The sequence below is a fragment of the Perissodus microlepis genome, chromosome 5 (assembly GCF_051167445.1).
Source record: "Perissodus microlepis isolate ML-2025 ecotype Zambia chromosome 5, ASM5116744v1, whole genome shotgun sequence".
NCBI lineage: Eukaryota > Metazoa > Chordata > Actinopteri > Cichliformes > Cichlidae > Perissodus > Perissodus microlepis.
The window spans coordinates 8,104,688-8,176,776 of record NC_140465.1 but is presented as its reverse complement, the minus strand read 5'-3'; the positions used below and the strand labels follow the sequence as shown (position 1 = coordinate 8,176,776).

The following is a 72,089-nucleotide window of genomic DNA, read 5'->3' as shown; positions in this document are numbered from 1 at the left end:
TTTGGTATACAGAGGAGTTCAAGGTCAGCTCAACAACTAAAAGATGCCCCGGTCCTGTGCTGCAAAACAAACCCAAATCATCACCCCTCCAAAACCGTGTTTGACAGTTGGTGTGAGGTGTTTGTGCTGATGTGCTGTGGTTGGTTATCTCCAAACACAGCACTCTGCATTACGGCCAATCATCTCTGCTTTTGTCTCATCTTTCTAAAGGACATTGTTCAAGAAGTCTTGGTTGTTTTGTTTTTGCCATGTTGCCATGTTCTTTTCTGAGATAAGTTTTTTTCACACATTGATGCTCTGTAGTGCTACAGCTCTATTTCAGTGTCTTCTTTATGGCTCTACAACTTGTGAAAATGCTAACATCTACCTTGTGATGGGGTGAAAGGGTTTTAAAGTCATATAACGTGGTAGACCAACACACTGCCTCACTTCTGTTTTGCAGCAGGAAATTGTCAATTATTTGAGAGTGGTTTTGTGTGTGTTTCCCAATTGCTGTGGGCAATGGATGTGCTTGGGTTAGGTTAATCAAAGGCAGGTGTATTTGATTGCACTCATACTCAACACTGTGGCTTAAGACGTAGAGCAGGGCATATTCTAATCAGAAGGTTGATGGTTTAATCCCTGGCTGCTCCAGTCTGCACTCCATTGTATAACTGAGATATAGGGCGCTGAGTTGCCCTGAGTCATCAGGGTGTGAATGTATGAGAATATCAGATAGAAAGCACTTAGATGTAGAAAAAAAGTGCTTGTATAGATGTGTGGGATAATGAGACATGTTGTATAAAGCATTTTAAGTCCTATACAAGAACCAGTTTACATTTTCCTGTTCCTCTGTGCAGGTATGTTGTATAGATTTAAGATGATTTAGGTTTTTAAAAATTTCATCGTAGACATTCATTCATGTTTCTGTGAAGGAGCATCATTAAGTTCCAGCTGACTACTTGGACATGTTTCTGTTTTTCTGTGCAGGCCACATACAGGGTGGTCCATCAGGGAGGACAGCACCTGAAGTTTTCAGGATACTGAAGAGTTTAGCCAACCTGGGGCAAAAGCTTGCACTGACCTTAGACTTTTCTCACTTAAGTTTATGCATCAAATACTATACCTGGGACTATTTTGATTAGTGAAATTTATATAATAAATTATATTTCAAAAATGTAAAATAACATATAATATTTAATATATATATTTTAATAACTAGACATCATCTTTTCTGACAGCTGAGGCTGTTGGTCAGACCTAAAATCTGTATGTTAAACTTAGAAAAAGGATGATGTCAAAGATCAAATGAAAACTGATTTTCATTCAATTTCAATTGGCTAATACAGTAAAACCTCCCTGGACCAGTTATTCTTTTGTAAGCCTTCTCTCTGATATCAGGGACTTCCAGTTTCTAGGACCACAAATTCAGAGTGGCAAATATGGCGCCGCTGTCATGGTAAACTGAGTTGTGCTCTTGGCTAGACTGGACAGTTTTAATGTCATGGTGCGTGCACATGTGGCACAGAAAAGTGCTTTTTATATATGAGTCGGAAAAGCAACCAACCCAAATGCCTGATGGTTTGAAAAGGTGCCTATGGGGTTTGTTTTGTGTCACATAGCTGTTATTTTTTCATCTGTCAAATCAAGAGAGGAAACGCTCATTTTGACAGACATCAGGCTCATTCCTCCCATTGAAATCACTGGGAGGCACCACAGTATGCATTTTAAATCAGCAGCATTTAAAACAGGGCAAGCTGTTGGCAGGTTCTATGAGGTCACTGTGAGTGACAATGTAAAGGGTAAGAGGTCAGCAGGGACTGGGTACCTTTGGCTCTTTCATTTCCTCTGGGGTGAAGTGCCAGTCCCCTCCTGCCTCCTCGTCTCAGGCCGAGAGACCCCTGATGAGACCCAGAGAGAGGTCAAGCCACAGCACTGACACAGAAACTTTCAGACAAATTCTGCACATACCAGACTCTGTGCAACCACAAATAGGGCCAGTGCACTTGGTCCTCTTTATCCCGTCGTGTCACAGGACCCATCCGTAAGAAAGCAACACTGTATATAATGTGTGGTCAGGCGTTGTTATTCTTTCCTGGCTTAATCTACAAGATGACAATATGTGTACCAGTGCATATAGATAATGGCAGGAAGTGCTCTGAAGCACGAAGACTTAAGGATTTTGTGCAACATAAATGGTCCATATCTGACACGAGGTCTTTATGCTGCACTCCCTCGCTTTGTCTCAGTAAGACTCAAGGATTTCCTTCCATGTTTTCCCCTAAACAGTATCAGTTCCAGATCAAGCGATCAGAATGTCCTGCCTGCGAGACCCAGACTAGTCCTAGGGACTGCTGAAATGAAAGATTTGTTGTGATTTTCATCATCCTTCCTCCAGATAATAACCTTCTTCTGGTGTCTGTGTTTTGCAAAGCGGGTAGAGGAGCACAAGAAGAACAAATAGATGAGTGAAGATGAATAAAGGTGGTTGTTCCTTGGGCACTGGTTCATACAGTGCATGCTTTGTATGTAATGAGAGGAGAGCAGTGGAGAGGGAGGAACACTGACAGACGTACAGGTGTGGTTGCTGTTGATGAGCGGTGCTGCCAAGTATGAAAAGACAGATAACGGTTCACTAACAGATGACAGGGAGAAGGAAAGGCATTCATAAGGCTGATAGGAACTGTTCGTTGGGGTTGTTTTTATTATTTTGAGGCAAATTGTGAGATAAATATGTGTTTATAACTTATATGAAAACTGTTTCGTACATCTTCAAGAGAAAACTTGAAGCATACAGCATGTTTGCACCTTTTCCCACACAAAAACTAATATTTATAAAATAATCACAGTAAGAATGAGTCACTTAGACCTCGGACCAGGCATGCACAGTGATAAATTAGTGGTGCAAACCACAACAACATCTACCAGGTGATGTGAAGACACAATGTGGTTGACTCTACCTCATTTGTTGTTTTTCCTGCTGACAGGTCTGAGTGGTAGAGCTGCCACAACGCTGTTTACATGTTCATTTGTGGCTGATTGTGTGAGTGCAAGCAAGGGTAGTGAATCCACTGACATACATAAAACCCCACACAGATTTATGCATCTGCACCCTGATGAAAACATGTACATGGAGATCAGTTTTTTGATAACCTGCTGAATTTGTAAATTTACTCACAAAGAAATAAACAGTCTCTAATTTTTATGATACTTTAATTTTAATAGAGACAGACAGAATATCAAACAAAAATCCAGAAAAACACACATTACAAAAAACTTATAAATGATTTGCGTGTCATTCAGTGAAATAAGTACTTGGTTTCCTTGAACTCAGCCACAATTCTGGCACGCAATTGTGGCTGTACCTTCTTAAGCATCTAAATGATTCAGAGAAGGCTTGGTTTGAAATGCTGTGGTCAAGTGAAATCAGAATCAAGTTCTTTGGTGGAAAGAACATCATCCCCTCAGTCAAACACAGAGGTGCAAACATTATGCTTTGGGGGTGTTTTTCTGATAACAGCTAAGGACCAATGGATGGGGCCATGTACTGTAAAGTCTTGGACAATAACCTCCTTCCCTCAGCCAGGACACTGAAGATAGGTCCCGAAAACATACAAAGGAATGGTTAAAGAAGAAGCACATTAAGGTCACTGAGTGGCTCAGTCAGTTTCCGGATCTCAATCCTGGAGAAAATCTGTGGAGGGAGCTGGAGCTTTGAGTTTCCACTTGAGAAAGTTTCTTTTATAGCAAAGTGATTCTTTAATATAGAGCAAAAACTCTACAAGTACAAAAAATCCCACTTTAAAGGATCAAGCGTGTACAAAGGGTAACGAATGCACATTTAATTATGAGTTTTCGTTTACAAAACATGTCAGCTCAGTGTTATGAATTTCCAGCCTGTGACACACATTAAACTTCTGCTTGCACCTATTTTCACTGGAAAACCTGTAAAATCTAAATGTTAATTGCCTGTCCAACTCCAAACAGAAGACAGTTGATGTTTGCAACTTGCTGCTCAAAATAATTGGAACATTTAGTAGCAAAACAGAGCTGACCAAAGAGTGAAATATGAGACAAAAATTCAACAGATCTCCAGAAACAAGGGGGGGGGGGGGGGGGGGGTTCATAATGCGGTTATTTCCAAGAGATTTCATTTATTTAATTCATTGTATTTAATTACAATTTTATTTTATTTAATGATTCAAATTATTTTGTTTTCCTTATCAGTACAGAAATCCAGACTGAATGACTACAACTTTCAGTAAATGTTACAGGTCTGCATCCATCAATCCAGCATTTAGCCCTCAACAGGCAGGTATGTTAAGATCTTTGATCTGTTCCTTTGAAGGAGAACTTGTGACGATCGAAAAAGACGACTACTTCTTCTCACGTGGAAGTTCCAGCCAATTAAAACAGCTACAGCTGCAGGCAAACCTTTACAATCTCCCGTTGAGCGAGACCTTCAACCTGTCAAGACCTGCTTGGTTTTCAGTGGCCACAGTGTGTCCTCTACTGCCACATTCCCACAGCTCCACACAGAAAAGCCAGCATTGCGTGGCCAGAGTTTCAGCGGAGAAACAAAACCTCCCCTTGCCAACTTCACATGAGAATGCTTTAAGATCCTTATGTGATATTGATGAAAGGCTCCGCCCAGACGGGTTATAGATTTTCTCAGCCCGCTTTGAAGAACATCAGAATCTCTTGTTTTTGTTCAGAGATTTATCAAGAATAGAGATGAAAACCTGCTCTCTGGGGATTTTGGTCGAGATCAGAGATATGTGCACTCTTTTCTCTCAAACTGTGATGGAGCCACGTGGTGAGGATGTCTCTAAGACTTGCTAGGGTTAGCAAAAACTCAAAAAATGATCAAACAGAACTGCAAACTCTTGAACTGAGAGAGCTGTCCAGTTGTCCAAACTAAAAAGTCTGAATTTGAGGAAGGAGTATTAGTTCTTTAATGCGTTCGTCCCAGAGATAACAGCTATGATTTCTGTGCCTGGAGCATCCTTCATCTAAGGCCTCAAGAAAAGCACTCTTTTTGCTTTTGACCACTCTGGTAAGATGTAACCTTAAGTATTTCCTGTCACCCTCAGTCCACAAACGCTCATGGTGGCAGGCTACAAGCTGAGGTTATATTGTCTTAGATGTTTCCCTCTGAAAATGAACTTTTTGAGGGATTTTCAGCATAGCATTTCTAAACAAACTAGTTTTCTTTACAAAGCATAAATTATTATTTGCACACAGTAACAAAATAATTTCAGGAAAAAAAAACAACGAATTATCAGGGCACTTGATGAACTGGAGTGAGACATAACATCCAGAAATTCAAAGAGTGCCACACAGTACTGAACAAGCCTCTACACAGGAATGGACTATGAGGTTGCATGCTGAGAAAACTTCCTGTCTGCAGAAGAGACCCTTTTAGGCCAGACTAAAGTATCCTAAGGAAAACCTGGAGAAAGATATTGCGTACTAGAAGTGTGTCCTTTGGCCAGATTAGACAAAATTAGAGCTCTTTGGTCACAGAAACCCTGCTTATGTTTAGAAGAGAGAGCCATACAACGAGCACGGTCCCCACTGTGAAACATGGTGGTGGGAGTATTATGCTGTGGAGATGGTTCAGTACATTTGCAACCAGGAACCTTGTCAAAGTTGAATTAATCATGAAGAAAGAAGGATGCGTGAAGACTTCTAAAGAAAACTTCAAGCAGTCAGCAGCAAAACTCATTTTGTAGCCCCACATGACAACGGCCCAAAACATACATCATTCTTAGTGAAAAACTACCTCCAGAAGACCAGAGTGAACACTACTGGCTGGACTGCACAAAGCCCTGACTTGTATCCCTTTGAAAATCTGTGGGGTGAACTAAAGACAAGGTCCATGTCAGATAACCATCAAATCTGGAGGAGCTTGAAAGATTTGCCAAAGAAGAATGGGCTGGGATTGCTCAGGAGGTGTGTTGAAAACTATAACAAATCACTGCAGGCTGTTATCCAGTAAAAAAAAGAAAAAAAAGAAAAACAACTTACTATTAGCACCAGACGAGTTAATAATTTTAAACCTGGTAGTTTTTGTTTTTTTGTGTAAAACAATGTTAGCATCCTTTTGAAAACCAGTGTTCTCTTTAAGCTCTGTTTAAAAGAACTTCGAAACTTTAAAAAAAAATTAAATTTTGAATGGGTGGGGCACGGGACTGTAATCATTTTGTCCTCATCTGTATAAAATCACCAGTTAATCAAATACAAACCACGTCAAAAGTTTGGCAACGTTTCTCCAAAGTGATGTTTGAGGTTTCACTGCATTTTTTTTACATTTCCAGAGGTTGTCCTGGACAACGTGTACAGTGTGTATTATAGTGATGAAATCTGTTCACTATGCCAGAGTGATATATAACGCATGAAAGAAAGGGAAAAAAGCCATATAAATGTATGTGGTTTATCTATGAGATAAGGATGTTGGTCAAACAAAAAGCTAAAATAGGACTAGAGAATTGGGGGAAATTAAACTTCTGGACCCAGCTATCCCTCTTAACTGTTGATGTCCTCTTCAAACCCCCCAAGGGAGATGTTTACCTCTGTATGCTCTCCTAGTTTAACCACCTAGTGACTGACAGTGAGTGGGTAGTGTTACAGTGGTGTTTCACAGATATTTAAACTGCCCAAAAACAACTTTATGACAGATTTGGTTACTTAGTCTCTCAGTGAAGCTCTATAAAGCCTGGGGGAAAAGCTTTTACCAAAATATCAATTATAAGAGCTGCAGCTCCTCTTAAACCACTGTGTCTTGGCAGGAGGATCCTCCCTTGAGGGACACACATGAGGGATGTAAATGTGTGAGTGTTTTAACCACTGAGTCTCTCCTTAGTGCTTCTCTACAGAGAGTCATCCACGTGCCTGACTGCATCCATCCCAGGAGCCACATCTGGAAACCACATGTGTTCAGGACCTGGGTGGAACCAAGCCAGGACCCAAAACAGCTCTGGGGGAGTTTTTTGTTTTGTTTTTTTTTTGCAAAGGCTGGATTGAAGGATTAACCTGGCTGCCTGTCAATCATTTTTAATTACCAAGACTGCCTAGTAAAGTGAGTTCCTTCCCCATATTTTTATATTTTTCCTCATCCAGATGAAGTCATTCTGGCTGAACAAAAATGTGGAAATTTAGCTGGTAGCAGGGGGTACAACACACTACCTCTGCCATGGCTTGACTGAGCTCTGCTTTGATAAATTACACTCTAATTGCAGCTACAGTATGCAGCCAGTTTCTGAGCAACAAATGCATTTTCCCAAATCCTAACATGCTTGTTCGCAAAGCACAAATGATAAATCACAAAGAAGTTTCCCAGTGTGCTTAGCAATTTGTATTTGCACGATGAGCAGAGAAAAACATAGATACTCTAGTGAAAACAACTTTTTCTTTCTACATAAACCAGTGCTCCTGCATGTTTAAAAAACACATCAAAAATTCTTTATATTCCCATTTATTCTCCAAAACTTGTAATATATTTACAAACTTGTGTTTGTGTTTTTTGTGTTTTTTTAGCCTCAAAAGCAGTCGTTGGTTTCTGTTTTATTTGATTACTCTGAGGAAATGAACTTGCAGAGGCCTGCTGCAAATTGCTCAAACCAGGTAAATTATTGCAGTTAATCCATTTTGCGCCACGTTTGTTTGACTCGTGGTACATTTATGTGCCAAGAGAAGCTTTGGAATCAGAGAGAAAATGCAGGCCCAGCAGATACACCTAATAATGCATGTAATAAAAGAGCCCAGTGAGAGTGTTAAAATGGTTTGGGGCAAGTGTTATAATACTTTTATGCCTGAATTACAATAAATAAGCACGTGCAAGTACCAACAGTGATAATTCTGGTATTCCCTGCTCAAAAGATAATTTTAGTGTAGTCGTTTACTCCCATAAAGCAAGCGCCCATTATCCAAATCTGTTGACTATTTATATATAAATGCACTTTAACATTCAGACTGCAATGTAGAAAGCAGTAGCCTCTATTACTGTTGTAGCACTTCACTGTATTTATTTTGGGTATTTTTTTTTAATCCAAAAAAACCCCACTGGCAATAAGCTGTGTGGTGAAAATATAGTTATTGTAAAAATAAAGTAAATCTCTTTAAATTCTATGGTTTTATGTATAAGAACATAATGAAAATAATCCGATCCTTAAAATCAGGTGGTAAAAATAGGTACATCCTGAGGTGAAGCACAACACATGGCATATTACACAGTGTCATTATTTGTTCACCAAGAATTCAGACAAAGTGCAGAAGCGGTGTGTGCAAAAACTAAGAACAGCCTTACTGCTTCCATAGAAATTACAAGGATAAGTAGCAGCCAGGTGCCACTAATCAAATGCACTGATGATCAGAAAGTGTGAGCACCGCATATAAAAGCAGGGGTTTTGGCAGTTTTTCTATTTTGGAGCACATGTGTTAGTAAAATAAAGTGAAAAAGATCATTTGTAAGTGCAAAACATTCACTGCAGTTGTCAATCAGCCCAGGAGTGGGTGTCCCAGGAAAATCGCCCCATGGTCAGACCGAGTAATGCTCATAGAAACTGTAAAAAACCCAAGAGTTACATTGCAGACTCTAAAAGCTTCGGTTAGCAAGTTAAATATTAAAGTTCATGACAGTACAAGTAGAAATAGACTGAAGTATGCCTTACTTGAAAGAGTTGCCAGGAGAAAAACATCTTCTCTTAAAAAAGAAAAAGACTTCCCTTTGAAAAGCAACATCTGAACGAACTGCAAGATCAGGACCAATGTCATGTGAACAGATGAGATCAAAGCGGCCATGCTTGACCATAACATATCAGCACCTGCACCTCACAGCGTCTGTCAAGCACGGTGGTGGAGGGATGATGATTTGGGCTTGTATTGCAGTCACAGTACCTGGGCGTCTTGCAGTGATTGAGTCGGATAGGAACTCCTCTGAATACCAAAGTATTCCAGAGCCAAATGTGAAGCCATCTGTCTGACACATAAAGCTTGGCTCAAACTGGTTCATGCAAAAGGCCAATGATCCCAAGAACAGTAGCAAATCTACAACAGAATGGCTGAAATAGAAAAAGTAATGAGTAGCCACCTATACGTTAAAGAAAACACAACTAGAAATGTCCCCACTGCAGATAATATCATACATTAAAAAAAAAATACTCAGGTACTCTGGTAATCATTTATATTTTCATATTTGACTATATCAAAATCACACTGAGTGAATTTTGTGAAGAAGCTGATAAATCTATATCTATGTCACCTCACACGATAAAACACTTTATCACACACACACACACACCTTTGTTTCCTCACTCTAAGCTCTTCCCATAGTATTTCCCATTGTCCTCAAGGTACAGTCTATGAAATTGGAAATTCTCCATGATGGTGGAGGGAAACAACTTCTGGGCCATGGAAGGATGTGTGGAAGCACAACTTAGTCTAAAGAATAGCACAAAGAGACTGTGTTTAAAATATCAGATGTAGTCACCGAGTCTAAAAAGTGAAGCCAGTGGCAAAATACCTTAAAGTGAAATATTACTGATTGTTTCTAGGTGCTCGCCCAAAATATTTTCTGCCTCAAATAATATCCCATTCAAAAAAGTCAGCATCATTTTCCACAAGTCATTAGGCCTGAAAGAGTTGTGTTTGTGTCCATTCAGCTGACAGCTTCCAGCTTTAGCATGTGTCCATAAAGCAAATGTTACAGTGATTATACCCAAGAGGATGGCTTCACTGTATGGCTTATCACTCAATCTACATGCTGGGCAATGTTTCCCTGTGTGCTATTTCTGTAATCTGTCAAGGCTCGGATAGCTGGAGTCCAAAAGTAAAAGCAAAAAATGTGGGTATTTTTGGTTGGCTGATGAAAGCTAATGTTGAAAAAACATTCTAGCTGACGTCGTGTCTGCCATGTTTGTCGCCCGTCGTCACATCATTTCCTCGTCAGGCTTCGACTCAGAGGATGTTTAGTGAACTTTTGGCTACGAATTAATTCAGTATAACTAAAACGTGATGATTTTTTTGGGCCTTTGTTGACAAAAGGACATTTTTTCCATGCCAGCTCTAACAAATTGCACATGATTATGATGCAGAATTTGCAAACAGAGCTTGAAAACACGTCCAAACTGTGATGACGTAACATCACTGTGATGCACGAGCTCTCCTGTTTCACAGCAACGCTTTCTCCTCATCGATCAGTGTCGGGTCTACTGATGCCTGTACACGCAACTTGTGCATGCTGACATATTTATAACAGTCATGGTAAAAAAAAAAAAAAAAACTTTTTAGAAGTTCGGGACTTTTAAGAGACACGGTGAAGTCTTCTCAAGGCTGATTGTGAGCTGTCACACAAGGCCGCACAAATCAAGACACTAAAATTTGCTCAGCACTTGTGAAACAGCATTTAAAGGTGTTTATGTCATGTTGTCAGGTCACTTCCATCAGTCCATTTTCTTAACCACTTAATGGTGGCTGAAAGCCTATCCCGGGACAGAATCTGGCAGTGTTGCCAGTCCAGAGGTAGCACAAGGCTTTCATCAGGAAAATTACACATGTATGGTGCAGTCAACAAATGTTAGAAAAAATTGACAGACTCATCCTCTAAAAACCACAGACTGCAGGGAAATGCACACTCATGCATATCACCAGCGGGTCCACCAATGTCAAGGACATATTTGCAGACGTACAAGCCACATTACAACTCAGCTGAAAGGAAGTGGATGTACAGAGGGACCTGAAAAGCTTTTTGCAGCTAGATGTTGGGCCTTGTAGCGGCTGGAGACTTTCAATGTAGATTAGTGTCAGCAGGTAACAGAGTACGGAGCTCATAAACCTTCTGGGAATTAAATCTTGAAGCAGGATAATAATGAAACAACAGGAAATGCGGGATCAGAAGCATGCTACACAGGAAGCAAAGAAAAGCCGATGAGAGGTAAAACAGCGTGAAGATAGTTGTTAACGCTTTGGGGAATCTAGATCATATCTTTTCATGGCTATTTAGTGGCTGGAATTCAGATTAAAGCTCTGAGATTCAAAGGTTGGTAACCAAAAGATAAACTGAATTGTGCATCTCAGAGAAAGAGCCAGTCACATCCCAGTGCTTTCCTAATTTTAAGCTGAAATGTGCAGAAAGCCATGGATCCTAACAAGCAGACGCATGAGAGGCAGGAGGCGTGAATCTCTCCTGTCAATCACTCCTAACCTATTAGTTAACCAGCAGGGGGCTAGAAGGAGTGGGGAGTATATCACTTTGTGTGTTGGTTTGAATTTCTGGAAATTAAAATTCCTTTCTTCCCAAACATTCCTCAACTGGTTTTGAAAATGAAAAAAAAAAGACTCTCCAAAAGGATCAAAAGCATAAATCCAACCTGAAATCCATCCTTTCTCCACGTTAATAATGCATCATGTTCCATTGCGTCTCATGTAAAGACGGATAAATTAGCACATGTCAGATGAATATCAAAAATGTGGTTTCCTTTCAGAGTAATAGGTGCAGCTGAAACAGCTTGTCAGCTTGAAAAGGTTAAGGTGACATTTGTTTTGTATCACAAAGTCTAAAAGTCTTCTTTAACTTACAGTGCCTGTTTTTTTCTTTGTTTTTTCTTTTGGGGGGGGGTTGGGGTTTTTTTTTGGTTTTTTGACAACCCTAATTTGATTTTCAAAGAGAACAGAAGTGCTTTGGGCGTGCGTGCGAAGTGTGTGAAAGGAAAATAAATGCTGCCACTTGTGTATATGCATTTAAATATGTTCCGCTGCACATACACACGCACAGTATGTGCAAGATTGTGCATGCCTACATGCTGTGTGTACACACTGGGGGAACCCTTAAAATGACTTCAAGTTAGTCATGCCTGGCACTCGTTCCCCAGTATGAAGGAAACACAATCCATCTTCATCTCTAACTTTAAAGCTTAATAAAGGAAAATTGCAGTTCCCTTCAGGAAAAGCTCTAATGAAAACAGGTCCTGTTCTGCGCCTCACTCAGGTATGTAGTCCTGTTGGATACTGGACGCAAACAAAGTGGCATATCATGCGCCAAATGTGACCACAGCTGCTGAACTGTTCTTTGTTATTGCTGTGTGACTCCAGTGGTGCATGGAGAGAAATGTCTTTTCCCTATGATTAACTATATTCTCTAAAACCCAAATGTCACCCAGCTGTATGGCTTTCTTTTCTTTTTTCCCTTTTTCTCTGTCTTTGCAAGTGTAAACGACTCTCAATGATCTCTCACATAAGTAAAGTAACAACAACTACCGGCTCAGCGCCCATGAAATTTAGCTGAGATGAATCTTATTGACGTGGTTATTGCTTTGTGTTGATGTCACACTGCACAATATGGTGAAAACAACCAGAGTCTTGAGAAGTCTTTGCGATGTGAAGCAGGAGAGCAAACGAGTATCCGGCAGTAACATAGACTGTATACAAAAGGTGTACAAAGCGTGCAAAAGGAAGTTTAGGTGCATAAAAGAGAAAGTGATTTATTACATCAGTAACGACTCATTGAATCTTTTTCTAGTTTTCACTGGGACATTTCACTTTATGATTTATGAGCTGCTATTGTATGAATGCGCTGTGCCAGTTAAGTCAGATCCTCCTCTTGCTACGGTGATATCTAGTTTAAAAAGGTGGCAGTCACACTAGTGGGTGACATCATGTTCACTGAATCCATCTTTTATATATAGTCTGTTGGTACAACAACAGACTTGGTGTATCGGACAACGACCCCTGTGGGACCCCCCAAAACTTCCAGAAAGAAGGACTGGCATGCCAGGTTTTGAAACTTTCATTTTGATCCAAAACAAAATTAAACAGTATGACTCAAAGATACTTAAAGGCAAATAACCTTTTACGGTTCTTTTTACTCATGCATACGTCCCAAATCAGATTTTCTTTTTTTTTCTGGTTTTTATAAAACAAATCTAGCTGGTTTCACTGATTCTAATGCTCACTAACTTGTTATTTGTAACTGATTTTTGGCACTTCCTATGTAGAGAACAGCAAGCTATACTTGAATGTATGAGTCTTATTTCATCTAATCTGACACAGTTACAGAGTTTTATCTAAGAAGGGACTCACTCAAGCCCAGTGTTGAAGTTTACATAGTTTGCTTCTTGACAACTATTGTATATATAGCTATGATGCTTCCTGAGCTTTTCTGTTGCTATGGTTTGGGTGTAGCTCAGATAGTAGAACAGGTCACCTACTAACTGGAAGGTTGGTGGTTTGATCCCAGTCTGCATGCTAAACATCCTTGCGCCAGATATTAACCCCATGTTGCTCTACGATGCATGTAGGAAAAAGGGGGAAAGAAATCATTGGGTGAATGTACAATTTATGTAAAGCACTTTAAGTACTCAGAGTAGAAAGCGCTATTTAAGAATCAGTCCATTTAACAGCTACACAACAGATTGGCACAGAAGTCCTTCTCACATGACTTTCCTATCATTCCATTATGAAGTTAACCTTTGTGTTCATTACAACTTTCATGTTTCTCTCAGGATGTATTTTAATAACTTTGGTAATCCAGACTTTAGCTCCATAACCAAGAACCAAATATTGGACAGAATTGCTGTTATATTTAGTTTTACTTTAGTTTAGTTTTTTATATTTAGAGAAAGCAGTTCACCATGCAGACATGAACACACTGTTTTTAAAAATATTTTATTTCCATATTACCTTGTTTTTCCATCAAGCAGCTGTACATACTTGTTTTCCCCGTAAGCGCCCTGGATGTTTTTGCGTATGTACACAGATAGTTTTTCAAAAGCATGCCGCTTTTTATCTCCATCCTCCCCTAAGTGGCAACACATTTAATGAGAAGTGGCAACCCACATAACGTTGTCTTGTAACGCAGTGATCCAGAATGATGGTACGAGACAGGGAGATAAAGCTTCAGCTAAACAGGGTGAATCCGTCCGACCGCTACAGAGGCCCGACTGATATCAGCTGACACGACACACAATAGCGTCTGCTTCGCGTCATTCAAACAGATGAAAGACTGGATTCTTCCTCTTCGTAATCAAGATGACACTGATTTAAAATACATAACTTTCCTGTCTGCAGGGGGAAAATGGATAAAGTGGGGACAGGCCTAATCAGCTTGGACTGTGATGAGATCATGTGAAAAAGATACGCATCTTTTGTTTTGTCTTATCGTCATGCAAACATACATTTTGAATGAACACGACAGACAGAGGTAGATTGATGAGGTGCAGGATTCTATTTAGGTGAACAAAAAAAAAAGAGAAACAAAAACTAAAACGAGCCGCGCACGAGCCGCTCTTTGTTCCAGCCTGATAATGTATCCCAAATATAAGCGGTTACAGTGAAAGGATGAATGATGTAAAACAATATTTGTGGTCAGTGACATAATGTGCATGACATGTAGTCTTGCGGAGGGATATAGTAACAACACAGCTCAAACCACAATCTGATTACAAAGACACAGACTGATGTACTGAAGCAAAACTTCAAAAGCTCCTCATATGGAGCTCATGGAGTGGGTGGCCTTTTGAACGAGCCAAAAAAAAAAAACCCAAAACAAAACCAAAAAAAAAAAATGACGTCTCATACTGACATTGTAGAAACATGAACGAGGTGTCTGTTGACGTTTTGATGCACTGGCTGCAGCGATATTGGATGATATCATTTTATAACTACAGACAAAGTTCTTCTAAATGTCAGGATAGCCTGTGTTCAGGATGTAGGTGCCAATTGAGCGATGCGTTGGAGACCCATTGCTCCTTATCTCATGGGCCAGTGGTGCTATGGATAACGCGTCTGACTACGGATCAGACGATTCCAGGTTCGACTCCTGGCTGGCTCAAGTCGTTTCCCAAATGATTAATATCTCTTTACTTCATCTAACTGTGACTCTTGTGTACCACAAGAGTCCACATGTGGCTTAACCCTGTACTGCTGTAATCCTACATCTAAACGCACTGATGCAGCTTTGAAATTGCAGTGTTTGATACCCTGCGAATGAGAATGGTCTGACTGGACCACAGAGTATCAACTTTAGGGCCCCACATGAAGAAAGTAACAAAGAAAAAGGTACCGCCAGCGTGTAATCCAACTCTCAAATCATAACAATGATCCTGGGGAAGATGACAGATGTAGATGTACAGTGAGCTCTCACATGTCGGTAAGAAGGTAAAATTAGTGGCCCAAGGTCAGATCACCCACTTCCTTTCATCAGCAGCTCCAGCTATTTCAGCCATGGTTGCTGTTCTTACAATTATTGTCTCATGTTTCATAGAAAGTGCACTGATAAAAACTCTGCACTTAAAATAAATGTGCATAGATTAATCTAAATATAAACTTTGTGTTTTTTCTTTTCTTTTTTTTGTAACTCAAAAATAAATAAAACATAAGAGGTTGTGTTAGGGATGGGTATTGATAAGATTTTCACGATTCTGATTCCATTTTCGATTCTGTTTAACGATTCGATTCTTTATCGATTCTTTTTAAAAAGGAGAACACTAAGGTCGATTAGCTTAGAACTTTGTTTTATGTCTTCTCTTTGAACAAGATAGAAATTTAGGAGTAACATGGCCTTACAAACCCAACAGTGAGATCTTAAGAGATCCACAGCCTACGGCTCTTCAATGAGGTGTCACAGGGTCCCCAGGAAAAAAAATTGTAAATGTAAAATAATAAAATAAATATTCTTCTGTAGCAATAACAAAGTATAACATAAATTATTCTGTAGCAATTACACAAGAATATCCAGTAATGTCCCTGCCTACAATTAAACACATTCACTTACCGAAAATCGGGGGCATCTGCTGTGGCAAATGGGTGCAAGGCTTTGACCACAAACTTAGTCACTGCTCGGTGACATTCGTCTATCCTGGCCTGAAAGGAGACGCTACCAGTAGACTGCAGCGACAACTGCCAGCATCTGAGCCAGACTCTGTCTGTCTCTCTCATCATGGTCACATAAATGCACAGTAATGGCAGGTTTTGTAATAAGGCAGATCGCGCTAACATAATATGCACTGTTAGTTGATTATTTACCTGCCGCATTAACGGGAGAGGACGTGCAAACGTTACCGCTGCTGCTGGGTTGAGATTCACGAGTCCGGAGCGGAATTAAAAACACGACATTCATTTAAGGTCATCGCGTGTTTTGTGAGCAAATGCTTTTGCATATTCGTAGTGTTTCCTCCCTTAAATGAAATATCTACTTTGCAAGTATTGCAAGTTGCCCTGTTGTCATCCATTCTCGTAAAGTATAACCAAACTTTTTAGCGTTTGAGCCGCCATGTTTCCTGCCAGGTAAATGACGCTCCGCAACGTGGTGACGTCATTCGGGGCGACTGGAATCGATAAGGGAATCGTTTGCAAAAATGGCAAACAATTCCAAGGAATTGAAACAGTGGGAACCGGTTCTCAACAAGAACCGGTTTTCGATACCCATCCCTAGGTTGTGTTACAGTAAGGCTCACTGTAGGTGACTCACAAAGTTATTTGTCAACACATGCGTTACTTTCTCTGTTTCACTACATAGCAAGTGGACTTTACACATGAGTCATAACTTGAGTTTCACTGTATATGTATGAGAACATCCAGTGTAATATCCAAAGGGACATCATTCTGTTCAGGGAATTTGTTAATATGATCATTTTTCAGCAAATTTCAATGTTATTGGAAATACTGCAGTTACCAGAGATAAAACAAGTATTTCACTGGGTCTGAAAATCACTCCCAAGTGCTAAACCAGTTTTTTTTATTGTCTGTTTTGTTTTGTCCTGTTTTGCATGGTTAGCCTCCAGAAAGTAGCAACTCTCCTCCTACATGCTAGTGTGTCAGGGATTAACGCTGCCTCATAATAGCAAAAAGTTTCTGGGTTTTAATTTGCTGGTCATCTGCAGAGACATCTTTTCACCAACCCATTTTTCATTTTTAACCAAAACTCTTTCTTTCTTTCTTTCTTTTTTTACTAGGAAAGAGTTCTTCTCCTTTCATACCCATTTACTTTTTGGTAGACAGGCAGGCAGAAGGTCGAGTCGGTAATCTACAAGTCAGATGGTTGGTGGTTCTATCCCTGATTGCTCCACTCTGCATGCCAGCATACTTTTTGGCAACATACGGAGTCCCAAGTTGCTCTCTGATGTGTTCATCAGAGAGTGAATGTTAGAAAGTACTTAAGAGTAGACACAAAGCTGTAGTATGACTCTGTGAATGAGGCTTGATGTATAAAGTGCTCTGAATGTTAAAGTACAGTAGAGCAGCAATATCTAAGAACCAGTCCTTTTACTTCCCTTTATTCAAGGTAGTAGCCGCAGAGACAGACAGAGAGAGACGGGGCAAAGATGCAGACACTCAAGAGTCAAACTGGAGACTCAACTGCTAAGTTCAGTGCACCCCAAGCACTCATCCAGCCGGTCTCACTGGTAATTAAAACTGACTGGATGAGATCTATGACTGCAACAGCTAACAGAAAATCCTCATCTTAACAATACTATAAAAATTTCCCTTGCAATTACAAAACTGACTTTTTTGTATCAGTTTTGTAATGAACCTATTAGACAGACATATGGATGGTGATTGTGATAAAAACTGGAGTTGGATAAATGAGGAAGAAATCCTTCAGGTCATAAGAAAAACTAATGAAACAGGAAAATGTCCAGTGGGAATCAACTTCAGATCTGGGTGGAGCAATGAGAAGAATTATTACTTTTTTGTGGTACATGCAGTGCCATATTGATAATGAGTTCTGATTGCATAGTGTCTCAATAGTGTCCCGAATACTTGTGGAACAGCAGGACTTGTTCGTTTGCATTTACATTTGCAGATTTCCTCTATGTGTATTTTTAATCCCTGTGTCAAATCTGAGTGAAAACATGAAAAGATCATTTTCTGTTTTTACCAGATTCTTTCACATTTTCTGCATTTTCATCCTTCTGTTCACTGAAAACAGACAAAAAGAAAAACTAAAAGACTGAAAGACGTGGTTGATTTCTTGCTATGGAAATACTTCTTACTTTTCTTAGTTGTAATGCTTTCTCCAACAAAAAAGAGATTATGCACCATAATCTAATTTTGGTACATAATCAGATTTTACACATTATAATCAGATTGCGCATGTTTTTCCCAACTTTTTTCTCCCGCACAGCTGTTGTATTAGTCTATTTAAAGTGTTGCGTACTTTAATGTTAGCCACTACAATAAATAGAGACCCGGTCTATTGAAGTTTAAAAGCCTCTGTGCTCCTCACACAGGATGTCTCATGGCCAACCTGAATGGAACCCACACACACACAAGCACACACACACATTTTAGCAGCTTACCTAACCTAACCTCAAATCAGCTCTTCACCTGAAAATTTGTCCTTAACTCACAACATGCACTTACAGTACTAAACAGAACGTGTGAGCCAAGGCAAGTTCTGGTGTCCACGTTCTCGCTGTTCTGTCGGTTCTGACCTCTCCTGTCTCCGTCTGCGTCTAAACAATCTATTGCTCACCTCTTCACCCGAACACGCATTCACCTCCACCGTCTGACAAGCGTTGGGGCCCCAGATCATAACCTCTGTCTAATTTATGCTCAACTTTGTTGCGAGGCCACGTGCCATGGTGCAAGCTCAGTTCTCTAGAAGCAATAAAAGTAGTTTTAAATCGTTACCAGGAGGACAGAAAAGGACGCTGATCCATTAACACTGAGATTCAGGACGGTCGCATGCTGCACAGATGAGTCAAATTTGCTGATATGAATGAATAAGGAAGGATCTTAAAGACTCATTCAGGAGAAAGGTGAGGAGAACAGGTGTGTAAAAAGGCAAACAGGCACTGGGTAAAACTACTGGATACTGTTTCACAAGGAACTTATCATGACTGTTCTGCGCCTCTCTGTTTTATGTCTAAATATGTCTCCTGGGTCCTTTGCTTTCTTTCCTTTTTTCTTTTTTCCCCTCCTCATCTTTTCAAGAGCAAAAATTGCCCGTGACAGCTGCTGGCAAACTTGGAAGATAATTTAGGTGGAAAAGAAAAAAAAAAAAAAAAGAGTCCTCTGTTTTGACATAATTACCTCTGTACAAAAAGAAACTCAGACCCCCTTTGAGCCGCTCTCGCTACACTTTCTGCTCCAGTAAACAAGCTTTTTCTGAAAGTGTGGAAGGTTTTGACAACAAGTTTTAGAAAAGAAAATGAGAGCGTGAAAAGAAAATTGGAGTGACATCAGCTTTTCAGTGAGGGATGTCAAAGTGGAGGATGGAAACTTCAGGGAAGAGAAATAGATGTGGCTTGAAATAGCCATAAGTCAGGTCTTTCTTACACAGCGATGGGTTTGCCGCCTATAAAAAAAGAAAAGAGGTTAAATGAATTAATTTGAAATGCAACGATTTAAAAGACAAAAATCACAGAAACGTTCAAATCACAGCTGGATATTAGAGATTCCTTGGAAGCTTTCTACCTCTTGTAAGTGACACACAATCATTGCTGACCATTCTCGATTTAGCAGCGAGGGAAGTGCCACGCTATGTCCTTACGCACAAGTATAACGAGTGATGATATTTTCATAACCCGGTTATGGTGAGGTAATAAGCTATAAAGGAAGGCCTCCACCAACAGCTGCAGTGAGGATGACATTGGCTGCAGATCCTGGAGTCTAAAAGGGACTGCACCCTTTTCCTTACACCTAGGCATTTTTTTTCTTTTTGCACAGAATCCACAATGGACTGACCGAATGGAAAAACTGTCATTCTGACCCAAGCCACTAGTCAGCATTGGGCTTTAAAAGTGTGGATTTCTACATGCAAACTGAACAGCACCTCCTTTATTCTGAGTAGCTGCCCCAGATGTAGAAGTGCAGAAAGTTGCGGGTGTAAAAAGAAGGAACAAAGGCGTGGTGGGTTTGAAAATGTGCCTTCATTTCCTCCCTTACAATACTTTCCAAAAGGCCCACAGAAAAGAGCACCGATGACAGAATGATTAAATATGTGCCTTCACTGAAAAAAAAAATACGATGAATTAATTATTGCACTTGTAAGCGACTTTGAGCTGGAAAAGCGGTCATATAATTAGCCATTAATACTCTAAACTGACTCTGACAAACAGCTTAATGATGCCCTTACGAGACTGATATAATAAATTGTGAAAAAAAAACGGCTCAGGAAATCTCGCTTTGGTCTGCAGCCATCTAAATATACATTACTTATATGTAATCAGCCATCATGCATAAAATAAACACAGTGCAAGATCTTTATTTTGAAAGGTAAATGGAAACAGTGCCCAGAGGTTTTGTCTCCATCTGTGTGCCGTTTAGCAGAACACCTGAAACACGTGTGTGTGTGTGTGTGTGTGTGTGTGTGTGTGTGTGTGTGTGTGTGTGTGTGTGTGTGTGTGTGTGTGTGTGTGTGTGGTGAACGAGGAGGAGGGGAGCAAATGACAAGGCAATTGCAGCCTGTTTCTATTAAATGAGTGCTACACTGTCAGCCTCAGGAATCAAAAGTAATGTAGCAGAACTAGAAATACCATAATCCTTATTCCATGAAATGTTTTTCATCAGTTGACATAAATGACCCACAATAACCTTGTAGTCTTGACTCCGCAGCCAACAGAGATAAGGCAACTTAACCTGTACACACGCACCTTGTTGGATCCTGCCCATCCCTGAACTGCCAGTTTTATTAGTTGTTATTTCTGAAGTGCTTTATAGATTTGCTTTGTTTTGTTTTTTTGTGTCCTATCTGGCACTGTAGCAATCAGAATTATTGTCTGAAGGCCAAGAAAAATGCCCAACAGATTTACTTTCCCAAGTGGGCCTTTTGCTATACTGGTCAACTTGATTGTCATAGTTTATTTGATCTTTATTAGTTATTTTCATTCTAAGTTATTGTAATCAGGCCAGACTGGACTCGGGGACGGGAAAGAAAAACAAGAAGAAAAGTTCAGAATATATAGATTTGTAAATATATCCAAACAGTAAGGGACAAAGCCATAAATGAAGTAAAAATATTATGAAACTGCACATAGAAACTTTATTTGGGACAATTTTTTATTATTATTTTGGGTGCGTTTTTGGTTTTTATTTGACTGGGGAATGAGAAGGGGGGAAAGGGGGGAAATGACAGGAAGTCACCTGCTCAGCCAACTGAGTTATAGTGGTGTTGACAACAGCCTTTTTTGACGAGCCTTTACATGCAGGTAAGGCTTCCAGTGACCACTGAATAAACTGAAATAACAGTTATGGCTCACTTCCAATTCTTTGAGACAGATGTCTGGTTTCGACCCAAGATAATTCCCCATTGATGTTGCCAATATGGTTTCTGTATGTTGAGAAAAACGTGTAGAGAGCATTGGAAAATTGGTTCCATTTTATATATTTGCTTACAATCTGGTTATATAAAAGGCTTAATAATTAATTTAAAGCTTACATGATTCTTTAAAAAAGAGATTTACACATGTTTTTATCAACCTCCTGTTTTTGATTAAACTTATAGAGGTGTGCAGATAACTGCGCCATCTTAAAGCATTTTGTCTTCACTTGATATCAGTTGTGTTAGCTTAAACTGTACTTTATAAACTCCAAACATGGTTGGTGCAGTGAAAGTTTAGAAGCACTTGTGACATATAATTCCCTTTTTCTTGGTTTTGTCACCACACATCAGGACATTTCTTCTATTGTAACCAAAACAAAACCTGTTGTGATGTGGAGGAACCTCCTATTGCTGCTGCATAAGTGTGAAAGCTGGAGTGTGTTTTGGTTTTGCCAGTTTAGACTGTTGTAGAAGCCAGTGTGTAGTTAGGCCAGCATTGTGACAAGTTGACAGCTGTTTAAAATATTCTTGGCCATTTTGCTGAGTGCTCAGACTACCAGTGAAAAAGCTGGCTACGTGTCAATTTCAATAGTCATGCTAGAAATCCCTGATCATTTTAAAACAAGGTTTTAGAGTTATGGATAGCTAATTAGGCTTTTGATTACATTAAATGTTCCTGTGTTATGCCTTAAAAATACAAATAAAAAATATATTAAATATCCCACACATATACAGTACATTTGTGAATACAGAGTGGAAGTCAGCAGCTGGTACAACTGTGTGTTTGAGGGAAAATCAAGTACTGTAGTAGGAATTCACATTTAGGTTGTAGTGTATAAAGGTTCACCACTAGGTGTTGGTAGACTGCAGAGTGCAGTCATCAGGATTTTGTTTTCTTACCTCTCCCAATTTATGTGCATGATCCTAGCTATAGTGGCCACAATGTAGGACAAACAACTCTGGCAACCATTCTTCTGTAGAGTAGGCTGTCAGTCCGCTATTTGCTTCAATTGACCAGCTATTTCATCTCGAGGAGGCTATAAAACTTTGCGAAATGAGTCCAATATGAGTTGAGGAGTCAGTGAATATCACTTCTGTCCAATTACAGTGATAATGAGGTGAGTTGTTGATGATATCCTCAACTTTTCTGTTGGTAAGCAGAAAAGTTTCTGGTTTCTGGTTTCTGTTTTTGTCGCTGTTAGCTGCTGTTAGCTGGCATTAGTGAAACTTTCTTTGAAGTGGATCTAGAATTGTTGGACTCAAACACTTAGCATATAAACTCTCACATGACGTGAGCATGTAGTCAAACTGTTTATCAGAGAGAACGTGTGATCTTTACGACACTCTAGCCTAGTATTAGCTAACAAAATGTTAGCTTACAACCAGCAGCTGTTTTTTAGCTGGCTTGTTGTTAGCTTTCCAGAGTCAGGACGGTTGCCTGTCTAATCTGCTGACAGTAATTGCAACAATATTGAAAATAAATAAGCATTTGTATGCACATTTTCAGGAACGAGATCCTTGACTTCAGTTTAGGGGATGATGCTTGAGGTAATGAGGAAGAGAGAGGAGAGAAAGCTGTGGTAGAGGACATGAAAGACATAATGAGGAAGCGATGATGAAAATATACATGTACAAATGTTAAATGGTCATATATAATTTGAAAGAGCTATTAATTGTTCTTTAAATTAAAAGTAACATATATCTGTGGCCACTGTCTAGTGTCATAAATGTCCATCTCAGCCACTGTATGTTGGGGAAACTTGGTGACTTGTATTTTTAATGCAATAATATACGTTTACAAAAACTCATCACTATATTGGAAGACGTAATTACAAACTAATCAGTGTATAGTTATGACTATAAAATTGTGTTGTTTTTTTAAGTAGCCTAAACAAATAATAGCATTGAACAGAAGAATCAGTTTGTTTTAATAGGATTTCAACAATTTCAGCTATCGTAGATATTCTGTCAGAGGCCTTGCAAATTGCAGTGCAATACTACTTTGAGTGACAGTCCACAAACTGAGTTCCACAATGAGCCACAGTGGTGTGTTTGTTTTGCTTTGCCTCTCCTGTCAGTGTGTCTGTGGAAGCTGTGGTTGGAATGGGGTCCTTGGGGACAGTCAGGGCAGTCATCCCAGACCAGATGAGAACAGGTGGCTATTCTTGTAACCAGGCCTTTCATTAATACCAGTGCTCCAAGTGAGCATGGTGTTAACACTTTTACAGCTCCCCTGGGCAATGCAAGGCCCATGGCAGACTGGTATAAAAGCCTGTGGTGACAGGTCACCTTGGCAGAGGGTGGCACTGTCTACCTGGGCACTCTGCCAGGTCACATGGGTCAGTTCTGCGTACAGACATGTAACCTCAGCGACAGGGCATTGCTGGAGTAAGAGACAAAACAGCTGGTAAGCGTCTAAGACTTTGAACTCAGAATGTCTTAGTGTCTTTGCCGCAGTACTGTTCACAGAAGGAAGTTTGGCTTCTTTTAAAAATGGGACCGTGAGTAGACATAAATGCAGCTGAGTACAAGAAATGGACTCAACCAATCAGCGTTTATCTAAAACAAATACAAGTAATTCTTGAAGCATCTGTTGCCACAGCTGCTATGCTTTCAGCCGAAAAGTTTCTTCTTCAGGTCATTAAATCCCTGCGGCAGATATGTAGATAAATCAGCAGGACATGATACTTGAAGTAATCCTTCACCAGCACCATATGAATACAATCACAATTATTTCTTTGATGCAAACAATGCATAAATCATTGAAAATAATGGCAAAGTTTCATCTGAAAGGACCTGCATCTACTTCAAAGTCTGACCTCAGCACAGAGAGTGAGGTAAGGCCACTGAATCTTACTTGGCTTCTATATTTCAGCCAAACAAACTCATCAGTCTGTGATGATAGATGTATGTCCTTCATCCATGAGGCTTGCATTAAGAGAGACATCAAAGGTACTGCAGCCTTGTAAATGCTGCTGCCGGTACCATTAATCCAATAACCTTTTCGCTCATCGAGACTGTGTGGCTTTCACAAGATAAAGTCATCCTTGATTTATGCATCAGCTATAATCAAGAAAGGCTAGAATTTCACAAGCTGGACAAGCTAATGCGTAGAAAAGCCCAGTTAATGTTACATGTTACACGTCCAGAAATGTGCTTGTCATGATGTATGTGGGCTGTGAGCTCCCATTGCAAGAAATATTCTCCTGGTTAACTTCAACAGGCTGGCTTGGATTAGTATGTTAAGTGGCTCATTTGTTCTTCTGAGAAATGCAACACGAGCTTGATCAAAGAAAGATACTGAAGTCTGTAAAACGGCTACATAGTGGCAACAGGGACCGGACAGATTAACCTGATATATTAAAACACGTTAAAAAAAAAAGTTATGGCATTGTGCTGACAGCATGCTTTTCTCTTGAAATGCCTCAGCATCTATTGGATATTCATTGAGGCAATTTGCACAAGCATGATTAGGTTTTTTTTACACAGCTCACCAACTTTGTCCCAAACATTGCTCAGTGACCTGCAACTGTTGGAGCCTACAGTTGTAATTTGTGTTTATGGCCAAACAGCAAATGTTAACACCCTAAATTATAACAGTAATGGGAAAATAGCTCTCTGAGTTGACCCCTGTAAACATTTCCTGTTGAGTTGATGGCTCTTTCACTAATTTTTGATCATAAATGACCAAAAATAAGTGAGATAAATGAATAAAAGTGAATAAAAACGCAAGGGTATTTTCTAAATCTTGGTCAAACCATGTTTCAGATTGTGGTATTATCTGTGGTATGAAACTGTGCAGTCATTGGCTAAAGGCTTATCAATCACAAGTCATTAGCCAGTGAGCGTGTGGTTTCACAGTCAGACGCGCCGCCTCGTTGCATCCAGATTTTTGGGTGGAACAGTGGAAACGTTCACCTCAAGGCTCCAGGAAGAGACACCACAAATCAGTGAGTGTCATGGTAGTTACATGCATCGTTTATATCGTCTATGGGCTTAGTACAGGCAGATAAATACAGAGCTGATAACCTTTAGTCATATTAAAGTGAAGGTTTGAGCATTTAATTTGACAAGAACTGAAATTTCAATTTTGGAAGCGCACTTTTTGACTGAGCATTTAATTCTGATCTGAGATTTTCCCAGAGTTAATATGTTCCATACACACTGAAGCTGGAGTAGCAGAGCAGCTTATCGAGGAACTAGCCAGTATATCAAAACTATGAGCAACTTCAGCCCACCAAAGAGAGTTGCCATAAATCAGCAAAGGCATTGTTCTTTTATAAGCTCAACAAATGTGCATTGTTTCTGCATGAATTCCATCATCTAACACAATACTAAGTTTCACAGAACCATCACAGCAACAGTTTCAGGAAATAAACTGGCACAATACAGCTATTGAGGTTATATAAGCTGCAAGCTGATGGCCAAGCTGTCCACATATTTGTTACCTGCTCTGTATAATGTGGAATCTCGGGCAGTGCGTTAAAAGTGAGAAAGGTACATGAAAAATGTGTCCAGCTTAAGCTCGTTCTTAAATACTATAGATGCTTTGCTTGAAAATTTTCCCACACAAATTTACAGAAGGTTGATCGTTTCTTCCCACAGGAGCATTCGCTCACTCTTCCTAAAAGATTGCAGACCCCTACTAGAGGAGGAGGACATAAATCTCACCCTTTAAGAGATTACACGCTATTAAAGGCATATGATCCAGATTGGATGGAAAGCAGAGCAATGGAGGGGGCTACAGGAAAGACTCCAGCTTGCCTGGAATGACTGGCTGACACACTGGCCCCATTCTCCACTCTCAAGGTTTATTACCATAGGCCTGCTGGTGCTTTTGATTTCAGATGGTCAAAATCCAGTCTAGTGCTATACATCAAATTTAAGTGAAGGATCACAGTGTATCTATAAATGCATGATAATGTAACGGCCCATTCACCCACGTAGTGAAATAGGACTCAACGTGAAAAGCCAAGTTTGTATCTGCGCTCTCAGGCGTCCCACAGAAGTTAGATATATGATACGCCATTATGCCAGATGATAAAGCAGCAACACACTGACAGATTAACACACCTGTAGCCATGGCTACGAATTGGATAAACATGGTTTGTGGGGGGGGTTTGTTTTTGCCATTACTGTTCAGAAAGCCACTCTCAGTGAAACCACAGTCATTTACACTCTCAGTCTCTTGGGGAAATTAGTGTGAATGCACTCAAACGGCCTCACATCTGGAGTCAAAATGCCGAGTGGTCCTAACGAGTCCCTGGTGTCTCAGTTTTGATGGTCACAATATGCATTAAAGCAAAGTACTGATGAGCAGTGAGCTGCCGTCCTGAATGGCATGTGCCTTATTTACAGTTTATACAGTTTGTACAAGTAAAGTCTACGATGAGCAAAGTAACCAAAAGACCCTGCCATAGGTAGCCTCTAAGTGACAAACCATGCTGAAAAGAATTTAATGGTCATTTTTATATTTTATTTATGGATTTGCTCAAAGGACATCGGGTTTTGTCAACAGAAGTCAAAGGACAGATCTGAAGACGAAACTCTGTAACTGATCTTTTACCCTCTGGAATATCCTTGAGCCCATTTATCTGTTAGAGATGAGCGTACACACACGCACGCAAACACGGGCACGATTCCTCACATTCTTAATTGATGATGCTCATGGTGGTGGTATGAAACACGTGTAACTGCGTCTTTATTACCTTGGTAAAAAAAAATTAAAAAGAAAAATAAACACACGCAGTGTGTTTGTGGTTGCTAAACACACTCCGACGTGCTGCCAATCCCTCCCTTTCCGACAGCTGAACAAAAGCTGCTCTGTTTGAAACAAAACATCAGAATGTGCAAGAGGGCCCCAGACTTCGCTTGGCTTCCTGCCAAGCTCTCCAATGGCTCATCAAAGTGAGAATAAGGAAGGAACTCCGCTGTGGTTTCATAGCAAGCTCGAGCTTGGACTGAGCTTTTAAGAATATGTTTGAAAAATTGCCATCTTTTTTCTCTCTCTCTTCTTCTTTTTTTTTACACTCGGGCTTTGTAGTGTGAAGAGCAGAAAAAGAGGCATATCCACCATGGTACTGAAAGTGTTTGAAAGTCATGTCTTTTGAGCACATAAGACAAGGAAGATGTAACAGGAACGGGCATCTTATGAAATTGCTCAGGAAACATCTTTTACTTACACTCAGTCTATCTGCTGTATATCTAAAACGTGAACATCTAAACCACTTGGCAATAGAGTGGCTCTTACAACAAGTAAGGGTGGGGCTGATGGATCAAGACAAGTTTTTTTTTTTTTAATGAATGAGTCCCTGGGTGGGTAGGATGCAGGCATCCAGTCAAGCATGAAGCCATACAGGCCAAGGTCCCTGGGTGGCACTGTGACAGACAGAAGGAGGGAATGGCTGGACGAGGTGCCTGGGAACCTTGCTCTAAGAGGATGACAGCTCTATAAGTCAGGCCTTGATAAAGCAGTCAGAAGTGACAATCTCTGGGTCACAGCCAACGCAGCGTCCGTCCTGCTCAGATAAAGTCAGACAGGCCATCCATCAGTCCGGAGACGCACAGCTCTCCCATGCTCTCCAGCCACAATGGAAACGACTCAGTGACCAACGGCTGCAGGAATGCACAGAGCCTCTCGAGAGCGAGAGGCAGCGCTAAGGACACAAAGATAGTTGTCAACCCTCTCCAGAGAAATCATGCATGGCGATTATTAGGAGTTTGTGACGTTTCGCATGTTGAGAGGCAGAGGTGACGTGTCTCTGAGTGAAAGGGTGGAGACAGTAGTTCACAATGACGTGGGACATGACACGTCTTTCGCTGAGAAGACCACCGTAGCTGCAGAAAGCAGGCCAGCTCCAGAGAACCTTTATAGCTTAATGAGAATGCAATAAGCCAGAGAAAGCTACAAATGCATTCCACACGCCAGGCCTGTAAAAAAGGCACACAATGCAAGTGTCACAGGAAACTGAAAGCCCTCCTTTTTTACAACTATAGGCCACATTTCAGATATAAAAATAGGATATGCTTGGAGACTGAAAAAAAATCCACAAAAACATTTCTTTTAAAGTGAGAAATAGCCAAGACTGTAAACTATTCAGTGAAAACATATAAACTGGAAAACCTGTTCTGCAGCTTGTCAGTATGGACAACCTCTCTCTGTGTCCATATCCTCTCAGCCTCATACTGTGGGCTCAAGCCAGGAACTTGTCTGTGTGGCTCCAAAGAAAATATAACCAATTTCACAAGAACAAATAATAATTTCCCTCTCATGTTTACTCAGAATTAGCCTCTTGCAGGTGCACATGATGGGAGGAGAACAGGAAGTCTGCAAACATGATTTAATTCTCTTTTCTATTGACATTAAAAGATAGTGCTTTTAATTGTTTCCAAGCATTAGATTTGTTTGCATGCTTAAAATAAGTTACCTCAGCATGTGTAGTGTCTGGACAATGTTAATGCTAAGTTGATGGAAGCTGGAAATGACCCGACTTAGGGCTGCTGGTTTTCTTTTTTTTTTTGTTTTTGTTTATCGTTTTATTTGTATTCTGTGCTACAGTTAGAATAGAAGATTTGTGCCGCTCGCTTATTAGCTAGCAAGCCAAGTGCAAAGCTACAGCTAGTGCCTGAAAGAGCAGAAACTGAAAGAGACAGCTAGCCTGCTGTCGACATAGCAACCTTTAATTTTACTGTATGTTCTCTAAGTGAAGGAAAAAAGTGTTTTATGACAAATAATAATGCATCAATTTCTGTTTATAACAGAGTCCATTAATATGTTTAAGTCAGAATTCATTGCACTCATTTTCTTAACAGCCTAAAATATGATGCATGCGAGAGACTAGACTAGCATCTTAAATGTCAGTTTTTTACTTTTATATGATACCTAAAATTTCAAAACTTCTAGATTAACATGCAGAAAACAGATTTTACTTTCTTGTTAAATTTCTCTGCCTTTGGGGTGGCTGCAGCTCAGGAAATAGAGCAGGTCATCTACTATCTGGAAGGTTGGTGGTTCGATTCCGGCTGCTCCAGTTTGTGTGGAATGTGTCCTCGGGCAAGATACTAACTGCACTTTGCTCTGTGTGTGTGTGTGTGTGTGTGTGTGTGTGTTAGACAGAAAGCATTTACATAGGAAAAAAGTGCTTTGTGTTCTCAGATAGACTATGTAAGAACCAGTCAGTTTAACTTGAAGGTGTCAAATTGTGTCTGATCTTTAAATTTTTGTAGTTTAGTAACCAAGCAAATACCTAAATACCACATACTTTAAAGTAGCTCATTTACAAATAATTAAACTTCTGATTTTAAAAAATTAAATTTTCCAACAGTTCAAACTCCTTTAAGAATAATATCAGGAGGTATAAATGGAGTGTAAGGTGCAGGGCTTTTTTATTGCCTCTGAGTTCTCATCTGAACTGGCATTTAGTTTTGAGCTCCCAGGCATTGGATCCCTGGCCCGGGTTATTGTTTACCACCAACCAACCTTTATGAAGTGTCACCTTCAGAGGGCATTGTCCTCATTGTGGTCTGACACAATGAGACATTCTGCACCAGAAATAGTAACATGTTCTCATTTCGGAGGCGAATGCCAGCAGCAAGGAAACAACATTCCTGAAAAAACAATAGCGTTCCAGTCCTGCTTCATCATGCTTTTTTATGGAAGGACTCTGCTCTCAAAGACCTGCATATGCTGTGCTCCAGTGCTGTTCTGTATGCAGCCTTTAATCAGGCTCCCAGAAATGCTTTTAACTTGGCAACGGAGTGAGTGTGAAGGACATGCTAACTATGTCAAAGAATGTAATTCTTTCTTCGGCTGTGATTGCCATGCCTCATCTCCTTTCCTGTGTAGCCAAACACTTTTCTTCATCAGATCATGTTCAAACACTTCTTTAATTACACCATAACACATAGAAGTGGTTGTATAGGCGAGCGAATTAATGACTGGAAAGTTTGCTTTGGAAAAATCTCAACAACAACACTGCTAAAGCAAAACTACCATTTGCAAACCAGTGCAAGCAAGTCAGCATAATTAAAACGGACAATCCATTAAAGTCACACACTTAGAACACAGTGTGGAAAACATGAACATGTTACAGGAAGGAAAAAAGGATGTCATAGCGAAACTCAGTATCTAGTATGCATTTGAGAGACGTTGCTGTCCCATAGCACGCTTTTCTCTGTTTCCCTCTGCAGGCTGCTTGTAACTGAAAAGTGTGCATGTCCAGGTAGCTGGCTAAAAGTTGCCAAGTTGCTATTTTTTCCTATGTCTTCATGCGACTGAGGTAACTTGTGCTGCAGCTGTTTCTCATCAGCAAAACTTCAGCCTCTTCATAGTTTATAATGGAGCCCAAACCCAGGGGGACAAATGTTACTTGTACTGTATGAGCAAGAATAAATCATGGTGCTCGAGAGACAGTGCTGTAGATATTTCCCTAAGGTAATCTGAAAAAAACAGAATTCAAACAAATGTAGCCAAGAAGACTGAGTCAGAAGAAGAGCAACAGATCGCCATCTCACAAAACACTGGAGGCTTCTTCATAAATCACTTTTTATCTGGAGCTATGCTAACTCCATCATCGCTGCCGATGCAACTTGACACGCAGTAAGGATGAATATGCACACCGTGTCAGCTTGGAGGTGTAGGGTGTGCCCTGGCAGGGGATCAAACCAAGGTAAGGCTGTACTTCCATCTGATTGGCCTCATGTTCTCTTCCAAGGCTACCTGCAGTGCTGATATCAAAGGCAGGCTACCTGGTCTAAATCCAGCTGTCGCTTGGTTTCCAATTCGTTTGAGAACATCTGTCCCTCTCACTGAACTGAGTCCAAAGTCTCATCAAGGCCTTATTTAGAGGAATAAAGGTGGCCTATGATATTTAACTCTTTCTGGCAGCCAGGCTTAGTGCTTGGAGCAATGGAAGTGAAACAACGCTCCGTGTTTTTGAAAGGGGAAAAAAATCAGCACGGCTGACCCTTTGCTCATTTGCTACATTGTCTGCACCACATTATTTTGCCCCTATTGTTAATCTTTTTTTTCCCCCTCAACATTCCAGCCTACAGTGCACCATTTGTCCTGTCAGTGCTCTCTATTCATGATCCATGGGGGTTTACAGCCATTGTCAACCTGAAGTTACGGTGACTGGAGGATAAAGGAGTCACGCGGCCCCTGCAAAGTCCTCTAACACACTCATACCTGGTGCTAAGGCAAACAAAGAGCAGCGGATTCTTCAAGCCTTCAGCTATGAACGCTGGAAGCGCACAGTGAAGACTTCCTTTGTAGGGATTTGGACAACATTTATCAGAAAAGACACATTTTATGGCGACATGCTCTTTTATTCCACTCTTCACAATTGTGTTTGTCATGGTTTAAAGACCTCCCAGGGCATGTTAATGAATAAACCCGCCTAATTACGATGAGATAGAGAACAGTGTGTTTGCACTACTGGAAACTAATTGTATGCATTGTGTGGGTAGCAATTACCCAATATCTACCCTTGGTTTTCAACTAAAAAAGCCTTTTTTTTTTTCACCTCTCCTGTGTGCTATGTAACAGTTAGCATATTACCACTTGCTTTCTACTATTGCTGTGCTGCTAGCTACTTAATTTAGCTTAGCTACAGACCGGAAGGAGATGAAAGGAGCCAGATTTGCCCAAACACAGCAAAATTAGATGTCAGCACCTCAAATTATTAGATGTTATAAATCTATATATGTAACACATGCCTAAAAAAACAGTAGTGAATTATGTGTGGGACTATGTCTTAGCCAGGTGCAATGACTTCCTGGAGTCCAGACAACCAATAAAGATTTTTGCGCTCGGAGGAAGATTTTGATGTATTGTTTTGCATTATTAATCACATGTTGAAGGTTGCACATGTGTGGAGCTCCTGAGAGAAGAGGTTCAGGCTTGTGCTCAGTCCCTGCATTACTATTCACCCCACATAGCAAATACACTCCCTTGTTCAAAGAATTACACTCCCTACACCAACTTTTCATTAAATATACATAAATCCAACATGGTTTAATAAAGTGGACTACAGTGAATCTGCCTTAAAACGCAGACTGATAAATACTCAATCTATATGTAAATATGAGGTACACAGAAAAAAAAAAATCAAAACGCAGTGAAAATGCATTAGCCGCCCTGTTTGATCAGAGCCCCAGGAGCTGAAGTTATGATTTTTAATGGAATCAGAGGAGGGGAGAGTGTCAGAGCCGAGGCAGGGAGGTGAGAGTATGAAAGCATTCACAGGGGAGCTGGCTATCTGAGAGGACACCGGATAACAGAATGGACCTGAAAGATTACTCTCACTGAGTGGAAATGGAATTATTGCATTTGGAGGTCTCAGCAGCTTTTTCGGACTCCTACAATCATGCAAAAAAAAAGGTTTATGTCAAATCAAAAACAAGTTTCTCACTTGCAGCTCGAGTACACTCTTAACTACGTGACTAATGAAAATCTCTGTTTCAAGTATAAAGCATGTGTGTTGGTTGAAGCAGTTTTTGTCATTTATTTTTGCATGTTTTACCTGAATAATTGGTTGAAAAAAATAGTAATGAAAGAAAACTTGGTTGTTTCACAAAAAATTACAAAAAAAGAGCCTTGAACAGATAAGTATTAATATAAAATAATATGCCTATTATTAACAATGCCTGCGTACAACCATGCTTGCAGTACCTCGCCCAACGCTAGTAATAGCTTGCTAACATGGTTATGGTGTAAAAGATTGGCATAGCTTCCAGAGCTCAAAAGTCAAGCTATTCTAGTTAATGGCCACCAGGGGGCAATAAGTGGGGTTGCAAAAAGACTTTAGGTTCTATAGAAGTCTATAGGAAATTGCCAGGACCTCCATAAACACTTTGCAGCTGGGTTCGTGTTTTCAGTTGCTAATTTCAGTTTATATTATATATAACAATGAGCTATTTTTAAAATTTTAGTCAATCTAAGTTTGAGAAAAGAGGATTATCCAAGATATACCCCCTGGATGCCAACTTGTGACTGACAAGTTGGCAGCTAATGAGCATATAGCTTCAGTCAGACCCACCCTCATCACCACATTTGATTTAAAAAACACCAAGAGGACACACTCACTCGCTTAAATAAGGTTTTCTCCACAGACTTCTATACAACCAGAATTCTTTTGCAACCAGAGGGATCGCCCCCTGCTGGCCATGAAATAGAATGCAGGTCCACACAGGGAAATGAAATAATAAATGAATCATAGTAGCTACATCTATCATTTAGTGTCATCTATGGCGTAAACGAGAAACCAGGCATGATGAGTGAGTGGTGGCTCTGACTGTGAAACGTTCACTGGTTATTACTGTAAAGTTATTTCCCAGCACACACTGGGAAATCTCCCTTCTGATTCTAATAATAACCATATTTTCCTAAATGAATTTCATATTCATTCAATATAACAAATTCGGTCAACAATATAAAATAGAGAATAAAGACAACAAATATAAACAGGAAACATTAACTTGGCTTACAGAATGAGGGAGCGCAATGCCTTTTTTTCACAGACAGTACGACCAAATTCTTTTGCATCCCAGGAGTCGCCCCCTTCTGGATATTAAAAAGAAAGCAAGGTGGGTCACTTCTACATACAATAAATTCTTTTGGTGTGAAAATTAAATTTTGTATTTAATTTAACCAAGTAATCAGTGGCTTCATAGTGTAGTACTTTATATATTTAACAAACAAGTGAGGGATCCCATACTCAGTCCCTGGAGGAGACACAAATCCCCTGGAGGTTATATCAGGATGTAAAGATCTGCCAAATCAAATATATGGCTCTACATGCTGTGGTGCCTCCTTGTGAATAAGTGTCTCCTGAGAGGAGCTTTCATTTATCTAACAAAGTTTCATTAAAGAGAAAAAAAGTCTAATGAGATTGCTTAACCACAGCTAATTTGACTCAAACACTCACTCGTGTATCCACACTAATAAACATTCATAAAAGGCTGGGGTAAAACAGCTAAGTGCAGGAATGCAGTTGTCTATGGAGCCCCATTAAGCTGGGTTATTACAGGGTGTGTGTGTGTGCACGTCACCATCTGTCTTTTACAGGGTGCCGAGCACTAAGGATGGTGATATGTACCATGCAGCTCTGTATGAATCATGTGACATTCCACACATAGTGATTAGTGCCAAATTACGGTCCGCACAGGGAACTGAATGAAGTGCTTGCAGATGCCTGTCAATGCTGAGCTCCAAACCTCTAATCCCAACACTATAGTTTTAACAACTTTGGAACACATTATTTATGTATCATAAAACAAGCCTTTCAGATCCCTGGACAAATTGCCCCACACTTAGCTCAGCTAAACACAGTGATACTCTGCCCTCGCTGCTGTCACATGAACAAAGCAGTCTGACAAAGACCTGGAAAAAAAATCTTAAATATGAAAGTCAGGAGTCCAGGAGTTGGTTGTCTTACATACGTACTCAGCGTGTGGTGGTTTGAATTTGAGTTTTCTGTCATTTTCATGCCATACATCTTTGTAACTGAGCTGAAGTTTAGATTTAATAGCTTGTTGTTTAAAACTCATATCAACACAGATGCTGTAAATCAGATACGAAACAACCGTGACCTCCTTGAACTACATGTTCTCAGCTCCAGGATTTAGTGAGATGCTCCATGGGTGCGCTGCAAATGCTGTATATTATAAACAGCATGACCTAAAAGTCTAAATGCTGGAAGTGAACTAAATATTATTACAGCCCTGTCTGGAAGACATAAAAACAGTTTATAATGACACCAAGGTAGAGGAAGAAGGAAGGAAGGAAGGAAATGGGAACGCTCTTGCTTTTATAGGGATAGTACAGTCGTCACTAATGCTTCAGTGGAACCAGCTAAATAAACTCAGCGTGCTTATGACTGTACGTCAGGAGGAAGTTATCCTGTAACTGGGCAGATATTTAATATTTCCCCTTTTTAAAACGGATAAAAGTGCAACACTGTCTCCATGTTTGGAAGGGAAAGCACAGGCTTCCATACACCTGCAGTGCTGAGCAGAGGTTTACTTGGCATCATATCAAAAACAAAAATTGAAGTATTGTACAGCACCAGTGCTGAGTGAGAATGTCCAACGTATGAGTGACAGCAGCTTCAAAGTGAACCTGTTATTCAAATTTATACAGGGAGTATTTTATAGACAGGAGGCTGAATGGATGTCAGATAGCTGTAGAGCAGCCCAGTTGCATTGTCATTAATTAGGAAAGTTTAAGCCCATTAAGCTCAGAGTCGTAGCTGTGAAGTAGAGAGAAAGCAAATCATATTTGCAGGAACACTGAGGAATTCTTCTCATTAGAGCTCCTGTAATTTGGCTGACGATCATTCACAGGGCAAGCTCACAAGTTTGTACACACAAGAAATGCCAACAATGCTGCAGTGGCGGGTGGTGTATTACAGCATGGGTGAACTAGTAACAGGATGCAGCTACGCTAAGAGTTTGCCACGCCTTTAGGTCGTCTGTGTGACCTTCCCTCTGTGGTTTGTAAGCACTGCACAATCCCTACAGCAACTGTAAACCGCAGACGCACATACATAAAGACCCCATGTGGACACGCACACCCTGCGTTTCTCCGCCGGAAAACACCTGGATCTCTCCGCACCTTCTGACTGCAGTAAATGCCAGATGGTGTTCATTAAACGCTGCATTTAAGAAATGAGATTAATTAAGGTGTTCCAGCTTGAACGGCACAGGCCCGCGATCACAGTTCGCTTTATTGCCCCCTAGTTTGCAACGCCCTCCCTGCGTTTGCCTTAACGTTATGGGTGTTACATTTCTTTGCATAATAGTCAATTTGCTGCCAAGAAACACAGAGGTGCTAATCTTCTATTACACAATAGCGGTAAAACAATATATCCACAAACGTAGCACCAAGTTTTTCTTTTGTACATTAGGGGGATCGAGTTTTATTTTGTTTTTATATAGGAGCCTCTCTTCTGTGAAACCAAGTTCCCAAATCTTCTCTACTTTTAAGATTACGCTTAAAACTTTGTTTTGATAAAACTTATATTTAGTGCATCATGGGAAGCCACCAGCCCTGAGTGTCTCTTCTAAACTCACTGTATGTTTATACACCACTCTAGATTTAATCATTAGTCATTATTAATGTCTTGCTCTCTTCCACAGGGTCTCCTCTCCTTCAGCCAGATGGCAGATGGTCACTCCTCCCTGAGCCTGGTTCTGCTGGAGGTTCCTTCCTATTAAAAGGGAGTTTTTCCTTCCCACCATCACCAAGTGCTTGCTCATTGGGGACAGCTGATTGTTGGGGTTTCCTCTCTATTACTGTAGGGTCTTTACCTTAATATATAAAGATCTTTGAGGTGACTGTTGTTGTGATTTAGTGCTATGTAAATAAAATCAAATTTAACTGAATGAAAGATGAAAAATATGGCATGATTATTGCGATCACATACACTTTGTCTCATTCTAAATGTCTGCCAATAATAAATATATATTTCCAGTGCTATGGACGACTCAAAGAAATAACCTTTGAGTTAAGAGTTTACTCCAGAGTCCCAGGGCAGAGGAAAGCTGCAAGACAATGCAGCAGAACAAACCCTCTGATTAAAACCTAGGAGTGTTGAAGAAACACTAAACCTCCAGCTTTGCAAAGTCCTCTGCTTCCATCTAGTGGCAAAACATTTATAGACAATCCACACACACGCACAAAATAAGTGATGCCACACTTAAAATCCTTAAAAATAAAAACAAATTTATTAGCAATCACAGGGAAAGAATGCATGACATCTACAGAGCATTTGTTGGAATAAAAACGCCAACTTCTTATTTACAAAGTCTGCAGTTGAATGTGAATAAGTTGAGCACATGCACATACAAATTGCAAATAGGCTAGATTATTACACAGTTAACAAAAGCTTTCCCCAAATTTCCCATACAGTCACCAGATTATACAGCCCCTCACCGCTGCTGTGGTCCCAACAATCGACATCTATGATTACGACGATTTCCAACAGACGCTGAAAAACAATGTGAGACAACGGAGCGTGATGGACTTGTCGACGGTATTGCAGTGAAATACACGAGCCGAGCAGGCCTACATACAAATATGGGAGCAGAAGGAATAGGTCACTTTAAACTGGGGGGAGGGGGGGCATAGAAAACCAGAAGAAAAAGACATTTCATAGTGATGTACTGGCCAAGCAGGGGGTGGATTAATAGTATACAGTGCTCATACTTTTTTTTTTTTTTTTTTTTTTAGCCAGGGGGGGGGGTCATTGTCTTTTCGCTGCAAGGACACTGCTCGTCAATCAATATGTCGTTTTCTGAGGACACAGTACTGTCCTTGGACTGCTAAGGCTTTCACAAGAACAAGAAAAAAGAAAATCAGGACTCAGATAAGAGTATCGCAAAGAATGGACGACATCAAGCATTCAACACTCTGAACTCATGGACTGCCCTCTGTTCTCAGTGTGCTCCATCATCACAGCTAACACTGCCTTCCACTTATCCAACTCAAACAAGAAGATTATAGACACACAGACTCGGGCACGCCCACGCTGCGCTCAGACTGAGAACGACCTGAGAACTGCAAGAAAAAGTTACGCTTCAAAAAGCTACATAAGAATTCACAGCCTGCAGGCTTCAAAGTACCCAGCAACCAAACAACATGTAACATTGTCTCACTCGCTCGTCACTCATTCATTACTTCATCCTCAGCGTTAGCCCGGCACTGCCTTTTTCCTCAGACGTCGTAATGCGTTTGTGTGATTACAAAACAGAATGAGATTGTCGAGAGGCGGCGTTAAGTGTAATCAAGGGATTTCTGCTGTGTCTGTACTGAGTGTTTGTTTATAATAGAGGCTTCAAAAACTGCGTTGGGCAATAACTGTCTGATCGGGAACGCTCTCAGCTGAAGGCACTTAAAACTTTGCTCAGGATTTTTGCCCCAGACGCAGCCGCCACTTAAAAGTCTTACCTTCTATTGATCGTTATGTTACGTGTAAACTTTGATTCAAGTCATTTATTAGAACAGCGCTTCCATACACCAGCAAATAAAAACGCAGGCTACATTGCTAAAGAGATTATCAGGAATTGAAGGCATTTAGCACAAGTGACCATCATCATCATCACCATTTGGCAAATAACTGTTTAAAAACTACAATCGCACAATGTCACGTAAACACCAAATGTTGACAGGCAACAGAGCACATGTTTGATTGTGGGATTAGAGGAGCTCCATCCTAATGTAGCTGGGGAACAGTATACTGCAACATTTAAAAGAAAAACTCCATGATGTACACAGACCCACATCATGTCTGTAATGATGAGTGATAAGGCATGATGGGTATGAACAATCCACCTGCTAGCACAGTAGTGAGACAACTTTTCAAGACTCCAGATGGTTTTAGGGTGGTGGTAGTGCTGTACAGGGGGAGGCTACACATCTATGGTAGTGTAGTGGATGGTGCGCGTGGCGACAATAGTGAGCGGAGAGAGCTGGAATACGTCACAGAGGCAGTGGAAGGGATTGACTGTCAAGGACCCATGACCGTAAAGTGGGGCTGAGGCCAGAGCTGCGACCGGGAGGGAGAGGAGGGCGGGGCTTTACTTTCAGCTTCTCCGTGACTTTGAATGCTGGATGAGCCACTGCAGTGTGATATCTGCGGGGGGAGGAGGAACAGTCAACAGATCTTTAACACTCAAGCAAACACTATCGGTGAAGCATTAGGCAGTACACTTAAACTGATGAGGGCCACAATGGATTTCTTGGTCTGCTCACTTTATTAATTTCTTTGTATCATAAATGCTATTCCTTTATGCATGTATTCATTCCTTCTACATCAGATTGTCTTGCTGTTTGAGCTGTCTTCTGCACTTTAATCAGCATGACAGACAAAAGGAAACCACAAGATATCAACCAAATCAACCCTGAAGGCTGAAAGAGGACCTAACTGATGACTATAAAGAATAGTTCTGCATGCTATGCCTCTCTATCATCTAGAATAATACCTGGTTAGAATATGAGAACAAATCATAATCCATATCAACAGACTAAATACTTTATGTAACTGCCTACATCCCATGTATACTGAGCTTCATTTCAGTTATGCTGCATTAAAGATAATGCCGAGATAACGTCATTTTCAACAGAATAGTCACAGCACTGCCAACAATGCCTGACATTAACCTGAGACTGAAAATGAAGGTTAAGTTGATTCAAGCTCTTTTAAACCCCTGAATGATCATTTCATGACTTCCACAAATCCTCAGATACTTACCTATGTTGTCTTTCTCTTTGCAGGACACAGAGTAGCAGCAGATCTCTCGGTCCTGAATGGCAGATAGATTCCTGTAATGAGGAAAGTGAGAAATGTGAAATTCAAATGGTAGTAGTCCATGGACACGTGACCACCGCATCAGTCACTAGCTTATCTTACAGATTGACATTCGCAAAAATCCCATAGACTGTATAAACTGCAATGTTACCCATCAGCTTCTCAAGTCCAGTTTTCAAGAATCGACCTGGTTTGGTTTCTTGAACCATGATGAGCAAGAGGTAGATCTGACTGAGAAACCAAGCACACTGTATGCATGTACAGTGTGAAGCCCCGCCCTAAAGCACACCCTACTTTATCATACAAGTTAATAATTGTGACCGTAAATTACAAATTTTACATGAAAGTGGATTGAATTTTTTTTTAATGAAACTAGTGATGGGATCATAAACTCATAAGAAAATTGTTTACTCAGGTCACAGCAATTGAGGAGTATGGAAATATATATAATATATTTTTTGCAAACAAGGACCCCTGCTGGCTATCAGAAAGAATGCAGCGGCCTCAATTTTCAAACTTGTAATCCATGTTCATCTTAGAAAAAGTCTATGGGGTTATTAGGAATCATCAAACACTGGTCAAGTAGACACTTGTTATGTAACAACACCACTAACAGAACATTTGGCAGGAGTTCATTTCTTACATTTTTTCAATAAGCTGCTTCTCATCAAGTGCATTGGGTAGGTCTCGTTTGTTACCAAGGACTAGCACCTGGAAAAGAAAGACAGGGCTGATCAATACCTAATGCAGCAATGTATCAGCATTTTCACTCTCTTCACTCAATCACATGCCTCAACCGTCACACAATCTTTACTGTTAAGGCAAAATAAACTGCCTGCGTGAAGTGTTGAGTCGAGGAAGCAGGAAATCTTATGGATTCATCAAATCGCACTCCGTCAACTCAATGAAAAGAAAATACATCCATAATTCAAGCTCTGTTTCATATTACCAACAAGTGTAACATCATCAAGCCTGAGTCACTGCAACAAATGGCTTTCTGCAATTGCTTACTATGACTTTAATGACTGCTTGTGACTGTCACTGGATCCTGATCATCGAGTGCTTGCTGTAACACCACAAGCTTCTGGTGATTAAAAAAAAAAATTAACAAGAGGTCTCTTACTGGAATTCCTTGTAGCTGTGGTTTGTCTAAAAGGTTGTGCAGTTCATTTCTGGAAGCTTCTATCTTCTCTCGGTCTGCTGCGTCCACCATGTAACTAAGGATGGGGAGAGATAATCAAATTAGAGCTCACTGAAACAAGGCATTTCTGAATATTAATGTGCAATTTGCTACATTTTTCATGCAGCCACAAAGGGAACATGCTGTACCTTTTTGGCAACACACTTACACAATAGCATTGACTCCTCTACAGTAGCGCTCCCACATGCTTCTGAAGCGGGGCTGTCCACCTATGTCCCATATCTGACACAAGAAAGCACAAAATCGAGTCAGAAACGACATGCACACGCACACCATTTTATCTGTAAACTTTATAAATAGTCCCATTTATATTTTTACTTAGCAACCAGCTGCATACCCATTTTTGCTAGCTTACCTTTATTGTCACATTGCCTTTAGTAACCTTCCGCATGTTGAAACCAACTGTGGGGATCATGTCTTCACTGAACTGTCCTGACTGCACGAGACAAATGGCAGACAAAGGACAATCTCATATTAGTCAAGACTGCATGCTTCCTTTTTGAAGTCAGCATGCTTTAATCCGATCTAAAAGCCACATGAAAAACACTGTGCATACAAGTCACTTCTGTGCATGATTAAATTGGGAAATAATTGAATTACAAGGGTTATTTTCTTCTAGCTGAATCTGAGCATTTGCCATTTTCACTCCATGAATCATAAGATGGTGCCATCGACGTGTCAGCACAAAGTTCACATCACAAGTAATCGGACTGCTTCGTGTTTTGTTTCAGCTCAATCAATATGAAATACAATAATGGATAAAGAATAAAGTCATGAGGTTTCAGCTGTAATTGGAGTGGGTTTGCATCACTGGAAAATGAAATTGGATGGAAATGGTCTAAAGGTTAAAAAAAATTGGACACATTCACATGAAGACAAACTTTACTGCAGCCAGTATCTGAACCCACAGACACAAGCACACTGCTTGCATCTTCCCTGGTGATTCTCCCAGGCCTTCACTGCAGCTAGCAGCTTTGGGTTGCTACAAGGTCTTTCTCTCTTTACTCTGCTCTTTGGCCAGTCATCGAGATCAGGAGTGACTCAGCCAGGCATGGATATTGCACCTCTTTACATTTAATTATGAATAGAGGTCCAGTGAAACTGGTGGGATCTAAAAAACACAAAAATCCTCCTATAAGCTTCTACATTAACACTGCTGCTTCTGACAGCAATCATCAATAAATGTCAGTATGCCAGTTCCCCAGACAACCATAACAGCACCATCAGGCTTGCCAAATAAGGGGTGGGTATGCTTTGGCTCTCAAGGTCTCCCACTTTCTTCACACTTGCCTTTCAATGTACTTTGTTTCACAGCTTTACCCAATCTCTGTGTTTTTGAATGCTTAGCATGAGGTTGCATTCTGTACTGAGGTTCTGATCTCAAAGATTTGTCTCACCCACTGACAAAGAAAAAAAACATTTATGTAGTCTACATCCTGAAGAGCATTCTTGTCCCAGGCATCCACAAGATGTGATCACCTGACCTGGTGATTATGCCCAACAACCTACCTTTGACAGACCTTTGATTATCCTTTGTTTATGTATATTCACATCTTTAGCCTGGCCACTTTTAACTTAATATCCAAGAATCCAAATACTTTTGAAGCCCTCAACTCTGACACACTATGACGTGGCACTTGGATGTACTTTATTATTTCAAACTAAACATGCAGGAACAGAGAACCAAAACAACAAAAATGTGTAAACTGCTCACATACCTCCTGTAATAACCACGCTTTCTGATACCAACCTTTGCACCGTGATCACACATTCCACAGGTTTAAAGCACTAAATACTTTAATTCTAAATGGGAAACTGTTTTGGTCAGTACAACACAGTCTTACATCGACTGAGGTCATGACTCAGCAGTGAGAACTTTGTACGTTTAGAAAGATGCGAGGAAAATGTATAAGAGGTCAACAGATTTACATATGCAAAACGGTCTAAACTGTCATGTATGCAATCAATGTGTGAGGGAAAATGACTCGAGACCTTCTTAAAAATGACACCATGGCATGACACAATCAAACGTGGAATCATCACTAACCTCACATCCGCCCACAACTGTCACTGTGACTGTCAGACACAACAACAAAGTGAGGGATTAACTTTTATAGCGTCCACGCTGCCTGCTGCATGACAACAAGCCATAAAAAATACAACTCAAACGAAAGGAAGTGGGAAGACTGCTCTTGTGCGCTTACAGGATGTCACTTTGAAAGATTAGGAAATATTTTGATGACAGACTATGCAAGTATTCGCAACTGGCAGCCTGCAGCCATGATTACTCAAGTGTCGTCGTCCCCCCGGTACACCCTGCTAGCAACATGACGAGGCAGACTGTGTTCAAAACCAAATAACAGCCCGTGTTGTCGACATACCGCTTGTGTTGACACATTGGCAGCAACGAAAGCACTGACGGCTCCGTTCACATGACCGTTTCACACGTAAGCGCATATCATACCAACCAAGTTCGTCACCACAGCTAGCAAAACAACGACAGGGAGTACCGCAGCTAATGCTGCAGCTACTGCGGTACACTTGTAGCTTTGGGACCCGGCTAAGCAGCCATGTCGCATTATCTTTAGAAGTTACGGTGTAGAAATGCAGACAAGTAAAAGTTATACACAGCACGTACTGAAACCTCCTTCTGCGACCTATATAAGGTAACAGCCTGGGCCCGCACTGTGACTGTGCGACTTCGCAATCGTCAGCTGCTTACCGCTATCACATTGACGAATGTGGTTTTTCCGGAGTACTGAAGTCCCACTAAAGTAAGCTCCATCTCTTCTTTCCAAAAGAGGGACCTGAACCAGTCCAAGAGCCTGTTTATAAGGGCCAGCATCTCGGATGAAACTGTAGTCGCAAGTCTGTGCGGCCGTCAGAATGGAAATTGGGAAGCGGCGTTCACAGGAAGCAGCTAGCTGCTTTGTCATATCATGTGATCCTGGCGACAGGAGAAGAAGTGATTGTCTTCTTCCTCTGAGGGGTTTTAATGGCACCTTATGTGGTGCACTACTGCCATCTCCTGGAGAAACCCTGTCCAGGCTGTCAGGTCTGGTGCACAGTGATGCTCTTCCTGCTCCGGTATGATCTTTACTCCTGCTACTCTTTCCTTGTATCATGTCACAGTCAAAGTTCCTGTGACTAACAAGCGCGTGCTCTGTTGTTTATGACATCTAACAGTAGTTACGAAAACATTACTTTCCCCAGTGTTCAGCCTTACTCATTATGACTGTATCATACAACAGAGGGCCCGGGGGGCAAAATCAGCCCAGCAAAGACTCAAATAACATCATCATGAAGGAGGACATCATTTTTTTAATTTTAACTGTACTTTCACAGGTTTTACAGCTTTTTCTATCAATAAAGACCTCCCCGTGAGCATTCATACTAAACCAAAATAATTTCTGTATTTTAAAATTTACTTCTTACATTTAAGCTCAAAGAACCACGCTGACAGATTTCTTTCATCTACTACAGAGGCACATCTTTATCGTGCAATAAAAAGTAAGACGTACTGCTGAAATTACACTTTTTATATTATAAAAAAAAAGACGATATCCCATCAATTAAACGAGTAGTTAAACTTCTTTACACTGACATAAAGGGGGGTTTCAAAGTGGGCTGTATGTGGCCGGTGACATAAAATGAGCTTGGCATCCCTCGTATCGTCTTTTCTCTCCTACCTCATAGTTGAATGCAGTTGTCTCACTATAATCTAGCAAGCCCAGTTCTGTTCCCAGTCTTTCCACAGTCTCCTCTCCGTCTGATTTTAATAAACAAATGTGTGTGCCTGTGATCGCACTCTTTCGTCCTATGACCACTCATGCGTGTGTTTCCTCACACGTTTAAGCCTGCTGGGTAGAGTTCACCTTTTTTAACTTAGAAATATGTGAATTTGCTTGTTGTGTGCCAGTTGACTCACTATTGCGCCATTTGGAAATGCAGAAGTTATTATTTTTCGCATGTCTTATCTCAGGATTTAGCAGATCTTGATCAACTCTCTGGAATAAAGGTTAGAGCATAGGCGTCTTTCCTCCAGCTGGCACCAGGGTTTTAGTATGTTTTGGGTCACCAAAACATGAAAGCTGACTCTGATTTTTCCACCCGCAACCTCTCGCTAGCGTGGTAATGTTAATTTTAGTAACGAACATGAACATGTGCACTTCAAAGTGCGCCCTGCAGGTACATTTTACACATTATGCTGTGATAGATCAACACCAAAAACAAGACTAGAAAAGCATTTCTCTTCACCTTCCATTCTTTGATCTGGTTATAATAGAGGACCAAACGTTCTGGACACCAATAAACTGATAGCTAAAACTGTACACCGCCACCTTCTGAATAGACACATTAGAAACACAAACTAATAGGGTTTGAGTGTGCGTGCATGGTTTTCATATAAATAACAAACAACATGCAAACAACATGAGCGCACTGCATCGCATGATCTGTTGCACTTGGCAGTTAACGACGTGAAACCAGCAGGGCGTCCTTCTCGTCTTGCTTATAAAGTGAGGACAATAAAAACAGATTAAAATAAAGCCACGGTTTATTGGAAGATAAGGTGCATAAAATGACAAAAACAATCACAGCAAATGTTATTCTATTAAAGGCACTAGCACAGTGTCGCTGAATATTTCAGGTGCATTCCCTTGTCATCTCATTGATCGCGCAGTCTCCAAGTAGTCGTGAAGATCGCCGCCTGCCGCAAGAAAAAGGAGTCTGTGTCTTTTACTGCTCCACCTCTGTCAGCTCAGTCTGTCTTGTTGCAGTCCTTGAAAAAGATTTGAAGAGACAAGTGAGTAAATGTTATATTTTTTTTTTCATTGACATTATCACCGCCTCATTGAGCATAAATGTTTAAGGTGTAAACTGAATTACCTGCAGCCGAAGGAGTGTGATGTACTTCTCAGGGGCTGCTGCGCTCATCACTGTCGTGTAAACAGTAATTCTGGGAGGATATTAAGACAGACGACGGTCACTATTTAATGCGATTCATTGCATGAGGTTTTATTTTTTATAAACAGAAAAATAGACATCAAGATATTCATTCAGCTATTGTTTCTCTGTAATCTACCCGCTACACTATACTGACAAAAGTATTCACTCTGCTTTAACACACATATGAATTTGAGTGACATCCCATTCTTAATCCATAGGGTTTAATGTGATGTCAGTGAAGTCAGACATTGATGTTGGATGAGAAGGCCTGGCTCGCACTCTCCACTCTAATTCAACCCAAAGGTGTCCTATCAGATTTGGTCGGGACTCTGTGCAGGCCAGTTAAGATCTCCCACACAAAACTTGCTCATCTGTGTCTTCATGGACATTGTTTTGTGTGCTGGTGCACAGTCATGTTGTAACAGGAAGGATCCATCCCCAAACTGTCCCCTCAAAGTTGGGCGCATGGAATCATCCAAAATCTCTTGGTATGTTGGAGCATGAAGAGTTCCTTTCACTGGAAGTAAAGAGTTGAGCCCAACTTCTAAACAACGATCCCACAATCCCAACAATGCGTGGCCTATCACTTCATGGCTGAGCTGCCGTCGTTCCCAATCATTTACACACTGTTATAATACCACTAACAGTTGACTGTGGAATTTTGAATTGTGAGGAAATTTCACGTCTGGATTTGCTGCACAGCTGGCATCCTATCACAGTACCACACTGGGATTCACTGAGCTCCTGAGAGGGAGCCATTCTTTGACAAATGTTTGTAGAAGTGGCCTCCATGCCTAGGTGTTTGATTTTATACACCTGTGGCCATGGACGTGATTGGAACACCTGAACTCAATCATTTGGATGGGTGATCGAATTCGTTTGGCAATACAGTGTATGTGCTACATGTCAACGAAGGGCCCACTGACATAACCGCTGAAGTTGGAAAAGGGGAAGTAAAAGTGATGAACACACTAAGTGAACTATCCCATCTAAGCAACACCAGCATTTATAGAGTTGCTGGAGGACAAATAAGGGCATCAAACAGGAATAACGTCCTTCTTACCCATTACACACTGGATTCAGGGACAAAACCTGGAGGAAGAGACAGAGTTATAAGCCCGTACATCGTCTCTGATTACCAGAAGTGTGACTTCGTGAACCAAGGTTGAGGTTAGCTGACTTACCTGATAGAGTGTATTCATATTGATGTGCGCCTGGCCAGTAGCATTTAGAGCTTTGTTAGCCGCTTCTCTAAGAAATGAGCACACAGCAGCAGTGTAATAACAGCAGCAGCAACACAGCAAGCGTGCTCATCATGAGACATGACTCACCTCCGATGATCTTTAGCAGGAGGAGGAAGCCAGTGGTCAAAGTTTGTCTCCACTCTGAACCATCTGAAAGCAATCCCCAAAACACACATTGAAATGCTTACTGAGCGATACAATCATTTTCCATCCTCCTCCTCAGATCTTTTTTTTTTCACCTACCCTCCCTTCGCAGTTTCCAGAGGCCAGATATCAGCAGGGCCCTCTCGATCTCTGGTGATCACGACCCCTTCCCCGGCCCGCACCCCGCCGACTATGTAATACACCCCAGTGATGATGGGGACTTTTGAAAGACGCATGACTGCATCCTGAAAGTCCTCTGCTTCCTCCAGTGTCTGTCAGGCCACACAAAGAATACTTTCACTTCCGCATATTGTCAATTTTTTTTTTTTCTTTTTCCCTACACTAACTTTTCTCACCTCCCTCACCAGCCAACTAACGGGGGATCTCTTATACAGGAAAGCAGAGACGATGTTTTTCCACCAGTTATACCAGTGTTCAGTTCCTTAGGAAAAAAAAACAAGCTTGGAGACAAGAAGAAAAATGAAGATGCTACCTTTTCCACAGCCATGTGTGGTCTTACCTCGCTGGTCACCTGAGACAGTAAACTTGTTAGGGCTTTGTCCCGTCCATAGCCCGACATAGCCCGCAAACGAAGTTCCACGGTATACCTCCTGAAATGGTGTGTCAATAAAACACAAACTAGATTTAATGTCCGAAAAATTCAAGTTGCTACGTAATTACTTTAGCTGTGCACCTGCTAATGCATGATGTACCTTTCCATTCTTGAGGAAGACTGCGTTAAAAGTCAGATTCTTCAGAACAGGATGCGGGTAATCGAGGTTCCTGCCGTGGTACACGTGCCCCTTTGTGTCCTGAGCCACGATGCTTGTGCAGAATCTGGAAGTGGATGAAGTTGTTTAGTGTGCATGAGAGGATTGAACTTTTGTTCGGCACTGTTGGGCTTCACTACAAATGTCTAGGTGGATTTAAAAATCACACATACGCGGATACTTCATAGGCAAAGTTGAGCAGGATGACATCGGACAGCGTTCCTCCCAAGTGTGAGGCCAGGCCGCGGATCTCCCCCGCATATGGCTGAGGAACGTACTTTTCCAGGGCCATCACAATAGGTTTGACTGCATGATGCAACCATTTTGGAATCGTGGAACTGGAGCAAAGAAAGCAAATTTAGCATGTTGGTCTGCAATCCCTGTCAGCAGAGATGTAGTGGAAGATAAACATGACAACACAGCAAAGGCAGAAATAAGATAAAGCAATGAGAGAGGAGGTTAAGTTTAATCTGTGCTGTGAGGGTTTCAGTGAGTTGTCCTTTGCAACTACTCAAACAATGGATGGGAAAAAAGCAACAAAAACACAATAAAAAAAACACTGTACATAAAATAATCCTTTGTGAGGCTCAATGCTCTTTGTGTTTTGGTGTCTCAAAGCAACATAGTGTGAGTTTGATGGTGTCAATCTCTGAAGATACTCTGCTTTTCTGCTGTAGAGCGAGTTGTGTGTAGTGCCTGCAATGCTTCCCCTGGACTGACTGCCTTGGCGTTTTTCAGGCAGCCTGTGTTTAAGTGGCTAACAGTGGTTCCCTACATACATGCACTACAGTGCATTGCTTAGCTTAGGCACTGCTCGCATCAGTATCTTCACACAGCTAACCCACTTTCTAATACACCGACTACATGTAGCTTAAAGTGGTGTGGCGTAAGGAAATCAAAAGCCATTATGATTACATTTTGTCCGTCCTCCCCTTCAAGTTAAGTTTCTCATACGCCTGTGAAACGCAGGGCTGCTGCTATTTTTAGATCACAGGCGAATGAAGGAGACACGAGTCCGATAAAGTCAATAAAGTCAACGAATCAATAAAGTTTTCGATTTTCACTGGAAACCGTTATATGTTAGAGCTAAGTATTAAGAATCCAACCCCCCAAAAAACAGGTAGTAAGCAGACTACAAAATTAAATTTTACAGTTTACTCTATTAAAGTCTGTATTATGTATGAAAATCACGATTAAGTTAAAATGCCCAAATGCTGGGGTACACCTTGGGTACAGTGGTTCTAAGGGGTCAAACATACTGTAAATTAAAGAAACACCAGGCAACAGAAAAATGCTGTAGATAATAGCTGATAATAGAGTCCACAAAGGACACAACAAAATGTTTTCAAAACCAGAGGGCTGACCGGGGCTGATAAGCACAAGCTGAAGGAGACACGGGCGAAAGTAACAACCACAAATGGACAAACGGGAAATAACACCAAAACATGGCTCGAGAGAAAGCCAAAGTCAAAGCAGAACAGGAAACAGCCCACAAAACGAGAGGGTTCACACTGAACATGTTAATATATCACCAACAGAAAAATCAGACAGAAGGAGGAACAAAAAAATGTGACAGAAACCAAAACTTAAATAAGACATAAAGCAAAACACACACCCAGGAAGATAGTAATGTCACAAGACCAGAGCCATAAAATTCTAATCTTGTTACATTACCAAGAATCTGACTTAAACATTAACTAGATCTCTAAATGCAACAAGAACAAAATCCAAATGAACAAAATGATGATGAAAACAAAACAGAAACCAAAAAACTCCTGACAACTATCAAAAGCTAAGAGCACTAAAGCAGCAGTGAAACCAAAAAGAATAAACACAAATCCAAAAACATTCAAAGGACCATGGTACTAAAATTGAAAAGCAGTTTCTAGTTTAACTGGATTCTTGCTGCTCGAATTTCCAACCGGTCAAACTATCAGGAAAATACAGGTGCTGCAGGCGCTGACAGTTGATGGATGACAAGTATACTAGCAGATCTTTACTTGTAAGTGTGAACGTGTTTGTGAGAGCAATCACAGCCTTGAAGACACCTCATGTAAAAGGGACTCCCACTTCCCCCCTTTGAATAAAACTGCCTTTCACAACATCCAGTCATAAATTTACAGGTGTGTACTCGCCAGATATAGTAATAAAACAGTAACAACTAGCTGCTCGGCCCTTTCACTCTGGTAACACTCTATAACATCAGTGTTACCGGCCACCCAGTCATTCATGTTAAACAGACCCCAGGTTTAATTAAGACATAATGTGGCAACTTTTAATACTGACATGCATTCTTAACATTTCACAGAATTTAAACGTTGGTAAAACCGCGTGTAGAAACCCAGTTTTTCTTGTAAGCCTTGTGTCTGGTTCTCCTGCCAATGAGCTTGATGTCAGTTAAAACAATAACTGCTTGGAGGCATAGGCAGTTATTGTTTTAACTTCCTATGCTATGCTATGTTTTAACTTCCTATGCCTCCCGTGTGAATCACACGGGAGGCATAGGAAGTTAAAACAATAACTGCTTGGAGGCATAGGCAGTTATTGTTTTAACTTCCTATGCCTCCCGTGTGAATCACACGGGAACCACTTTTTGATTGCACAACCTAAATAAAAAAAAATAGTACTGTCGCAAACAAAAGGTCAAGAAAACCTTCAGAAAATCTGCCAGGAGGACCTCATGAGAGCGACCCCTGCTTTCTTCCGGTAGCAATATTATGTGAAGATCACTTTTAAATCGCATCGTTACACAAGATCAAGCAAACAATGATGTCGAATTACCGAGTACTTTAAACATGTTAATCGCTTTGAGCAACCTAACGCAATACGTCACCAACCCCATTTAAGACCACGGATTTTGTAATCTGCGCTGAAACAGCTGCATGTTTAAAGTAACCCTTCAAACTCCAACAACCCCCCGAAACCCACTTCGAAGATAAAGTTCGCAAGTGGCACTTTTTTGTTGCATACTTTCTGGCAAACTTACTCAATGACCTCTACAGCAGCTTTATTCACGTAGTCTATGTCGAAGACTTTCGCAAGAGGCATCCATCGCACTGCTGGATCTTCATCCAGACTGATGTTCACCGTGGGTGGAGCAAACTGTGCCCGGCACGACACTGCGAGTCCGAGCAGCAGCAGCAGCAGCGTTGTCCGCTCCATCTTTCGATCGTCTGCACCGGAGACAGCCGACTCCTCTGCCTCTGGCGGGCAACGATAACGACGACATTTCCGCTTCAAGCTTTTCACAATAAAAGGAAGAAACGGCGAACTTACTCATGCAAACTGAGCAGCGCTTCCGCAAAACGAAGGCGTTGAACTTGATCACAAAATTGGCACATCAATGGACAACTAGCATACATTAAGTACTGCTCCTTCTCCTTCTCCTCCAACTACTTCTACTACTAATAATAATAATGTTCTCTCATCCGCAGTTACCATTCTTCCCAGCTAGAAACAGGAAGACAGTAAAAGTAAACCCAGTGGTGATTTGGTTGATTTTCAGTAAACTGACCTCTGACCTTGACGTGGATGTCAGCAGGATTCAAACTCCATCTGTGGTATCATTTTGTGAATCCTAAGTGATCCCCTTCTGGAGTAATCACATTCACAAGATCTTCAGAAAATTTGACCTCTGCCCTGACCTTGATGTCAAGATCACTGAGATTCCAGCTTGTCCCAGATTTTGAGTGGATAAACCAATTTAAACTCGTACATAGCCATTTCATTCAGCAGTAAATGTCATCTATATATAGTCTCATAAGCAAAAACAGGAACAGAAACACTCCTTTTAGCTTTTTGTGTATTTCAAAACTGTGTTGTTGTTTTTTGGAGACCTGGAATTTAAATGTGCCTGTCACTAACACACTTTCATTCAGCTTCTGTTGTTTAAATGTGATATAGGCTGTAAATAATTAAAAAAAAACAAAACACTGCAGTCAAGACAAAAAGGTTTCAACATTTTTCATAGAAGATGTTTGAGGTAGTCTTTTTTATGTATTTGACCCAGTTCAGTGGTACACATACTGAACTTAGAGGATACAAACAAAGTATATCAGTCTACTAATACCAACACTGGTACTGATAATATCAATATCTGGATCGACTGTGGTTATACACATCACACAAATGTTGTCAAACAACTCAAGGACATTATACCAAGATCATATTATTATTATTATAAGTTGAAACGGTTTATTATGCCACAGCAGTGTACTCATTGCCCTTGCATATCAGGACCTCTCCAACACTTGAGACTTTCAAAACATGTCAAAAGACTCACTTTTATTCTCTGGCTTTTAAATCAAGATGACTCTATTTCTATTGTTCATTCCATGATTCTATTTTCTCTTAATCTATATTCTATTTTATTTGGTATGTCTTCTGCTTTGACTATTTTACTGTACAGTACTTTGGTCAACAACTGTTGTTTTTAAAAGTACTATATAAATAAATAAACTTGAAACTACTATCAAACTATAGCAACCCTACATGGGTCATTTGCCACTAATCAAAAAGTGGCAGAGATCTGGAAGAGAATATGTGATCTAAAATATGACTTTTGGGCTTCAGTCTTCTCTGTTTAAGCACATCACTGTGTGATCTTCATATCACAGATGTGCCCAAAGCAGCAGGATATGTTGGCATGTTAGATAATCACTCACAAAAGGGGTTATGAGTCCACAGCTGGTGCAATCTTTCTGCCAATTATTGATCCAATACCAAGTAAATGCAGGATCAATATTGCCAATAACACTATTGATACTGATTGGTATCAATCGATTGATCCGCCCGCCTCTAGCAGACTGTGGTAAAGCCAGACTATATTGTACAGAAATGAATGTTGTCAAATGAATGTTGTCAAACAACTTAAGGATATTATATCAAGATCATATTATTCTTATAGGTTGGGATCAACCTCAGATCAATCCGCCCACCTTTATTAACTGATTTTCATTCATGTAAAATGACTGTAGGCTTGACTGGTTTTGGACATGTTTACGCTGTTCATGGAATTGTAACTTTTGATTTTAATGCCTGCTTAATGAGAGGAATGCGGATGCATGCAGGTCCAGGTTTTATTGGTCTACTGTTACCAGGCAAAATTTTTATGGCCGCATGAAAAAAAAATATGCATTAGCCGCACGTCAGTATAAGCCGCAGTGTTCACAGTGTGGGAAAAAAAGTAGCGGCTTATGACCCGAAAGCTACGGTACTTTTCAAAGCACTATGCAGACATTTACTTACATCGGCAGTGAGCAATGCCAAAATAACAAACCCCTAAACATCCCTGAACTTCCCTATAAGAAAAAAATAAAAAATAACCAACCAAAAGACTTACCTGACCTTCTAAGTGAAAAACAGGAGAAAACCGAGTCAAGAGAAATGGCTCCTCACCCCTACCAGGCTGCTGCAGTGGACAATATACACACAGTGAAAAGGGAACGAAAATGCTAATTTACAACAAAAATGCTCAAGCGCCAGACAAACACAGCTTTTACATACTAATACCAATTTATTACGTTTTCATACAAAGTAAGGAAGTCCAGCATCCTGTTGCAGGTGGAGTTGCTTAGTCTGAGCAGGTCCAGCTTGCCGATCAGCTGCTGGGCAATGATGGTGTTGAATGCTAAGATGAAATCAGTGAACAGCATTCTTAGGTGGGTGTTGCGTTGATCCAGTTTTGATAGGGCTAGGTGTAGTGCCAATGAGATCGCATCGTCCATTGTCTTCAAACTCCGAGGCTCCGGTTTTAGTAAATGTTGAACTTTATTGTGATTTCTATTTTTAGAATCAATAGCACACATTTTGATTTAGTTTTGCAAGCTGCTGATTTCACACAGATCCACTGCCCAAACGTGCCTTTGAGTTTTTCATCATTTAACAAGAATAGGCTCAGGCAATCATTGTGGAATTAGGCTTTGGGAAGGTCTGGGGACAGGTATGATGGTGGTGGTTTTAAAGCACTGTGGCACAACAGCTTGACTCAGGGAGATGTTAAAGATGCCCGCTAGGACATCAGTCAGCTGGTCAGCACGGGCTCCGAGCACGCGTCCAGGTATATTGTCTGGTCCAGCAGCTTTGTGTGGGATGACTTTAGTGAGAGTCCTTCTCACACTGGCCGTGGACAGGGACAGCACTTGGTTGTCTGGCAAGGGGGTGGCCCTCTATAGTCCGTCTTGCGTCCCATTTAAACAAGTGCGTGTTCACACTGCCCCTGGATGTCCTGGCCTCTGAGGTTAAGGTGTACGGCTCCTGGTTGTCAACTGACCAATTTATCATGGCAAAGCCTGTGGTGGACAAAAGACAAGAGGCTGATTATAAAAATGATCCATGCACGCCTTATGACCTACAGCATGTACAGTTAACACAGCTAAATGGCTGTGAAATTGTAAAATTACTTTTGAAATAAAGCTATTCAAAGTCAATTAACTGTGACTATAATAATAGCAATGTTAGCCAGCAAACAAAACGTTAGCACTAATTAAAATAAGCTGCTAGGTGATGTTACTGTTTCAAGTTCTCTCATTGTTTGACATGTAGGGCAGATATTTTGGTGACACTGAGATTAGCCAGACACTAAACAGCAGTGTAATATCAACGCTAGATTGGATGTTTTCTAATCCGATAAAATGACATTATTCCTGTTTATAGAAGATGTTTGTCGTCTGTTTGTTTGACTGACAGGAACAGGAAATAGTGGTTGGAAATTACTGTTGGTGTTACATGAGGGTAAAGAAGGGCTTTAAGCACCTGGGTAAAAACTGGACCCATGATGAAACACTACAACAAGTACAACATATTCTTCAGTTTTAATATGTGACCATACTGTGCAGACTGCTGATGAGTTACACGGTTACATTTCATTAATCATTGTTAAACTAAAGTGGTAAGCAGTTACTTTATCCTTTCACTTAAAATTTCCAGGAAAAACACTACCTTGGCTACTTTTGTGCTTACATTTGATCTATGCTGGGTCACTACTTTTGCACTATAATGCTGCTGCTGACACCTTGGTTCACACTGACAATTAGAAAAAAGCTGATAGGAAAAGAAGGATGGAAAATGCCTGGAATTTAGTTACACTTGCAAATACTGCTGCCTCCAAACTGCAAGCATCAATAAAATGTTACAGTATTGTTTTCTATATCTGTGCATATATCCTTATTGGTAGTTTTCTCGAAATAGAAGATCTTCATTTTAAAAAAAAATCTCTGATAACATTGCTGAAGCTAGCGCCCACCCCTACTGCGCGTACTGCAAATATAAAACTGATATGTACTTACATCATGAAGCAGTTGATGTCTGGTTTCCGACAAATACAGTAAAGAGGTGCGTTCTCCCCCTCCATACCAGTGTTCTCAGGCACTGGTACATGGTCAGTGTCAGACACTTCACTGTCCTACAACATACCACATAGGACCACATTAGAAATGACATGTATGTAGACATGCTAATTATACCTGGCTAAATGGATGCAGTAACAAAATGTTACTTAACTACTCTAGTTATTAGTTTCCAGTTGTGTGCAGTTGCTCCAGTCTTACTGACAGTATACTGTTTCAAACACCAGTGCCAACATTTTATTTTTTAAATCTTAGTATGATTCTGCACCAAGACTTGTGGCCTGTTGCTCGGTAACTTATTGTCTGACTACATTAACTACAGTTCATAAACATCATTCATTTTCTCCTACTTATTTTATTCAGGTTGTATTCCAGCTGTCATAGGGCAAAAGTACACCCTGGACAGGTCGCCAGTCTGTTGGAGGGTTATTAGAGAGACTCGGACAACCACTCACACCAACAGCCAACTAAGCTAACCCCGCGCATGTCTTTGGAGTTCAACACCAGTCTGGCCGAATCACAGATAAGCAGGGTGTCTGTGCTGCAGAGCACAGCTGTGTCAGAGACTCTCGACATCAATGTAGCGTTAAGGATGCGGAGCGATGGGTGCACTAACACAATGTAAATATTAAAGTTCTCGCCATTGTCAATATGCTGTTGCGCTCTTGTTCGTATTATTGCAACCATATCTCTAGTCTAGCTTACCCTAAAAGTTTGGAGAGAATTGGTCTGTTAAGAAACGCGATCGATTGTTTGGGACTGCTCTAGCCATCACGTCGCATAAACAACTCTACTTCCGGTGGGAAAACTAATTAAGGGTAAAGTCGCACTAATAACACCTACCACTCACGTTCATAAGCATACGCTATGATCACTTCCACGCAGTAACGTTGTAATAAATATAATCCCGGTAAAGTCAATTAGCGAACACTACTGGCATGTAATGCCAATGGCGACCATTTCACAAACTGTAGAAAATGCTCAAAATGTTGTCGGCACCAAAAGTGAAGGGCTGACAGTTGTGTTTATATACGAACCGTAAGCGCTAATGTTGGTTAGCATCAGCTAAAGCGAGGAAGTTTGACACTTGCAGAGGCAGTGAACGCAGAGAGAGCTTAAAAACGCATTGTGGGGGTTTTTTTGTTTAGTCTTTGCTTCGTTGCTTTGATTTGGGATTTCTTTTGCATTAAGACGTTGCGCACAAAATTACAGATATAACGGTGACTTAGCTGCTCGTTGGATAAACCCATGGACCTTAGAAAAGATCAACGCTACTCGGATGTAAGCACCCGTGTATAACACAATAGGCAAAATTACGCTTGCTAACCTTTCCACATCACAGGCTTCACATTAAATAAACATGTTTTCAAATACTCACCATGATCCGAGACCGTTTAAATATTTTGTTACTCTGAAAATATGGCAGTATGACGCTAAACCTTTAGCTTGACGGCTAAAGCAATGCTAAGATTTACACGAAAACGATCAGCGAACATCGTTAAAGTACTATTGGTCTACATTCTTCTTCTATGGTAGCAGCCTGGGCAGAGTAACAGCCAACTCTACACTGCGCCATCTGTTGGCACCAATTACAGTAGAAAACATTATTACGACAGCACGTTTTTGGGGAAAATAACAGAGATTGAAACTTTATTGATAATTTGTCCAAGTTGAAAAATGCCCTCCTCCAAAAATATCACGTGACAACCTCATTGCCTTACAGAATTACGACGTCACACACATGTAGAATCTTACCACCATTCTGATCCTTTGATCCTTTGATCCTTAAAACGCATAAATAGCGGTGAAGAGCAACGACTTTTAGTCCGTTTCTCGCAGCGTTGATGTGTGCAGCATTGAACCGTTCGCCAGAAAAGCCTTTTGAAATATTTGGATCCTTTGCAATTGTAACTGTATCCACACCCAACATGTCTCAAACAAATCCAAAGGGACAAGAAGTTGACCCCTACGCTCTTCCCTGGGATGAGCCACTAGACTCTTCCCTTTCCTCTCTTCCTTGGTGTGACCAAGTGGAACTAGAGGAAAAGCGTTTGGAAGAAATGGAGGATGAAGCGCTCAGAAACACAGAGAAGATTAAGTTCTTGATGGAGGAAAATGAGCGAAAGAGCGCTGAACTAAAAAAATTGTCATACCAGCTTCAAGAAAAGGAAGCTGTTATTGAGGAGAAACAACAAGATCTCCATGACATGGACAAGAAGAACCAGGAGCTCCAAAGAAAGCTTGATCAAGCTCTGCAACAAAATAAAAAACTTGTCCAAGAGAAGAAACAAGACGGCATGAAGAAGAGAGGGCTGCACAGCAATCTCCAAGAAATGGAGCTAATGCACAGTGTAGACAAAAAAAAGCTTGATCGCACACTGCAAGAAAATGAAAAGCTTCTCCAAGAGAAAAGGCAACAGGAGTTAAAACAAAAACAAATGCATTCCAATCTTCAGCGCATCGAGCAACACAATGAAAGCTTGCAAGGAAAGCTTCATGAAGCTCTGCGACAAAATAGAAAACTCCTCCAAGAGAAGAAAGAAGACAGCATGAAGAAGAGAGGGCTGCACTCCAATCTCCGAGACATGGAGCTAATGTACAGTGTAGACAAAAAAAGGCTTGACCGCACAGAGCAAGCAAATGAGAAGCTTCTCCAAGAGAAAAGTGAACAAGAAATCAAACAAAAACAAATGGATTCCAAACTTCACAGCATCAAGCAACAAAATGAAAGCTTGCAAGGAAAGCTTGATGAAGCTCTGCGGCAAAAGAAAGAAATCCTTCAAGAGAAAGAGCAGCTGGAAAGAAAGCAGAGAGAAGAAAAACTTCTTCTCCAGGAGTTTGAGAAGAAAAACCAAAATTTGCAAGAACTTTACAACAAAATGAAGTTCAAAGCATCTGAGCTGGAAGGAGAAAATGAAAAACTGCAAAAACAGGAGGCAACATCTAAAGTGCTGAAAGAAAGGTTGGAAGAAAAAGAAGCCGAAATAGAAGAAGTGGAGAAAAAATGCAACAAGCTGCAGAAGGAAAACACCGAAACAATCGAGGAGCTGAAAATCCTCATCCTCGAGAAAAAGGTGCTCGTGGAAAAGCAGCTGGAGAAAAAGAAAAAACGCTTCTGCTTCTTCTGGAGGAAGAACACTCCTTCTTTCACTACTGCCAATGTCACCTCTTCTTCCCCCACCTCTGTTCCAGCTTAATTCCCCCCCTCCCTTTAACTACTAACACCTCTCCCATCTCCCCCATCTCCCTCCCCTCTTTTCACAGTCACCCCCCAACCAGTCCCGACAGTTGACTGCCCCCTCTAGAGCCTGGTTCTGTCATAGGTTTCTTCCTTTAAAGGGAGTTTTTCCTATCCACTGTCGCCTAGTGCTTGCTCAGAGGGGATTGTTGGGGTTTTCTCTCCTCTCTCCCTTTACTTTACGCTCTTCTTTACACCTCCCCCACCTTTTCTTTTTTCTTAATAATTGAACAATAAAAACAGTTGGCCGCTAATTAAATGTGTCAAATCAATGTCTTTATTCGAGAATACAAGAAATGGGTAATAGCTGCATGTGTGTTTGTGTGTGTGCATAATATGCATACTTTACGTGTTGGATCCAAATCCCACAAGGAATTAAATAAAACAAGAAGACAAACAAAAACAAATATTTCTCTCCCTTCCCAGGTCAGGAATCAGGATGAGGAAGAAATGAGGTCAGATCAGTGCAGGTTTTTGCACTACTGACATAAAGTTTCTGCTGATTAAAAAAAGTATGTCGATATTTCTGAAATACATTTGCAAACAAATAACTTTGACAACTTGTGTTTTTTCATAAAAGAAAAAAGAAAAATCAGAGAGCAGAGCTGGTAAAACAGCTTAGCTCCGCAGGTTACAGGAGATCAGATGCCAAATACTTTTCATGACAGTCTTCGTTATTGCATAAATCTCCCCTTTTATCATTGATCAGTAAATCACTGCATATAAATTCATCTAACTGTTATAATTTCATGAGTAAAGATTCTCAGATGACTGAATGGCGGTTTTAGTAAATGTTGAACTTTATTGTGATTTCTATTTTTAGAATCAATAGCACACATTTTGATTTAGTTTTGCAAGCTGCTGATTTCACACAGATCCACTGCCCAAACGTGCCTTTGAGTTTTTCATCATTTAACAAGAATAGGCTCAGGCAATCATTGTGGAATTAGGCTTTGGGAAGGTCTGGGGACAGGTATGATGGTGGTGGTTTTAAAGCACTGTGGCACAACAGCTTGACTCAGGGAGATGTTAAAGATGCCCGCTAGGACATCAGTCAGCTGGTCAGCACGGGCTCCGAGCACACGTCCAGGTATATTGTCTGGTCCAGCAGCTTTGTGTGGGTTGACTTTAGTGAGAGTCCTTCTCACACTGGCCGTGGACAGGGACAGCACTTGGTTGTCTGGCAAGGGGGTGGCCCTCTATAGTCCGTCTTGCGTCCCATTTAAACAAGTGCGTGTTCACACTGCCCCTGGATGTCCTGGCCTCTGAGGTTAAGGTGTACGGCTCCTGGTTGTCAACTGACCAATTTATCATGGCAAAGTCTGTGGTGGACAAAAGACAAGAGGCTGATTATAAAAATGATCCATGCACGCCTTATGACCTACAGCATGTACAGTTAACACAGCTAAATGGCTGTGAAATTGTAAAATTACTTTTGAAATAAAGCTATTCAAAGTCAATTAACTGTGACTATAATAATAGCAATGTTAGCCAGCAAACAAAACGTTAGCACTAATTAAAATAAGCTGCTAGGTGATGTTACTGTTTCAAGTTCTCTCATTGTTTGACATGTAGGGCAGATATTTTGGTGACACTGAGATTAGCCAGACACTAAACAGCAGTGTAATATCAACGCTAGATTGGATGTTTTCTAATCCGATAAAATGACATTATTCCTGTTTATAGAAGATGTTTGTCGTCTGTTTGTTTGACTGACAGGAACAGGAAATAGTGGTTGGAAATTACTGTTGGTGTTACATGAGGGTAAAGAAGGGCTTTAAGCACCTGGGTAAAAACTGGACCCATGATGAAACACTACAACAAGTACAACATATTCTTCAGTTTTAATATGTGACCATACTGTGCAGACTGCTGATGAGTTACACGGTTACATTTCATTAATCATTGTTAAACTAAAGTGGTAAGCAGTTACTTTATCCTTTCACTTAAAATTTCCAGGAAAAACACTACCTTGGCTACTTTTGTGCTTACATTTGATCTATGCTGGGTCACTACTTTTGCACTATAATGCTGCTGCTGACACCTTGGTTCACACTGACAATTAGAAAAAAGCTGATAGGAAAAGAAGGATGGAAAATGCCTGGAATTTAGTTACACTTGCAAATACTGCTGCCTCCAAACTGCAAGCATCAATAAAATGTTACAGTATTGTTTTCTATATCTGTGCATATATCCTTATTGGTAGTTTTCTCGAAATAGAAGATCTTCATTTTAACAAAAAATCTCTGATAACATTGCTGAAGCTAGCGCCCACCCCTACTGCGCGTACTGCAAATATAAAACTGATATGTACTTACATCATGAAGCAGTTGATGTCTGGTTTCCGACAAATACAGTAAAGAGGTGCGTTCTCCCCCTCCATACCAGTGTTCTCAGGCACTGGTACATGGTCAGTGTCAGACACTTCACTGTCCTACAACATACCACATAGGACCACATTAGAAATGACATGTATGTAGACATGCTAATTATACCTGGCTAAATGGATGCAGTAACAAAATGTTACTTAACTACTCTAGTTATTAGTTTCCAGTTGTGTGCAGTTGCTCCAGTCTTACTGACAGTATACTGTTTCAAACACCAGTGCCAACATTTTATTTTTTAAATCTTAGTATGATTCTGCACCAAGACTTGTGGCCTGTTGCTCGGTAACTTATTGTCTGACTACATTAACTACAGTTCATAAACATCATTCATTTTCTCCTACTTATTTTATTCAGGTTGTATTCCAGCTGTCATAGGGCAAAAGTACACCCTGGACAGGTCGCCAGTCTGTTGGAGGGTTATTAGAGAGACTCGGACAACCACTCACACCAACAGCCAACTAAGCTAACCCCGCGCATGTCTTTGGAGTTCAACACCAGTCTGGCCGAATCACAGATAAGCAGGGTGTCTGTGCTGCAGAGCACAGCTGTGTCAGAGACTCTCGACATCAATGTAGCGTTAAGGATGCGGAGCGATGGGTGCACTAACACAATGTAAATATTAAAGTTCTCGCCATTGTCAATATGCTGTTGCGCTCTTGTTCGTATTATTGCAACCATATCTCTAGTCTAGCTTACCCTAAAAGTTTGGAGAGAATTGGTCTGTTAAGAAACGCGATCGATTGTTTGGGACTGCTCTAGCCATCACGTCGCATAAACAACTCTACTTCCGGTGGGAAAACTAATTAAGGGTAAAGTCGCACTAATAACACCTACCACTCACGTTCATAAGCATACGCTATGATCACTTCCACGCAGTAACGTTGTAATAAATATAATCCCGGTAAAGTCAATTAGCGAACACTACTGGCATGTAATGCCAATGGCGACCATTTCACAAACTGTAGAAAATGCTCAAAATGTTGTCGGCACCAAAAGTGAAGGGCTGACAGTTGTGTTTATATACGAACCGTAAGCGCTAATGTTGGTTAGCATCAGCTAAAGCGAGGAAGTTTGACACTTGCAGAGGCAGTGAACGCAGAGAGAGCTTAAAAACGCATTGTGGGTTTTTTTTGTTTAGTCTTTGCTTCGTTGCTTTGATTTGGGGTTTCTTTTGCATTAAGACGTTGCGCACAAAATTACAGATATAACGGTGACTTAGCTGCTCGTTGGATAAACCCATGGACCTTAGAAAAGATCAACGCTACTCGGATGTAAGCACCCGTGTATAACACAATAGGCAAAATTACGCTTGCTAACCTTTCCACATCACAGGCTTCACATTAAATAAACATTTTTTCAAATACTCACCATGATCCGAGACCGTTTAAATATTTTGTTACTCTGAAAATATGGCAGTATGAAGCTAAACCTTTAGCTTGACGGCTAAAGCAATGCTAAGATTTACACGAAAACGATCAGCGAACATCGTTAAAGTACTATTGGTCTACATTCTTCTTCTATGGTAGCAGCCTGGGCAGAGTAACAGCCAACTCTACACTGCGCCATCTGTTGGCACCAATTACAGTAGAAAACATTATTGCGACAGCACGTTTTTTGGGGAAAATAACAGAGATTGAAACTTTATTGATAATTTGTCCAAGTTGAAAAATGCCCCCCTCCAAAAATATCACGTGACAACCTCATTGCCTTACAGAATTACGACGTCACACACATGTAGAATCTTACCACCATTCTGATCCTTTGATCCTTTGATCTTAAAACGCATAAATAGCGGTGAAGAGCAACGACTTTTAGTCCGTTTCTCGCAGCGTTGATGTGTGCAGCATTGAACCGTTCGCCAGAAAAGCCTTTTGAAATATTTGGATCCTTTGCAATTGTAACTGTATCCACACCCAACATGTCTCAAACAAATCCAAAGGGACAAGAAGTTGACCCCTACGCTCTTCCCTGGGATGAGCCACTAGACTCTTCCCTTTCCTCTCTTCCTTGGTGTGACCAAGTGGAACTAGAGGAAAAGCGTTTGGAAGAAATGGAGGATGAAGCGCTCAGAAACACCGAGAAGATTAAGTTCTTGATGGAGGAAAATGAGCGAAAGAGCGCTGAACTAAAAAAATTGTCATACCAGCTTCAAGAAAAGGAAGCTGTTATTGAGGAGAAACAACAAGATCTCCATGACATGGACAAGAAGAACCAGGAGCTCCAAGGAAAGCTTGATGAAGCTCTGCAACAAAATAAAAAACTTGTCCAAGAGAAGAAACAAGACGGCATGAAGAAGAGAGGGCTGCACAGCAATCTCCAAGAAATGGAGCTAATGTACAGTGTAGACAAAAAAAAGCTTGATCGCACACTGCAAGAAAATGAAAAGCTTCTCCAAGAGAAAAGGCAACAGGAGTTAAAACAAAAACAAATGCATTCCAATCTTCAGCGCATCGAGCAACACAATGAAAGCTTGCAAGGAAAGCTTCATGAAGCTCTGCGACAAAATAGAAAACTCCTCCAAGAGAAGAAAGAAGACAGCATGAAGAAGAGAGGGCTGCACTCCAATCTCCGAGACATGGAGCTAATGTACAGTGTAGACAAAAAAAGGCTTGACCGCACAGAGCAAGCAAACGAGAAGCTTCTCCAAGAGAAAAGTGAACAAGAAATCAAACAAAAACAAATGGATTCCAAACTTCACAGCATCAAGCAACAAAATGAAAGCTTGCAAGGAAAGCTTGATGAAGCTCTGCGGCAAAAGAAAGAAATCCTTCAAGAGAAAGAGCAGCTGGAAAGAAAGCAGAGAGAAGAAAAACTTCTTCTCCAGGAGTTTGAGAAGAAAAACCAAAATTTGCAAGAACTTTACAACAAAATGAAGTTCAAAGCATCTGAGCTGGAAGGAGAAAATGAAAAACTGCAAAAACAGGAGGCAACATCTAAAGTGCTGAAAGAAAGGTTGGAAGAAAAAGAAGCCGAAATAGAAGAAGTGGAGAAAAAATGCAACAAGCTGCAGAAGGAAAACACCGAAACAATCGAGGAGCTGAAAATCCTCATCCTCGAGAAAAAGGTGCTTGTGGAAAAGCAGCTGGAGAAAAAGAAAAAACGCTTCTGCTTCTTCTGGAGGAAGAACACTCCTTCTTTCACTACTGCCAATGTCACCTCTTCTTCCCCCACCTCTGTTCCAGCTTAATTCCCCCCCTCCCTTTAACTACTAACACCTCTCCCATCTCCCCCATCTCCCTCCCCTCTTTTCACAGTCACCCCCCAACCAGTCCCGACAGTTGACTGCCCCCTCTAGAGCCTGGTTCTGTCATAGGTTTCTTCCTTTAAAGGGAGTTTTTCCTATCCACTGTCGCCTAGTGCTTGCTCAGAGGGGATTGTTGGGGTTTTCTCTCCTCTCTCCCTTTACTTTACGCTCTTCTTTACACCCCCCCCCCACCTTTTCTTTTTTCTTAATAATTGAACAATAAAAACAGTTGGCCGCTAATTAAATGTGTCAAATCAATGTCTTTATTCGAGAATACAAGAAATGGGTAATAGCTGCATGTGTGTTTGTGTGTGTGCATAATATGCATACTTTACGTGTTGGATCCAAATCCCACAAGGAATTAAATAAAACAAGAAGACAAACAAAAACAAATATTTCTCTCCCTTCCCAGGTCAGGAATCAGGATGAGGAAGAAATGAGGTCAGATCAGTGCAGGTTTTTGCACTACTGACATAAAGTTTCTGCTGATTAAAAAAAGTATGTCGATATTTCTGAAATACATTTGCAAACAAATAACTTTGACAACTTGTGTTTTTTCATAAAAGAAAAAAGAAAAATCAGAGAGCAGAGCTGGTAAAACAGCTTAGCTCCGCAGGTTACAGGAGATCAGATGCCAAATACTTTTCATGACAGTCTTCGTTATTGCATAAATCTCCCCTTTTATCATTGATCAGTAAATCACTGCATATAAATTCATCTAACCGTTATAATTTCATGAGTAAAGATTCTCAGATGACTGAATGGCGGTTTTAGTAAATGTTGAACTTTATTGTGATTTCTATTTTTAGAATCAATAGCACACATTTTGATTTAGTTTTGCAAGCTGCTGATTTCACACAGATCCACTGCCCAAACGTGCCTTTGAGTTTTTCATCATTTAACAAGAATAGGCTCAGGCAATCATTGTGGAATTAGGCTTTGGGAAGGTCTGGGGACAGGTATGATGGTGGTGGTTTTAAAGCACTGTGGCACAACAGCTTGACTCAGGGAGATGTTAAAGATGCCCGCTAGGACATCAGTCAGCTGGTCAGCACGGGCTCCGAGCACGCGTCCAGGTATATTGTCTGGTCCAGCAGCTTTGTGTGGGATGACTTTAGTGAGAGTCCTTCTCACACTGGCCGTGGACAGGGACAGCACTTGGTTGTCTGGCAAGGGGGTGGCCCTCTATAGTCCGTCTTGCGTCCCATTTAAACAAGTGCGTGTTCACACTGCCCCTGGATGTCCTGGCCTCTGAGGTTAAGGTGTACGGCTCCTGGTTGTCAACTGACCAATTTATCATGGCAAAGTCTGTGGTGGACAAAAGACAAGAGGCTGATTATAAAAATGATCCATGCACGCCTTATGACCTACAGCATGTACAGTTAACACAGCTAAATGGCTGTGAAATTGTAAAATTACTTTTGAAATAAAGCTATTCAAAGTCAATTAACTGTGACTATAATAATAGCAATGTTAGCCAGCAAACAAAACGTTAGCACTAATTAAAATAAGCTGCTAGGTGATGTTACTGTTTCAAGTTCTCTCATTGTTTGACATGTAGGGCAGATATTTTGGTGACACTGAGATTAGCCAGACACTAAACAGCAGTGTAATATCAACGCTAGATTGGATGTTTTCTAATCCGATAAAATGACATTATTCCTGTTTATAGAAGATGTTTGTCGTCTGTTTGTTTGACTGACAGGAACAGGAAATAGTGGTTGGAAATTACTGTTGGTGTTACATGAGGGTAAAGAAGGGCTTTAAGCACCTGGGTAAAAACTGGACCCATGATGAAACACTACAACAAGTACAACATATTCTTCAGTTTTAATATGTGACCATACTGTGCAGACTGCTGATGAGTTACACGGTTACATTTCATTAATCATTGTTAAACTAAAGTGGTAAGCAGTTACTTTATCCTTTCACTTAAAATTTCCAGGAAAAACACTACCTTGGCTACTTTTGTGCTTACATTTGATCTATGCTGGGTCACTACTTTTGCACTATAATGCTGCTGCTGACACCTTGGTTCACACTGACAATTAGAAAAAAGCTGATAGGAAAAGAAGGATGGAAAATGCCTGGAATTTAGTTACACTTGCAAATACTGCTGCCTCCAAACTGCAAGCATCAATAAAATGTTACAGTATTGTTTTCTATATCTGTGCATATATCCTTATTGGTAGTTTTCTCGAAATAGAAGATCTTCATTTTAAAAAAAAAATCTCTGATAACATTGCTGAAGCTAGCGCCCACCCCTACTGCGCGTACTGCAAATATAAACCTGATATGTACTTACATCATGAAGCAGTTGATGTCTGGTTTCCGACAAATACAGTAAAGAGGTGCGTTCTCCCCCTCCATACCAGTGTTCTCAGGCACTGGTACATGGTCAGTGTCAGACACTTCACTGTCCTACAACATACCACATAGGACCACATTAGAAATGACATGTATGTAGACATGCTAATTATACCTGGCTAAATGGATGCAGTAACAAAATGTTACTTAACTACTCTAGTTATTAGTTTCCAGTTGTGTGCAGTTGCTCCAGTCTTACTGACAGTATACTGTTTCAAACACCAGTGCCAACATTTTATTTTTTAAATCTTAGTATGATTCTGCACCAAGACTTGTGGCCTGTTGCTCGGTAACTTATTGTCTGACTACATTAACTACAGTTCATAAACATCATTCATTTTCTCCTACTTATTTTATTCAGGTTGTATTCCAGCTGTCATAGGGCAAAAGTACACCCTGGACAGGTCGCCTGTCTGTTGGAGGGTTATTAGAGAGACTCGGACAACCACTCACACCAACAGCCAACTAAGCTAACCCCGCGCATGTCTTTGGAGTTCAACACCAGTCTGGCCGAATCACAGATAAGCAGGGTGTCTGTGCTGCAGAGCACAGCTGTGTCAGAGACTCTCGACATCAATGTAGCGTTAAGGATGCGGAGCGATGGGTGCACTAACACAATGTAAATATTAAAGTTCTCGCCATTGTCAATATGCTGTTGCGCTCTTGTTCGTATTATTGCAACCATATCTCTAGTCTAGCTTACCCTAAAAGTTTGGAGAGAATTGGTCTGTTAAGAAACGCGATCGATTGTTTGGGACTGCTCTAGCCATCACGTCGCATAAACAACTCTACTTCCGGTGGGAAAACTAATTAAGGGTAAAGTCGCACTAATAACACCTACCACTCACGTTCATAAGCATACGCTATGATCACTTCCACGCAGTAACGTTGTAATAAATATAATCCCGGTAAAGTCAATTAGCGAACACTACTGGCATGTAATGCCAATGGCGACCATTTCACAAACTGTAGAAAATGCTCAAAATGTTGTCGGCACCAAAAGTGAAGGGCTGACAGTTGTGTTTATATACGAACCGTAAGCGCTAATGTTGGTTAGCATCAGCTAAAGCGAGGAAGTTTGACACTTGCAGAGGCAGTGAACGCAGAGAGAGCTTAAAAACGCATTGTGGGTTTTTTTTTTGTTTAGTCTTTGCTTCGTTGCTTTGATTTGGGATTTCTTTTGCATTAAGACGTTGCGCACAAAATTACAGATATAACGGTGACTTAGCTGCTCGTTGGATAAACCCATGGACCTTAGAAAAGATCAACGCTACTCGGATGTAAGCACCCGTGTATAACACAATAGGCAAAATTACGCTTGCTAACCTTTCCACATCACAGGCTTCACATTAAATAAACATTTTTTCAAATACTCACCATGATCCGAGACCGTTTAAATATTTTGTTACTCTGAAAATATGGCAGTATGAAGCTAAACCTTTAGCTTGACGGCTAAAGCAATGCTAAGATTTACACGAAAACGATCAGCGAACATCGTTAAAGTACTATTGGTCTACATTCTTCTTCTATGGTAGCAGCCTGGGCAGAGTAACAGCCAACTCTACACTGCGCCATCTGTTGGCACCAATTACAGTAGAAAACATTATTACGACAGCACGTTTTTTGGGGAAAATAACAGAGATTGAAACTTTATTGATAATTTGTCCAAGTTGAAAAATGCCCTCCTCCAAAAATATCACGTGACAACCTCATTGCCTTACAGAATTACGACGTCACACACATGTAGAATCTTACCACCATTCTGATCCTTTGATCCTTTGATCCTTAAAACGCATAAATAGCGGTGAAGAGCAACGACTTTTAGTCCGTTTCTCGCAGCGTTGATGTGTGCAGCATTGAACCGTTCGCCAGAAAAGCCTTTTGAAATATTTGGATCCTTTGCAATTGTAACTGTATCCACACCCAACATGTCTCAAACAAATCCAAAGGGACAAGAAGTTGACCCCTACGCTCTTCCCTGGGATGAGCCACTAGACTCTTCCCTTTCCTCTCTTCCTTGGTGTGACCAAGTGGAACTAGAGGAAAAGCGTTTGGAAGAAATGGAGGATGAAGCGCTCAGAAACACCGAGAAGATTAAGTTCTTGATGGAGGAAAATGAGCGAAAGAGCGCTGAACTAAAAAAATTGTCATACCAGCTTCAAGAAAAGGAAGCTGTTATTGAGGAGAAACAACAAGATCTCCATGACATGGACAAGAAGAACCAGGAGCTCCAAGGAAAGCTTGATGAAGCTCTGCAACAAAATAAAAAACTTGTCCAAGAGAAGAAACAAGACGGCATGAAGAAGAGAGGGCTGCACAGCAATCTCCAAGAAATGGAGCTAATGTACAGTGTAGACAAAAAAAAGCTTGATCGCACACTGCAAGAAAATGAAAAGCTTCTCCAAGAGAAAAGGCAACAGGAGTTAAAACAAAAACAAATGCATTCCAATCTTCAGCGCATCGAGCAACACAATGAAAGCTTGCAAGGAAAGCTTCATGAAGCTCTGCGACAAAATAGAAAACTCCTCCAAGAGAAGAAAGAAGACAGCATGAAGAAGAGAGGGCTGCACTCCAATCTCCGAGACATGGAGCTAATGTACAGTGTAGACAAAAAAAGGCTTGACCGCACAGAGCAAGCAAACGAGAAGCTTCTCCAAGAGAAAAGTGAACAAGAAATCAAACAAAAACAAATGGATTCCAAACTTCACAGCATCAAGCAACAAAATGAAAGCTTGCAAGGAAAGCTTGATGAAGCTCTGCGGCAAAAGAAAGAAATCCTTCAAGAGAAAGAGCAGCTGGAAAGAAAGCAGAGAGAAGAAAAACTTCTTCTCCAGGAGTTTGAGAAGAAAAACCAAAATTTGCAAGAACTTTACAACAAAATGAAGTTCAAAGCATCTGAGCTGGAAGGAGAAAATGAAAAACTGCAAAAACAGGAGGCAACATCTAAAGTGCTGAAAGAAAGGTTGGAAGAAAAAGAAGCCGAAATAGAAGAAGTGGAGAAAAAATGCAACAAGCTGCAGAAGGAAAACACCGAAACAATCGAGGAGCTGAAAATCCTCATCCTCGAGAAAAAGGTGCTTGTGGAAAAGCAGCTGGAGAAAAAGAAAAAACGCTTCTGCTTCTTCTGGAGGAAGAACACTCCTTCTTTCACTACTGCCAATGTCACCTCTTCTTCCCCCACCTCTGTTCCAGCTTAATTCCCCCCCTCCCTTTAACTACTAACACCTCTCCCATCTCCCCCATCTCCCTCCCCTCTTTTCACATTCACCCCCCAACCAGTCCCGACAGTTGACTGCCCCCTCTAGAGCCTGGTTCTGTCATAGGTTTCTTCCTTTAAAGGGAGTTTTTCCTATCCACTGTCGCCTAGTGCTTGCTCAGAGGGGATTGTTGGGGTTTTCTCTCCTCTCTCCCTTTACTTTACGCTCTTCTTTACACCCCCCCCCCCCCCCCACCTTTTCTTTTTTCTTAATAATTGAACAATAAAAACAGTTGGCCGCTAATTAAATGTGTCAAATCAATGTCTTTATTCGAGAATACAAGAAATGGGTAATAGCTGCATGTGTGTTTGTGTGTGTGCATAATATGCATACTTTACGTGTTGGATCCAAATCCCACAAGGAATTAAATAAAACAAGAAGACAAACAAAAACAAATATTTCTCTCCCTTCCCAGGTCAGGAATCAGGATGAGGAAGAAATGAGGTCAGATCAGTGCAGGTTTTTGCACTACTGACATAAAGTTTCTGCTGATTAAAAAAAGTATGTCGATATTTCTGAAATACATTTGCAAACAAATAACTTTGACAACTTGTGTTTTTTCATAAAAGAAAAAAGAAAAATCAGAGAGCAGAGCTGGTAAAACAGCTTAGCTCCGCAGGTTACAGGAGATCAGATGCCAAATACTTTTCATGACAGTCTTCGTTATTGCATAAATCTCCCCTTTTATCATTGATCAGTAAATCACTGCATATAAATTCATCTAACCGTTATAATTTCATGAGTAAAGATTCTCAGATGACTGAATGGCGGTTTTAGTAAATGTTGAACTTTATTGTGATTTCTATTTTTAGAATCAATAGCACACATTTTGATTTAGTTTTGCAAGCTGCTGATTTCACACAGATCCACTGCCCAAACGTGCCTTTGAGTTTTTCATCATTTAACAAGAATAGGCTCAGGCAATCATTGTGGAATTAGGCTTTGGGAAGGTCTGGGGACAGGTATGATGGTGGTGGTTTTAAAGCACTGTGGCACAACAGCTTGACTCAGGGAGATGTTAAAGATGCCCGCTAGGACATCAGTCAGCTGGTCAGCACGGGCTCCGAGCACGCGTCCAGGTATATTGTCTGGTCCAGCAGCTTTGTGTGGGATGACTTTAGTGAGAGTCCTTCTCACACTGGCCGTGGACAGGGACAGCACTTGGTTGTCTGGCAAGGGGGTGGCCCTCTATAGTCCGTCTTGCGTCCCATTTAAACAAGTGCGTGTTCACACTGCCCCTGGATGTCCTGGCCTCTGAGGATAAGGTGTACGGCTCCTGGTTGTCAACTGACCAATTTATCATGGCAAAGCCTGTGGTGGACAAAAGACAAGAGGCTGATTATAAAAATGATCCATGCACGCCTTATGACCTACAGCATGTACAGTTAACACAGCTAAATGGCTGTGAAATTGTAAAATTACTTTTGAAATAAAGCTATTCAAAGTCAATTAACTGTGACTATAATAATAGCAATGTTAGCCAGCAAACAAAACGTTAGCACTAATTAAAATAAGCTGCTAGGTGATGTTACTGTTTCAAGTTCTCTCATTGTTTGACATGTAGGGCAGATATTTTGGTGACACTGAGATTAGCCAGACACTAAACAGCAGTGTAATATCAACGCTAGATTGGATGTTTTCTAATCCGATAAAATGACATTATTCCTGTTTATAGAAGATGTTTGTCGTCTGTTTGTTTGACTGACAGGAACAGGAAATAGTGGTTGGAAATTACTGTTGGTGTTACATGAGGGTAAAGAAGGGCTTTAAGCACCTGGGTAAAAACTGGACCCATGATGAAACACTACAACAAGTACAACATATTCTTCAGTTTTAATATGTGACCATACTGTGCAGACTGCTGATGAGTTACACGGTTACATTTCATTAATCATTGTTAAACTAAAGTGGTAAGCAGTTACTTTATCCTTTCACTTAAAATTTCCAGGAAAAACACTACCTTGGCTACTTTTGTGCTTACATTTGATCTATGCTGGGTCACTACTTTTGCACTATAATGCTGCTGCTGACACCTTGGTTCACACTGACAATTAGAAAAAAGCTGATAGGAAAAGAAGGATGGAAAATGCCTGGAATTTAGTTACACTTGCAAATACTGCTGCCTCCAAACTGCAAGCATCAATAAAATGTTACAGTATTGTTTTCTATATCTGTGCATATATCCTTATTGGTAGCTTTCTCGAAATAGAAGATCTTCATTTTAAAAAAAAATCTCTGATAACATTGCTGAAGCTAGCGCCCACCCCTACTGCGCGTACTGCAAATATAAACCTGATATGTACTTACATCATGAAGCAGTTGATGTCTGGTTTCCGACAAATACAGTAAAGAGGTGCGTTCTCCCCCTCCATACCAGTGTTCTCAGGCACTGGTA

General features: G+C 40.7%; 2 protein-coding genes and 2 long non-coding RNA genes across 4 annotated transcripts; all 4 read right to left on the bottom strand.

Moving 5' to 3' along the window:
• Window positions 1-36,945: 36,945 nt before the first annotated feature.
• On the bottom strand, window positions 36,946-43,713 carry LOC146386500 (ADP-ribosylation factor-like protein 8B). Its single transcript, XM_084927589.1, has 7 exons — window positions 43,473-43,713; window positions 41,106-41,186; window positions 40,899-40,972; window positions 40,673-40,766; window positions 40,193-40,260; window positions 39,493-39,563; window positions 36,946-38,874 (listed from the first exon to the last, which is right to left on the bottom strand). Exons 1-7 carry the CDS (start codon window positions 43,593-43,595, stop codon window positions 38,825-38,827), a joined length of 561 nt encoding a protein of 186 aa, XP_084783715.1. The 5' UTR covers window positions 43,596-43,713; the 3' UTR covers window positions 36,946-38,824.
• Window positions 43,714-45,287: 1,574 nt separating this feature from the next.
• LOC146386499 (N-acylethanolamine-hydrolyzing acid amidase-like) lies at window positions 45,288-51,096 on the bottom strand. Its single transcript, XM_084927588.1, has 11 exons — window positions 50,842-51,096; window positions 48,029-48,193; window positions 47,799-47,922; window positions 47,606-47,696; window positions 47,442-47,527; window positions 47,185-47,357; window positions 47,029-47,091; window positions 46,882-46,948; window positions 46,761-46,789; window positions 45,638-45,707; window positions 45,288-45,530 (listed from the first exon to the last, which is right to left on the bottom strand). The coding sequence occupies exons 1-11, from the start codon at window positions 51,015-51,017 to the stop codon at window positions 45,510-45,512; spliced, it is 1,065 nt and encodes a 354-aa protein (XP_084783714.1). The 5' UTR covers window positions 51,018-51,096; the 3' UTR covers window positions 45,288-45,509.
• Window positions 51,097-51,793: 697 nt separating this feature from the next.
• LOC146386498 (uncharacterized) lies at window positions 51,794-56,674 on the bottom strand. The gene is made up of 3 exons (XR_014800228.1): window positions 56,580-56,674; window positions 55,142-55,257; window positions 51,794-54,145 (listed from the first exon to the last, which is right to left on the bottom strand). It is a non-coding gene; the product is annotated as an uncharacterized LOC146386498 (long non-coding RNA).
• Window positions 56,675-64,310: 7,636 nt separating this feature from the next.
• On the bottom strand, window positions 64,311-67,977 carry LOC146386497 (uncharacterized). The gene is made up of 3 exons (XR_014800227.1): window positions 67,815-67,977; window positions 66,376-66,491; window positions 64,311-65,378 (listed from the first exon to the last, which is right to left on the bottom strand). It is a non-coding gene; the product is annotated as an uncharacterized LOC146386497 (long non-coding RNA).
• Between the last annotated feature and the right edge of the window lie 4,112 nt (window positions 67,978-72,089).

Bases quoted from the DNA above. Each gene is read 5' to 3' on its own strand.
- LOC146386500 (XM_084927589.1), bottom strand. From the start codon at position 43,595: ATGCTGGCCCTTATAAACAGGCTCTTGGACTGGTTCAGGTCCCTCTTT. The intron at 40,973-41,105 runs GTAAGCTAGCAA...TTCTTGTGTCAG, and splicing joins AAGGCAATGTGACAATAAAG to ATATGGGACATAGGTGGACA. The intron at 40,767-40,898 runs GTAAGTGTGTTG...CCCCATCCTTAG, and splicing joins AGAGGAGTCAATGCTATTGT to TTACATGGTGGACGCAGCAG.
- LOC146386499 (XM_084927588.1), bottom strand. From the start codon at position 51,017: ATGGAGCGGACAACGCTGCTGCTGCTGCTGCTCGGACTCGCAGTGTCG. The intron at 47,923-48,028 runs GTATGTGTGATT...ATCCACTTCCAG, and splicing joins TTTGCCTATGAAGTATCCGC to ATTCTGCACAAGCATCGTGG. The intron at 45,531-45,637 runs GTAATTCAGTTT...ATCTTTTTCAAG, and splicing joins TCACACTCCTTCGGCTGCAG to GACTGCAACAAGACAGACTG.